At 40.9% G+C, this 69,597-nt stretch overlaps 2 protein-coding genes and 1 long non-coding RNA gene across 7 annotated transcripts; 1 reads left to right on the top strand and 2 right to left on the bottom strand.

Moving 5' to 3' along the window:
- Positions 1-7,651: 7,651 nt before the first annotated feature.
- On the bottom strand, positions 7,652-9,604 carry LOC133010784 (uncharacterized). Its single transcript, XR_009680694.1, has 2 exons — positions 9,320-9,604; positions 7,652-8,744 (listed from the first exon to the last, which is right to left on the bottom strand). It is a non-coding gene; the product is annotated as an uncharacterized LOC133010784 (long non-coding RNA).
- A 4,555-nt stretch (positions 9,605-14,159) lies between these two features.
- nedd4l (NEDD4 like E3 ubiquitin protein ligase) lies at positions 14,160-55,976 on the bottom strand. Of its 4 annotated transcripts, none has more exons than XM_061082456.1 (32): positions 55,654-55,976; positions 53,809-53,882; positions 48,684-48,765; positions 46,838-46,876; positions 46,187-46,240; positions 37,244-37,279; positions 36,457-36,507; positions 34,698-34,759; positions 34,236-34,338; positions 33,163-33,317; positions 32,624-32,759; positions 32,321-32,509; positions 32,112-32,189; positions 29,798-29,854; positions 28,428-28,565; positions 27,240-27,479; positions 24,295-24,492; positions 23,655-23,732; positions 21,963-22,017; positions 21,222-21,280; positions 20,795-20,860; positions 19,889-20,118; positions 18,771-18,892; positions 18,532-18,602; positions 18,293-18,388; positions 18,127-18,200; positions 17,967-18,027; positions 17,695-17,754; positions 17,135-17,242; positions 16,471-16,567; positions 15,771-15,843; positions 14,160-15,330 (listed from the first exon to the last, which is right to left on the bottom strand). In XM_061082456.1, the coding sequence occupies exons 1-32, from the start codon at positions 55,696-55,698 to the stop codon at positions 15,228-15,230; spliced, it is 3,090 nt and encodes a 1,029-aa protein (XP_060938439.1). In that variant the 5' UTR covers positions 55,699-55,976; the 3' UTR covers positions 14,160-15,227. The 4 variants fall into 4 exon arrangements, with proteins under 4 accessions (XP_060938439.1, XP_060938363.1, XP_060938520.1 ...); XM_061082380.1 differs by having other exon boundaries at positions 29,798-29,857; XM_061082537.1 differs by lacking the exon at positions 37,244-37,279 and having other exon boundaries at positions 29,798-29,857.
- Positions 55,977-58,420: 2,444 nt separating this feature from the next.
- LOC132999966 (heat shock cognate 70 kDa protein-like) lies at positions 58,421-61,334 on the top strand. 2 transcript variants are annotated; one of them, XM_061069775.1, is made up of 8 exons: positions 58,421-58,631; positions 58,966-59,171; positions 59,254-59,406; positions 59,498-60,053; positions 60,216-60,418; positions 60,563-60,761; positions 60,849-61,081; positions 61,155-61,334. In XM_061069775.1, exons 1-8 carry the CDS (start codon positions 58,421-58,423, stop codon positions 61,332-61,334), a joined length of 1,941 nt encoding a protein of 646 aa, XP_060925758.1. The 2 variants fall into 2 exon arrangements, with proteins under 2 accessions (XP_060925758.1, XP_060925766.1); XM_061069783.1 differs by having other exon boundaries at positions 60,849-61,036; positions 61,167-61,334.
- The last annotated feature ends 8,263 nt before the right edge of the window (positions 61,335-69,597 follow it).

The raw sequence follows: 69,597 nt of genomic DNA on the forward strand, positions 1-69,597 counted from the left end.
CCTGCTGTAAACACGCTGTCTGCAGGCGAGACAGGGACGGAGGCTGCGCCTGAGCTCTCAGACCCGGCAGACAAATCCTCCGAGGCTTTAACAAATGTCTATGCATGCCTTCCTCATGAGAAAAGCACTGACTGTTTGAAACTTTCATCATGCAGCTACAATGTCTCAGATTGTTTGTCACTTCGCTCAGAGCCTGTCCCCACAGATGCTGTCCTCAGGGTTCAGGGTTATTTTGGCTCATCGGAAACTTCTTTGCCTCTCTTACCTCACCTGCCTCACAACCTTAGATTAACCCCAACTGAAACTTTCTCAGAGTTTTACATTAAACAGGATTCATCCCTCGCCTATCCTCTCATTCAAGACAACACTACACCTGATCCTTTTGGGGCCAGGTCACATGTTTCAGAGGGTTTGATGGAGCCGTCTGCCTCTGAGCCCCACACCAGGCTCAGCTTCAGCTGTGAACACATTCAAGACGCTTTTCTTTTGAGTTCATCATCGCCTCACTCCGACAGTTCAGAAGGTGACGCAGCTGTAGCGCCTGTGTCAAACCTTTATATCTTTGAGAGTGAGGCACAAGACTTTGTCCTGGACCCAAATGTATATCCCCATGAGATTATATGTCCAGATTTCGAGGCATCATCACAAATAGAAGAAAAAAGGACAAGTAATGTGTGTGATTCAGCAGACGTCCTGAGCTCTACTGATGAACAAGCTATAGTGGATTATGAGTCAGACGTGGGACATCACGCAGGGCTTAGACCACCTGCTGCTGATGATTGCAAGGCAAGCTTCATTTCAGTAAATGATGTGAGGCGATGGACTGCAGGGGTCACTGGTTTAACCCCTGAGGCACGACGGAGCGGTAGCCCTGTTGAGCTGTGGCTGGATGCATGTCAGTATCTGGCAGGTGAGGACACAGAAGATGTTGTGGATAGGAAGAGTCATTCTGTGATTCAAGAGGGACTCACAGTCACCGATGACTTCTCTTTTCTCCCTGGAGAGACACAAGAGTCGGGTTACAACCTCGAAGGCAGCGAGGTAATTGGCTGGTCCAGTGAGGACACCAGAGGCTGGGGGCCACCGGTCAAGAGGTGGTCCTCAGTGGACAGCTGGGCGACTGCCCTCTCAGATTGGACGGGTATCATCACAGCCTCACCAGACGACATCACAACTGCCTTCACGGAGATAGGGGCTGAGATACAGGCTTTGACACAAGCACTAGCAGAGGTAACTACTGATTTGGACACAGAGGCGTCAGCGCAGGCACAATTCCAGTCTAACATGGGCATCCAGGATCAGCTTCTAGAAGCACAAAACTCCCAACAGAGCTCCATCCTTTTTGGACAGGGTTGTCTCTCTGAAGCTGTAGGACCGGAGCTCCGAGACAGAGTGGGCTCCCAGAGCGCTGAGTCTTTGTGTGATTTTACTGCAACCGCACAAGGAGCAGAGGAGACAGAACAAATCCAGGGCAGCCACACTCATTTGGATCTCTCTCAGTGTGGCAGATGTGTCAACTCCTTGGAGACAGAACTTTTCACCAGCAATGAAGATCCAGTCATACTGAATATAACAGAGGAGACAGATTTGGAGGGAGCAGATGCAATTAAAGAGGTAAGAGGACACAATGTATTAATTCATCAGCTGTTTCTGTTTGACAGGGAAACGTTTGAGCTCTGTTTGTGAAAAGCATGAAAGATGAGTGGATGTTTCACATGCATTTTGTGTGTTGGTCCCACACATGCAGAGACACTATGCCTGAGCCTCACCCTTCTCGATAGAGAGAATAACAGCGATCACCTTCACATCAGTCATACTGGCAAGCAGATAAATCAGTCATGTGCTCTGGAAACATACGTAGCCAGAAAGTTCAGACATTCCCACTCCTGCCCTTGCCAGTGTTGTCATACCTAAAGCTTTGATGGCCAGTCAGGAGGTCCGCGCAGTGAAATCTATGTACGTCACTACGCATGAGACACACGTGGGTCCTCGCCTTGCTCTGAATTGGAGCTGCTCTGTTTTTGCCCGAGGCCTCCCGCCACGGTATGATTCTGTTTTATTGGATAAGTCCCTTGGCTCCCATCTCAAAGACAGACAGCTGTGGGAGCTGAAGGAAACAAGTGCCCGAGAGGAAAACTTCAGATGGACAGAAATGGCATCTAATTATAGCCGAGAGAGTTCAATGATAATAGCATGCATCCGTGGCGTGTCAGGGGGTGGTGGGGTGAGAGGACGCCACAGCTGATGGCTGAAACTTGACCCACCCTGGCTCTCTCTCTCCCTCTTTTTGTACACACCATTTGAACACACCCATTCCCACCGCATATCCTTTAAAAACCCACGACCAGTATGCTGACAGGTCCACAGGTCTGGGAGACTGCTTTTGATAGGCTTAGGTGCGCAAGATAGAGCTGGAGCTCCTGTCTAGAATAGTGGCACTGTGGGGTTCATTTGCATGCAAGACATATGGACTCTGGGATTGGATATAGAAACCTTGTTTTTCCTAAACATCCGCTTTGTGGCTCTAAAGAAAGGTATGTGACATAGAAGGTCGGAAAATGTAGAATCTATGATAGTACAACTCTATAACATGTTTATCATAATACAGTCTCAGTGAAGTTTGACACACCTATATTCTAACGAATGAAATTGTTTTTAAGAAAATGTCAATGAAATATACAATCGTCTAACATTTCTATCATTGTTGACTCATTTTGATGTTCAGCCCTCAGGAGATGGATTGTATGAAGTGACACATGAAAGCTGTATCTCCCAACCGCATTCGCTGGTCGAGCAGTACGCTGAAAGGATCTGTGGGCGATCCAAGGTCGAGAGAGGAAGAGCAGACTCCAACTTCCTCACCACACGATCTCTGACCAACTTACACGTGCCAGGTGTGGACACACAACCTGGCCTGCATGTTCACACACACGTGTCGCCTGACACTTCACCGGACCTTGACAGAAAATGTCAGGTGGTGCAACAGGGGGGGAGTCCCAACTTTATCATGCCCTTAGCTCCCCTCAGTAGCGGCTCCTCCCTCCTATGTCGGAAGGGCAGCAGTTTGGAAGGAGATCAAATTTGTGCCCAAAGTTTCCTCATCAACAGAGACCTGAGTTTTGATCACGTTAAACCCTGCGTTCTCTGGCAAACCTTACATGGGATTACTGGCAAACTGTCCTCTGAAGGTTACCAGGAGCTGATTCATAAAGAAGAGCATACATTAAACTTTGCTGAGAAGTCTTCACCACAGGGACAACTGGACTTACAACCCTGCAACACTTCTGAGTTTTTTTTCACTGAGAGAAAGACAATAATTGAGGAGATTGATGACCTCAGTCGAGAACTCTCAAACTTGGCTGTTGTACCTGCAGATCATTTCATCATCTCAGAGAAAAACTGTGTCGCAGTCATCACCTTGGACTTTAATGACCCATTTGTTTCAAGGCCTATAAAAACTTTCGCCACAACAGTACCATCTGAGAAGCCTGAGCTGAACCATAAAACAGCTGAGAAGATGCCTCACAAATCTCACAAGCACACCTCGGAGGGCAAAACACGCTCCAAGAAGGACAAACCAGCAGGTCACCATCATGGTGCACAGGCATCCAACAAGCAGGAGAGTTTATCTCATCACGTCTCAGCCCCGCAGGCCAACAAACAGCAAGAAACTCATCCTCTTACTGTAGAAAAACATACATGTGAGAACGCTCCAGCTGGACTTGAGGACAATCAGGCTAAATTGGGGACTGAAGCTGCAGCAGCAGCCGAGAAGGCTCCAAGCAAACCACACGGCAAAAAGAAAAAGAAAACCGGTCTGAGCGCAGCAGCTCCGAAGAATGTAGGAGAGTCACCGGCTGACGAAGATAATAGAGCAAAACCAAAGACTGCAAAAGGAAGGATTGATATGTTCGAGCCCAAGCTGGGTAATAAAGTGGAGAAAGCTCCTAAGGGCAGTGGTCATTCAGATGGCGCTGAGAAAAAGTCCCAGCAACTGGAGGCTAAAACTTCCCAGGCTGAACGACCTCCGCATCTTGCAGAGAATAAAGACCGCCAGCCCAAGAAGTTCACCAGCGCTCTGAAAGATGACGTTATTAAAAGACGACGCCTGTCAGAGGATAAATTTGGGAAGATTGTTAGTGCTTTGGAGTCTAAACTACCAAAGCCAGATGTTTATATTAAAGCAAAGGCAGAGGAGCCCAAGGCTGATTCTGATGCAACTCGTAAAAAGGCATACAGTGAAGTGGTCAAACAGAAGATCCCTCCTAAGGAAGGTGAGAGATCTATCAATTTTCTTTTGCATGCTATGACACATTTCCAACACAAGAGCATTATGGCATAAAACACACACATTCCTCACCTCATATGTCTGCAGAGCCCAAGGTGGTGCAGCCCATCCAGACAGTGTCAGTGAGCGGAGACCCACAGAGTCTGTGCCTGTGGTGTCAGTTTTCAGCCGTCTTCTCCGACTACACTGTCACCTGGAGCAGAGAGGGCGCCGTCCTCGCTGAGATCAAGAGAAGGTACTGTAGGTTTCATAAAAGATGATTTTCACAATGTTGTTTCACAGAACAGCTGAAGCTACAACCAATCAGTTACTCTCTTAATAACCAGATTATCTTTGATAACTAGTTGGATTCAGTCTCAGTGAAACTATGACAGGCCACAGCCTTTATTGTCTCTATCCCCACTGGCCTTACGTAGAAAGACCTTATCATCATTTCCACCATATAAATTTCCAATGTGTTCATATGAATCAATTGTAGTTTTTTTGGTCACCTGAACTATTAATGTTTAGAACCTCTACCTTCTACAGTCTATAGCTCTACCTTCACTTGTATGATACTCTAGTCTACATCAACAATTTCTCCTGAAGGGACACATTTCAAATTCCCAGCATACAAAGGATCCTGGATTGCCATAATGTGTAGGATTAAATGCCAAAGTATATCAGGCTATTTTTTTGAGATCTCTACGGATTTATTCGTACTGTGACACCACACCACTCTCTGAAGTGCAGGGGATGAGAGCAGAGTGTCCCTCACCATCTCCAACGCTTCCCAAAAAGACTTGGGCAAGTACCAGTGTGGGCTCAGCAGCTTGCACGGATCGGTCACTCTGGACTACCTGCTAACATACGAAGGTAAAAATGTGATTGCCAGGGATAATAATAAGCATTTAATGTGTGTTAAACTTATTTTGAGGTGACATGAAACCCTGCATTTCTTCACAGTGCTCTGTGAGATCGTCATTCCTCCATCTCCAAAGACAGCCTCATGTGAGTTGTGATTCCAGAACAAATAATTTAATGGATTCTCTACAGTTTTGTCCAAGAGTTTGAAGTATTGTCTTTTTCCCCAGCTGCTCCTGTAGAGGTGGGGAGCGAAGAAGAGGATGCCCGCTGTTGCAGGCTGATGTTCAAGGAGGATTTCCTATCTGACCAATCCTTTGGGGACAACCATCCCGTCAGCATCATCACCGAGAAGGTCCACTTTGGGGAGGGAATGCACCGGCGGGCTTTCCGGACCAAGCTGCGGAAGGGTCAGAAGCCTCTTATGTTGCCGGGACACTCTTGTGTGCTCAAGGTTCACAACGCCATCAGCTACGGGACCAAGAACAACGACGAGCTCATTGAGAAGAACTTCACCTTGGCTGTGGAGGTAAGAACACTTCGCAGTAAATATGTCTTACTATTTATATTATATGATTATATTCTGACACTTTTATACATTTCATTGTACCTGAGTATAAGGACAATGCTCTAAATAAGTTATATAGAGTATTTTGAGCACTTTTGATACGATGTGTCACTTTACATGGAACCATGCGTTTTATTTCTGCATCAAAATAATGTATTGAGAGCGAAATAGTTAACATAAAATAAAATTACAATACTGCATTCCCTTATTAGTTTGAAAAGCATGAGAATATGATTTTTTGTTAAAAACAAATTGTACACTAAAAGCACTGATGCACTGTTTTCTTTTATATCCACAATTCATAAATTATGTAATAAATTATTCATCATTTTAAATTTTTTCTAAAGGAAAATAAAAGGAAATATTATGATATTTTATAATGTTTTTTATAAAATGTACACATTTGCAATATATGTGTAATGTAATTTGAATGTGACTGTAATGTGGATTCTCTGCTCTGCAGGAGTGTCGGGTTCAGAACACAGCAAGAGAGTACATCAAGGCGTACACTGCTGCAGCTCAGTCTGTTGAAGCCTTCGGCGAAGTCCCAGAGTGAGTGATGTCTGTAGTACTGTAAACTCGGTGTACGACACAACTCTCTCTTTTAGCTCACACTACTTTGTTTCACGCTCCCACCAGGATAATCCCCATCTACCTGGTTCACCGTCCATCCAACAATATCCCCTACGCGACGCTGGAGGAGGAGCTGATCGGCGACTTCGTCAAGTATTCAGTCAAGGACGGCAAAGAGATCAACCTGATGAGGTGTGACTCGGAGGCCGGACAGAAATGCTGCGCTTTCCAGCACTGGGTCTACCACAACACCGACGGCAACCTGCTGGTTACTGACATGCAAGGTCGGGAGGATGGAGAAAGTTTGGAAATGCAAAATAAACACGTTGAAAATTGTTCTATCAGCAAATTATAATGTAGGATCCTAGATATTAATCAGATTTTTGTATTTTCAGGAGTCGGCATGAGGCTCACGGATGTGGGGATAGCCACCTGTAAGAAAGTGTGAGTATGTCCTTTGAGAACCAGTGCAGCTCTGAGCGATACAAGAATAATTTAATCTTGCAAGCTGATGTTTTTATTTATTTACTTTCAGATACAAGGGCTTTAAAGGAAACTGCTCCACCTCCTTCATCGACCAGTTCAAGGCGTTGCACCAGTGCAACACGTACTGTGAGATCCTGGGCCTCAAATCCCTGCAGCCTAAAGCCAAAAGGCCAGCGTATGCTCCGAAACCCAAACCCCAACCCCCTGCCGCGCCCAAGAAGAAAACGTTTGGGCCCACAGTGAAGGGGAAGTCGTAACCAGAGGGGAACTCTTTGTTCTAAGAGTTTTGGTTATCGGAGATGACAGGTCATATAAGAGATTATTTCATCTCATGTTGAACATTTGAGATGTATATGAAATATATATTTTTATTTTAATGAAGAGTTTGTATGAGAGTTTGTGCGCTGTAGTTATAACAAATTTCTCAAGTTCTGGGAAAACTGTGACAAACACTTGAAAGAGATAGAAGAGACAGTTTATTTACAGTGACACACTGTGACGTCTTAGATCGCTGCATTGATGATGTGTGATGATTTTGTCTTTACAGGTCGATGCATTGTTTATTGTTTTTCTACTTTGATGATGTTTTCAAACCATTAGTTCATTAAATTAATGAACTTATTAATTAATTGCTTTGGGGGAATATCTTTGAAGTAGGTTGTATGATAAATACACAGGATTAAAAACACAGTATGTTATTTGGAGATGACTTATGGTATAAGCCAGTCTTTTTTGTGCTTGGGTTAGGATGAACGTTCTGTATTTTCAGTTTAATGTGACATGATTATAACAGTGCTTCATTGAGTGATGGATTAATTCACAATACTGTCATATTTGTACTGTGGAAAAAACATTTAGTACAGAAGAAAGCTCACGAAAAAGAAACATTTGAATGGTTTTCTTCTTAAACTGATTTATTCATTTGTCATTTTACTATCAGTTCTGTTTGTTGCATTGATTTCTGGCATTATTTTGAAGATCCACGGCTCTGGTTCAGCTCAGGCTTGAAAAACTAAAACCAATAATCAATTATCAAACCACACTGTAACCTGACAGCCGCAGCCAAATCGACGGCGTAATCTCAATAAAGCGTCCCGGCTTTTCAACTAACGTCTCTGACTGCCACTATACAATAAGCCTCTCCTGTCCTATAATGTCAGTGTTGCCTTTTTAAATCCCTGCCCCAAACTGTTGACATGGCTCTCAGGCTGTGGCTATGTGACTAGTGTGTGAAGCACTCTGTGGATCTTTGTTATTAAAGAGAGGTTGCTGGTTGAAAATGCTTTGTGGTTTCTTAATTTTCCTTTTTCTATAATGGGACCAGTAGCGTGCAGGTTCCAAGGGTAGGGGGAGTGTTGGAACATGACTTGGACAGAGTGTCTGCACTGGGCCGAGGTGAAGGAGTTTATAAAACGTTCACACAAAGTGCTGTTTATTGCGGACGAGCAAATATTTGCACTTTAGCAGAAGACAAACAAAACAAAAAACTGTTTATATAACAATTTTAATTATTACAATATAACAATTGTGCAATCGTGAAAATACAAAATTACAACTGTTAAAATTCATCTGCTGTTGTCCCATCTGTGTTTATAAATGAAGGTGTCCAGCGGCAAATTAGCACCAAAAACACTAAAAGATAAAGTAGGTCACACTCAGAGGCTCGAGATCACGCACGGCCCATCAACACACTGTCTATTTCCATCTCGGTGCAACGTGTCCCACGCTACAGCCGCCATACGACACTTGTGGACCCGTTTACATGCTTCGCCAAATCGGAGGCTGTTTTAAATCTGCAAAAGCAACACGGTTGTATAAAGTTTGCACAGGATACGGGGAAACACACTGAGGTCTTTTTCACACTGTAGCTATTTAGTGTGAGAATGGCGTTTGATACACAGTACACAAACACCATTGTCACACTCCACAGCTCTGGAGGAGATCGTTTGCCGTGGAGACGCAGCAGAGGCTAGTTCCCGGGACAACCTGGTGAAATGAGAGGGAAGAGTTTGTGGTTGAGGGGATTCAGTTCAGGGCAATGAAGTCAAAGAAAGTACAAAAAATGTTGACGGCATGAAAAACTCAAACTAGGCTGAAATATCACGTATAGGCTGTGATCCATGAGTTATGTAGCCATGTGGACCTTTAAAATTTAAAAAAATGGAAAAAGCACATGAGAACACAGAATAATTGTGAAAAACAAATATGCCACGTAAATAATCAAGGCTTATCCAAAGGGTCCAAAGTCCAGTCTTTTTTGTTTTTTGGTGTGGATGACTGCAGCTGTGTGCACATGCGTGGGAAAGCAAGATGAAGACATCTGTTCGATTCCCCCTTTTTTCCAACATAACCAGCAATCTGTACTTTTTCAAAATAATTGAATAAAGGTTGTTTAGACCATATGTCATAATAACTTTGACACTATCCATATTACGTCATGCTTTTAACTTCATTATGTTTTAGAGCTGAAAATGGAAAAAATAGTCTGTTTTCTAGCTTTAAATTTGTCTTTATACATGAAATCATAAACTTTACAAATACAAGGGCAACAACTCACTTACCTTTAGTTTCTAAAGTGGATCCTCGGTCACTCTAGCCCATCAGTTGGCTTCCCGCTCCTGCTTCTCCCAGCTCCTCTCTTTTCTGTGCTCCTTCCTTCTCGCACTAATACAAGTCGTGTCTCGGTCTCCTGGGCCTCTGCGTGCCAAGCGGTGTAAAAGTCCAGTAGTCCGCCCGCAGCTGCAGGTTCACGAGGTGATCGGTGGCGCGTTTGTGTTTGGTGGCGTCCCCGTCCCATGTCTTTATGTAGAGAGAGCAGGTTTGGACAAACAGCGAGTTCCACATTAGTGATAAGCTACGGGGGAAGTATTGATCGACCCTGACCAGAGGTAGAGATAGAGAGGGTGAGGAGGTGAAGGGGGAGGAGGAGGGGGGGGCCGAAAAAATTGTGAGGCAACATCAGGGCCCTTTACCAAAGTTTCACTGAAGCCAATATTCTGATATTACACGGATTAAGGCAATAGTCAGAATAAGACACTAACTTGAATACGATCATACTCTTAGTCTTACTCCAATTCCCAGACAGCAAACAGATGTGGGCCACTTCAGGCAATGATGCAGCACCTTTAGCCTCCTTATGGCCTGCACAAGATGTGGTGGATGTGAGCCTAAATAGCAAATGTGGCTCAAATATCCCAAAACAAATGTGGGCCTTTCTCGTGAAATCTGGATGTCAACCTTAATTGGTCCATGTGGTAAATGGTGAATATGACCCTATCAGCACAAAACAAATTCGGTCACCTTCTGTCCCTTTGGTTGACATGTGATATCTCTATGGCTTATTCGTGGCCCAGATGTGGCAAACTCGAGCGGACCGCCCAAATGCCATCATTCCTCATTAGATGTGGGCCGGATGAAAGCGTGACCCAAATCTGGGTCAAAACTATTTTGCTTTGTGGGATTTTAACGTCCTATGGGAGTTGTCACAGCATTTTGCCACATCGGGATGTACGGCATTCAATGTTATTCTCAGACTATGATCTGTAAAATGTGAAAATGAATGGAATATTAATATATATCATTATTTTATAGCAGCATTTATGTAAAATTAAATAAAATTCAGAATTTGTTTTTTTTTTTCAGAATAAGGTCAATAGTCTGAATATTGCTGAACGTAAATGTAGTCACTGTGAACTGAAGGTAATGGATCCTGGCAGAGGAATGGACGGAAAATTTAAAGTCATTAACATTAATTCCATAAATCCTCACTGAATTTATCTGAAAGCAAAATGTATAAAAGAAAACTCACTGTTTTGAAAACACATTGTTCATTTGTCGATGTTCAGAAACTCTATAGATTCTCTACTGTATAAGTGGGTCCATGTTCCCTGTGGTTAAGTTTCATAATAAAAGCTGTCACCTAAAGGGCAGATTGTGAAATAGCGTCACTTTAACTGAAGGTCGTTTGGTGTGCTCAGTTTTCACCTTCTGAAACTCTAGAATCCATCACACGTGGTTCTTCACATTAAACACTGCTGCACATGAACAGGATACGCGTCTATCATTAACTGTATTTAGTCGAGAGCCTGACTATGACTGATGATTGTGAATAACTGTGCTGCAGCGTGATACTATCATTTATCTACAGCCTTTTCTAATTGGACACTATGTTCAATAATATAAAATAAAAATAAGTTACAGTACTTTATATGCTTCTGAGTCTAAAAAAGAAACTACTTCACTATTTTCACCACTGCAATCAAAAGGACATCATACCTGACAGTATATGGACAACACAATATCACGTAGCGTAACAGTGCAAAGTAATCAACTGTTTTTGGAACATTTATAGTTACCTCCGCTAATGAGGAGGTTATGTTTTCACCTCTATCTGTTTGTTTGTTTGATTTTAAGCAAGAAACTAAAACTACCCTACGGATTACCACAAAACTAAGTGGAAGGATGTGGTATGAGTCAGGGAAGACCTCGTTTCGGTGTTGATCCAGGTCATAGGGTAGATCCAGGATTTTCTTTTTCACTTTCTTTAACATAGATGGAGACTGGGTGTTTCATTTATTTGTCAGGGATCTTAATGAGGCATGAAGGGGACTGATATTTATTAGTGTGTGCAATTAGGAGTAGATCCAACTGAGTGGCGTTCTACTTGGTGAAGTTATTTGCTGCTCCCCAGAGTCATGTTGAAACAAGGAGAACTATTTGAGAAAAGGCTTCGTCACACTCACTCGCTGAGTAATAAGCAGTGAAACACATCATTTGCTTTGGAAGAACTTTGTGTCAAAGGCAAGATTTTGTCAGGCGTTTTGCATTCAGGATTTTGCTATGAAAGTTGAGACAATACCATTTTTTTATTCCCTGGAAATATTGTTAAGTTTCCTTTTAAAAGAAAATCGAATATATTAAATTTTTTTTCCAGATGAGATTTAGCACATGAACAACGTCCCAGTTGAAAATATGATTTAATTTTAGAATACATAACTAAATCTTTTTCTTTAGTCCAGCGTCCATTAGGGTCTCTTTAAGGTCAGAGCGCTGACATAGCACAGACGCCTGTGAGAGACCCTGTGAGGCCTCACCTTCACTAAAACGCCATCTTCTTTTTATGGAAACCAAAGCAATGGGTTTGAACTTTGATTCTTTCTAATAATATGGAAGATTTTGGTCCACATCATGCAGATGAAACAACAGTTGCACTTTGTGACATTTCTTTTTCTTTTTTTCGGGCAGTGGAATGTTTTAGAAGGTGGATCTAAAGCAGAGTTGGCTGCTGGCTTGTTTGTGACCAGATGGAGGATAGGAGGTCTTGATAAAATGTCCCCGGGCTGGCAGGGTGGCTTTTATTTGCTCGTCCTTGGAGCTGATAACTCGTAGATTGCCTGTGTGAATGAACTGAGGTCCCTTCACCACAACATGTGCAAATACACACACAGACCCACAAAGACCCACAAAAAAAAGAAAGTGACAAGAGTTGTTAACCTAGTTAAAAAAATGTTTTATACAACTTCTTCTCTAAAAGGTGATCACCAGGTGTGTAGTTGACGTTGAGCTGTGTTTGGTTGATCGACAGGAATCCATCTATAATTTGAATGAAAGAAAACAAACAACCTCAGCAGCAGCAGCAGCTTGTGGGGGAACAGCATGTGGGGGAACAGCCTTTTTTGTAATTATTTGTGACGATCAGTGAAAGAAATATTGTCACAAGTAAAAATATGTTCTGATATATAGCTATACGAACAACCTAAAGGGTTATTCCGCCATTTCTGTAACTTTTAAGCCAGAAATGACCAGAAATCCTGAAAACACCATGTGAGGGCACAGAGGGCAGTTGTGGCAACATGAGGCAGATTAGGTGAAGTCTTTGTGACGACAAGCGAAAACAGGCAAATGTAACATTAGTGCCACGTAGAGTATTCTCTACACTAAACGGACAGTTTATATTCTAGTGTTTCATAATGTGCTGCCAGGCTATTTTGTTTTTTATCTCTATTATCATTAATGTACTACTTCTGTATTTTAACCACGTTTTCTTCTTGTGCAGCACTTTGTACGTTGTGTTGAAAAGTGCTCTACAATTAGATTTAATAATGATAATAAACATCTATACTGAATAATAGTCATTTATATTAGTTAAATAATTCTATTGACTTTCTCTCAGAAATCCTTAACGTTATCATGAAGCTACATTAATTAATTGTGGTATATACTGATGAGTTCAAAACTACAAGGTGTTCATGTTTGGTGTAAAACTGTTGAATATTTTCCAAAAAACTAAGTGGTGATAAAGCATAAACTATCTGATATAGAAAAGTCAAGTGTAAGTCTACCTAAACCCAAAGTTGTACTCAAATATATCAGTTAAGTTAATGTAGTCAAATAGCATTCAATTGTGAAAAATTAGGAATGGGGCAACTGCAAAATTTTATAAATATTTATACATTTTAATGTGAAATGTAATGATTACTAAAATGAGAATGAAAAAAAAATTGAACACAAAAATACAAATATGCTTATAAACTTACTACTAATGTAGTTCTTTTTGTTTCTTATAATTTACTTACTTCTCATATGAGGGAAACAAAAAGTTCAGTCTCCAGTAACTCAGACAACTTTCAGAGAATTTTCATTTTTATTTGACTGAAGTTAAATGAACCACATAGACTTGCAGAAAGTGGTGGAATCTTCAACAAAAGTGATATTTTGTGTCATTTATTAAAAAAAAAAGAAAAAAAAAGAAAAAGGAAAGGAAAACTCACTTAAAAAAAATAGGACGAATCTTTACAGTCAGTTTGAATGGTGGGGTCACAGGCAGGAGGGAGGAAACACATAGGGGGGAAAGGTCGAGGAAAAAGAAGAAGAGATAAATTAGAGAATACGAAAGGACATGAAGTTTCCTCTTCACTCCCGACAATTTTTTTTCCTACCTTAGCAGCAGCCCAGATTTACAGACTATTAATATTGCACCAGGTACGTGCTCTGAATGATAAACAAAAAAGAATCACATTCAAGTTAATGACGAGACACACGGCAGGCGACATGACCTCAGAGTGATCTATAAAGTGCCCTTTAGGTTCAATGGTGTTAGAAAAAGGAGAGAGGAACAAAGACATAAAAAAGAAAAAAAACATTTTTTTTTCTTTGTAAGAAACGTGCTCCATTTATATTCAGTGGCAATCACAGCTTTTCTCTCAGGCACCCGCGCTCACACACAGCTTCCTTTTAGAGTTGTTGATCAGTAATACTTCTGTTAAAGGTAATACATACATATATTTATATATCATGAAAAGAACTTAAAATGTTTTTTTTTCCTCCAAGTACAATTTACAGCATTATGAACAGCAACAGGCATGAGAATATTGATATAATCATGACATCTCAGCGAACCCCCCCCCCCCCCCGACCGATTACACGTTCAAATTACGATGTAGTCCAAGCAAACACAATAAACAGTTTCATGCTGCTTTCATAGTACTACAATTAAAAACCATTGTATTCAAGACATTTGCAATCACCGTAACAAGTGATATGGATTTAATCATTCCCCAGACGAGCCAGATTTACACTTCACACCATGTCATATAGAATTCTCAAAATCGTAAACAACATTGTTCATCAGTTCAAATACGGTGAGAGTATTTTTCCTGTAAGAATTATAACAATTATGACGAAAACGAAAACTGACGAAAACTTTTAAAATGATCTTTGAGGATTATGTCATCCGCCACTCAGGAATCCTTAGCAGTGGTTTAAAAGAAAAAAAAAGAAAAGTAACAAATAACATTATTCTACAAAAAGGCTGCAACGGCGATTTCTGATCCCACAACTTAAACGCGGCTCTGTGGAGAGGGGGTGGGGCAGATTTCCTGAAATGTGATTGGCTAGCTTTCCTAAGGTTAGTCCGGTGTTGGTCTAAGGATTTGACAAAGAGTAGTGATCATAGTGCCATTGCAGTTTCTTAGAGAAATAGTGCATGTGGGAGCCAGATTATGGCCATGCTAGGAGACGCCCGCTGAAGGCTGCTCGGATACTGTGCTATAGTGTACGTAAAGGAGCTATTGAAATGCATTAGTGTTTTCCAGCACTGTAGATTTTCACAGAATGAGGGCAGAAGGGATGACACGGCAGATCAGAGGCTGGGTCTCGTCATTCGTCGCTCACACCTTGCCGATGACAACAGGTTCCAGCATTCGACAGTGCGACGCTCCCGCTCTTCCCCCCCAGCACCGTTACGGAATGACCAACCCACACTGAAAAGATATAAAGATGTAGGCATATTGGCTCAACAAGTTGCTGTATAGTCTCAAACCGCTGTGCTGTGTTGGTGGCTCACAGTCGGGCATTACAGTTCAACATGCTTGCACAGAACTGCTCCAGCAGCTGGTTAGACATCCCTGTGGCTTTTTGTCTTGTTTTAATTTCTTAGACATAGTGATGGTAGGTTGCGTTCAGTCAGGTTTAGTCGACTCCCTCGAAGCCCTGCGCGTTTTCCACAGCCATGAGGAGTTTCTCTCTCAGGTCCTCAAAGGACTCGTAGGTTGGCAGATCCAAGCGGTTGAAACTGAGATGGAAAACAGTTCATTGATGAATTTGACTGAAGTTAACACTTGGTATTCTGTTTCTAAATAAATCTACTCTACACATGGCTCTCCACATGCACATTATTTAAATAATAGCAGATGTCCTTGTCAAAATATATATTTACCACGCATACATAAAGTTTAAATAAGTGTCTATATTTTAGTATATATATTTAGCATATTTAGTCCAGCTTTCCTGTCACAGTTCTTAGGTTTATGTCCAAACTACAATAATAATAATATTATATATTATGTATGTAAAATTCAGACTCTGCTAATCATCACTAGAAATAGAATACAGCTAAGGCTTGCATGCTAACATGTTAAAAAACCAATGATGGAAAGCTACTGGGATGGCTGTTTACTTGTCCAACAGTTGTTTTTATTCTCTCTCGTGTTTGTGTGTGTAGTAATGACATACCATGTGTGAGCTCTTGGCAACTTCTCTGGTGTTCCCCACTGCTCAATGGTGAACAGCTGAGGACCATTAGAACCTGGCATTGAGAAATTATAATTACAACAATATTGCGATGTTGCAGAAACACTTTCATTAGAGCACAAACGTAACCTCTGAATAATTGACTGCAAACCGAAAGAGGACAAAGGAAAACATTTGGTTAAAATTAACTTTAGTCTAATGTATTTTGACATTTAATTATTAAAAGCTTCATAATTCTAAAGTACATCAGACCATAATTTATGAAAATACAACCACAGTCAGAAAGAACATTAGTATCTACAGTGTCCTGCAGGACATGCTGTGGCCTCTGTGACATTTAAGGGGTCAAACCAAATTATATTATAGATGTTTGCTGTTTAAAGTATTTTGTATGAAAATAATTAACACAGGTTTGAGCCAAACGCACAATAATTTTTTATAAAAGTGTGTGTAGCAGTTTAACAGTCAGATAATCTGAAGTTATTAGTCGTTATACAAGCCATTATTCATCTGCTTGACATGACACATATCTCCAGTATCGGTATGTGCACAATGATAGGGACTCAGTACTAGGAACTGAAGCAATGCTGACTCATGATTTTTGCGTCACTGTTACATAAAATTGTAGCAGATACTGTTACACTACTTCGTACCAGTATAAAATACAGGAAACTTGACCTACCATAAAGCTCGGCAAAGCCGTTCATTGGTACTCGAGATGTTCCCGTAACGAACTGGAGGAGCCGGATTCTCTTCTCAGCATCCATCAACAGAACGACCTGATAAACAAGCAATTATAAACATCTCGGACTCAGAGTTTTTCCAAGTTTTTCTTGATCAAAATCAGCCTTCACTTTGAAAAAAGGTAAAATTGATTTATTACAGAAAAAGAATGATGAAATCACTTAAAGCAAGAAAGATTTTGCAATGAAACCTTGTGTGCGCACTTGTCTGGTTGACTTAATCAAATGACATGACACTGTTGTCTATGTGCATGTGTGTGTAAGGGTATTTCCATGCACAAATAATGTTTTTTGTGTGTATGTGTGTGCGTGTGTGTGTTGAGGCGCAGATGATAAACAGGGCAGGTACAACTACGTGAGGCTCTTTCATCAGAGCAAACACGTCTGTTCGTCCAAACAGACTTTGATCTTCCAAAGCGAGGCCAGCCAACCTGCCGCAGGTCGGCTGGAGGGGAAATGACTGGAACCAGCTTTTATTGTGAAGGAACCAGCATCCATGACTGATACCTAGCAACATGTGGCTGATGTTTTAGACAGCGCCGGTTTGTTTTTATACCATGTATTCACGAGCATATGTTTGTGTGGATTTTTTAACGCACATACCTTCCAGAACCACTGTATAACAGGATGGTTGGGACAGTATCCATTCTTGTAAACAGTGTGTTGTCTCCAGTCGTTGACGTCGACATCACCCAGACCACACATGAGCAGCTACACAGACAGAAGAGGATGAAAAAAACATTAACGTCCAGTCATTGCTCTTCTCAGACACTACTATAGTGTGGAATGATTATTCCAGTAAAATGCTTTAAGAACATTGCAACTGCAACTAATTGTTTCGTCAATTGGTTTAAAACTATGGTTAAATGGTTGTGCAAATAATTTTATTTTTATCAAAAGGGTTTTTGAAAATAAAACAGAAAAAATATTTATCTCAGTTTCCCATTGTTATCACCAGGTGGTCTAAGGTACCATCTTTAAATGTGAGGTTTGTTTGACCGACAGTTGAATAGCAAATGATCCTCTGTTTACAGGCACGGAAAATGAAGAAACCCACATATTTATATCTGAGAAGCTGGAGCAAAAAAAACCTGAAACAATCAATCAACAGTTGATCGACTAATTTACTAATCATTTAAACTCTGCTAGCCAGGTAGCCATACCTCAAGTTCGTTTTCATCAAAGATCTTGATCAGATCTATTATGATGAGCTCAGTGAATCCCTGGAAATTAAACAAAAAACAAATTACAACAAATTAATTATACTGTCCTACAATTCAAGCTAAATAAATAACGAGTCAAATAGACAAAATATTCAAGTTAACAGTTAGTTGAGAGGATATTTGTTGCCATACATTTATATGCAGAGAATGAATACAGAAAGTCTGTGCTCACACTGCCCCCTTATGGTAAAAGTGTTAATGCACATAAATACCTCGAGGAAAGCGTTCATCTGCTTCTGGACCCGATTGACAAACCTCCACTGGATGACCAGGCTGGTGGAGACAAGATTTGGAGATGTTAATGAAAAACTTTAAAATTATCTTCCTGTTTGAATATCATCTTGAATCACAAATTGTAATATTCTTTCCTACTCTATATATTCCTTTTTGTTGTCATTGGTGACGACCATGTCTGAGCCGCTGGGCTTCAGGTCGACCTGGTATGTCTGTAAAAGACAAAAGCACGATGAAAATATAGATATCAACTTAATAACTTCACTAAAAGTCAAATGAATTTGGGAATTTTAGGTTGGCTCACTTGTCCAAAGTTGTCTTCATCAATACAAAACCTCAGGTCCAGCTCAGTGGGATCATTCTCCAGAATCCACTTTAGAGAGTTGTAGTATTCACTGTCCTGCAGGGCAGATAATCATCCATTACAGAGAAACACTTTTTAATTTTCTTTTCATTGTAAGATTGTAGGGTTTAATGAATGTGGAATTACTTAATTAAAGGTATATTTACTGAATATATCCTCTAGTAACAATGAGACCTTACCACAGACTCCATGTCTTTAAGAGAGATCTGTTTTCCCAGCATCATCTTGTAAAATGGTCGGATGAAAAAACCTGGGAAACAAGAAGGCAACATAGCGCTGTAATGGTATGTGTGGAGAAACAATTAAAACTTAAAGACATCAATAAAAAAAGGATGTGTTAGAATCCTCAAACATGAGGAACCTGCACATACAATAGCATAATAAGAAAAGAGACAGTATCAAACACCAAGCAGTTTACCATCTAGTAGTTTTCCATGAAACACAGCCATTCCTGCCACACGTCCGATAAACTTGAAGTAGGAGAGATGATCCTCGTTGCACAAGCCAGAGTTGGGATTAATTTGAAGAGTGTAGTTGTCCCTGGAAAGACACAGAGGAGGAAAAACAGTCAGTTATTAATGCTCAGAACAGTCAACTGTAGGCTACTAACACGTGCATGATCTATCTGTCCGTTTGGTTATAGAAACCTTTAAAAGGTGACTAAATATAAGATCTCCAATGAAAGGAAATCTCATTTGCATCTATAAACTGTGAAAAGAAACTAAGTTTAACTACCTCATCTATTTAATCTGGGGTTGATAAAAGTTCCTCTCATGACATTTCATAAGTACTTAATATCCACAGGGATTTGTACCATGTCACTGGACACCCAACCTCCCACTGAGTTTACCTTTTCTCCTGCAAATTCTGGTGATTTATTTTTATCCTTATAAATGTTGATCCATTGCTGCTTTCAGCTGAGGGAAAAGCTTGAACTTTTGAGTCACAAACCCACTGCCACTGTTTAGAGCGTCCTATTATCTTATATGGGAAAAAAACTTTGGAATATCAACACAAATGGAGAAAAAAAAAGTGTAGTTGCCAAGCATCTGCATTTAATTCAACGGCAGGAGCATAATGATGTTAAAACTAATTTGCAGTTAGGAATAAGCGCACTCTTTTTTATTAAATCTAGCAAACTTTAATGAAAAAAGTAAGCATTCTTGTCTTTTCGAATAATGCTCCACTATTATTATTTTGTTACCTTTGCCCAAAATAAGACAATCATAATCTACTGGAGCCAACAAAAGGAGCAGACCACACAACACCTACCACTGCATGTGGGAAACATTGTTCCAGGATGGCTTTATGAATGACAGGAAACGTTAATCAAAGTGGAAGGAACCTTTAAGTCTCAAAGGGGAACAATACAATACTCTCTACACCTTACTCCACCTTAGTGGAAAAAAAGAGAGAAGAATTTTTCCATCACAGCAAAAAGCTTTGCTTAACACTATGTCCTGTGTCATTTCCTGTATATTGGCTCAAACATTTCCTCAATCAAAAGCAGCTCTGTAAAACTAAGCAGAGACTTACGTGGCAGAGTATTCAAACAGGCCGTAGTAAGGGTTGAACATCTCCTTAGATAAGAGGAAGAACCACTCTCTGGCCACGCCGCCGTAGTCCAACCCTTTCTCCGACTCAAACTCGATCCACAGCCGTGCCTTCAGAACATCCGGCCTCTTCAGGGACATGATGCGACGGTACGACTCCTCGAAGATGTTGTTCCTGTGCAGTTTCATCTCGAATCTGTTGGGGATGTCAGCCTAGAACAAGTGACACACATAACTCACTTTAATGCAAATACACCAAGTGTTGAATACAAATGAAATAGAAAGGAAACATTTGATAAAAAGCTAAACATTTCCCCAAATTTAAGGTAAAACAATTCTGTGTTATATCTCCTCACTGTGCTTACACAATTCATTTAAACATTTTATTGATATACACTGAACCTTTTTATACTGCCATCTCTGAAAATTATATTTAAATTGCTTTATTGCGCAGCCCTAATACTCTCTTAATGTGACTCATCACATTTCTGTATCTATCAACTCTAGATTAACTAAAGTGCTGATATTAAACATGCTCTTGCATGAGTCCATGTGCACAAGTGTTGTTGTTTTTGTCAAGTTTCTCTCCACTCAATAATATTCATCTGGATCAGAATCCAGCATTAAAAATACTAGTCATCAGTAGTGTTAATTACAAATAATGTTAGCTGATTGCAATGAATATTCAACATGCAATAAAAACCTTTAAGTCAGTCACACTATTAAAACTGTGTAAAGAAAGTTAAATAATAATACAAATATGGAAGCAAAGCAGAGCACCTTTGAGGTTATGATCAGATTTTCCCTTGTATTATTGTACTAAAGATCCTCAAAAAGAATCGATAAACACAAACACGTGAAGACATTCATTTTAAAAATCAGTTCTTACAGGTTTCTTCAGTTTCTTCCTGAAGTAGTCGTATTTCTGCTTGAACTCTCTGGAGTAGGGAACAGCCTGCACAGACAACAAAAAACACACAACAGTCAAGGAGTGGTAAAGGTCAAATAACATCAATATACTCATTAGGGATCAGCTTCTGATGGAGGATCACTGCACTGGACTACATAGGGAGTTACAGAGGGAGGGAGGTTGGGAGCAAGGGAGAACAGTATCTGTAGTGGTACACAGATTAACAAGAAGGTGCTGGCATGTTAAGTGACAACCGCAGTGACAAAGTGATTTTTCTCAAAGATGCACTGAGGCTGATGATAGCGTGTGACAGATAGAGTTACAGTGTTAAGGGGAGAGGTTGTTGTTTCCATGTAGCAACACTGTTGTGGCAGAGACTCTGAACGGGCAGGAGGAAACTACTCACAGGTCCTGTGATAGCCGGACTCTGCAGTCGAGGGTCCTCCCACTGCGTGTTCTTGGTATCTGGTTGAACAAAACAAAAACAAACATTAGACGCATTGTTACACACTCCCCCCTTGTGTCTTTTTTCTGCTCCTCCTTTCCTCACATTTTCTCCTCTCAGTGATGAGCATGATATGTGGAGGGAAGCTGGAGAGGGGCTCCCTCTCTGTCGTGCCAGCAGCCTGTGTCCTTGTTGCAGTGTTAATTGTTTGTTTTCTTTATAAGTTGGGGGGTCTGGTAGTCCTCAGTTTTTGTTTTATTTAGATATTGTTACTTAGGTAGAAAGGGGGAGGTATCTGGATCCGATGGCCCATTGCGTGGTTGGTCTAGATCTCTTAATTTTCTGTGCTTTTTGGCCAGGCCTCTACATTCCCACAGATTAATTTAACTTTTTGTCATTCTTTTTCTTTTTCAATAAAGTCTTTGTTTTAATCATGACTCTGGCTGGACGTCCACTTTATATGTTGTGGTTACTGGGTTGAGCCTTAAAAGTAGGTGCTGTTGTTTTTACAATGTAAATGATTAGTCAAAGAAAAAATCAACAGCTTAAATTAATAGTGAAAATATGTTACTGGAATGGTGAAATCCATCCGTTAAGATGAGAGTAAGCCTACCTCCTTTATATTATACTGAACAAAAGTGAATCAGGTGGATAAGGGCTGTGCACACAACCAAATACAAGCTCAACACAAAGTTTTCTTACTGTGGTCAATGTAGAAAGTGCGTCCGTCTGAGTGAACTCTCTCTTCCCATCCAGGCTGAAAAAAAGAAACGTGAGGACAATAAGTCACCATGACACAGCATTATTAAAGCAGACCATGCTCAAATAGTAATTTAAATCCATCAATGTTCTTTCCTTTTGATTTTTTAAATTCATGTTTGATTGAACTTGACTGAACACTGACAGCTCAGCATCGCGGGGCGAGACAAGCTCAATCAACCACCCACCAAAGGAACTGAAGGGATTTTCTCTCCTATTTGAGTCAGGTCTGAGGCAGCAGCAAGGCAGGGATACGACCACAACATTTAAGTTAAAGGCCACCACTACCAGTCAAAACCAGTAGACCACCACTGACACAGTGACCACTCAGAACAGTGCCACAGGCCACACGCACGCACACAAACGGCAACAGCAGTCAGGCAGTTAAAAGAATTACAGCGGATCGAGAGTCAAGGGTGGGGAAAACAGGGCGAGTCTGACAAATCTGTCAAACAAGTTGTACCTACAATATGTATATACACAAATATGTGTGGTTCTAAATAAACTGCAACTGCTTGAGCGGACACCAGATGATAACACATGCAGGAAACAGCAAGTTTCTTCTTCTAACGTACAGCTTATTTTGTTTCCATCCAACCCTCCCTCCGCAGCCATGTTTTCCTCCTTCAATCCCTCCTCGTTAATTTGCTTTTTTATTTCATTTTTTTTTTTTTTCAACTCATCTATCTTTGTCTCATACACAGATAAAAGTAGACAAGGATGGAGAACGATGGGGCGCTCCAAACAGAAGGGAGGGTGGTGGTGGTGCAGGGAGGGAGCACAGAGAGGTGGGGTAATATATTGATGAAAAGGAAAGGGAAAGGTACAGTCCATCCATGCCGGTCATGAGAGAGAAAGAGAAAGGAGAGAAAGAGAGAAGAAAAAAATAAAATAAAATAAAAGTGCAAGGCTGTCTGCAGGCATTTGACCAGACCGGACCACACCAGACAGGTAAGAAGGCAGGCAGAGGGAGGGAGGCACCAACCAACCTCCTCTGGTAGGTTCTGCCAAACAGACATGGCCAGGTGTAGAAGAAGTAGTAGCATACATTAGATCCACCAGAATGGAGTGGAAAGAGAAAGAGAAGGAGGGAAAGAGAAGAGAGAGAGAACACACACACATGCACACACCACACAAGCCTGTGAGATGTAGAAACCCATGAAGTGTTCATTATTCAATATCTAGTTGTGGTAACGTTAGAGCCCATCTGTTGGGAGCTCGTCTTTGTCACATAAATAATAGTGCAGGTGACAGACACCACCTAATTATGGATCATCACGGCCCCCAGACTCTGCTTTTCTCGTCCTCCTTCTAACACTGCCCACCCCCATCTTTTCTAACAGGTCTAAAAAGGACATGTCTAACACTGACATCTGATCACGTGTCTCCTTTTACTTTACATCAAACATATGCTGACCAGTGAGTGACACTAACTGAACTGTAAACAAAGACCACAACTGCAACTTGAAAAGTCACCCATGGCACATTTATCTAGGTAATCATGTTACATATTCATGGTAATTTAAACAGGCTGAATTGTGCAAACAAAGCTATACAGTTAAAGGGATCTGCATGGCTGTTATCATTGTATCTATGGGTTGAATATGCTGTTGGTCTTATTGCGATTGTACTTACAGGAAGAGGACCAAGTTCACCAGGCTCCATTGAGTTCTTATTCCTCAAATGTACTGGGTATTTCAATCTGGGATCCTCCTGGTCGTCCAAAGAGAAATGGAAGGAATAAAAAGATAGATTTTTTAATTGAATAGTAAATATAAAAATGTATAGCTGTTATAGTATTTTCAGGGTAAACAGCTCTCAGATATTTGATTTGTCTGAAAAGCTGAATCCTTATTTCAGATCAAGTAAATATGAAATAGATTATTATACCAGCAGGTGTCACTACAACATCCAGAGAGATTGACACTAACCACTGCCCTAAATTTCTTACATGACTACTCAAACTGTCAAATAATGCTCACAATCACATGCAGTAACAAAATAAGAATATATAAAAATGTTATTTCATGGAAATCAGTACAGATAACGAGGGAAATAGAAAACAATCTGAAAGAAGGTTTTATAATTTATCTTGTTATATTAAAACTGCGTATGTTGTTAACTTCCAGAGAATTGTCCTAGGCTGAAAATCAGCTCTGTCTTTTAAACAAATAAATAATTATTAGAACATTACAGACCTGCACAATAAATAAGTGCTCTTCGTTCATATTTATTAAAACATCACCCTACTTGCTATGACAGTGAGTTAGCTCACCCAGGTGGTTACTCTGCTGTTGTGGTCGATGAAGAAGGGCCGTCCGTTGGGGGCTATCCTCATCTCCCAGCCTGGGGGCAGGAAGCTCTGCTGCGTCTTGTGCTGGGACTTGGGTGAACTGTAGGGGGACGGTTGAGGTGACTGGGGATTAGAGACCGAGTCCTTCACAGCCCTCCGTACCTGGATATTGTTGGCTCCCTGAAAACATGAATGGAAAATATTATATTTTCACTCCCTTTGGACTATGAAAAAGAAGAATGAAGAAGTGAATGAATACGAATGACAGACAGCATGAAATAAATCCTGAAGCAAGGACAGAAACCAATCTTCCAAAGTTCCCTTAATATTCAGTTAGAAAACTGAGATCGAATTCAAGTAGACCATCGTCAGCACAATATTAAAACTGAGAAAACTGAGGATAAATCCTTTTGACTTCCATGTAAAGCTGCAGGGAGCTCAGCCTGTCAGGTTTTTAGTCAAAATGTCATAAGAAGGCGGCATCCATACTTGATAAGTTCTACAGATGTCAGCTTTAACCCATTCCCTGCATATTGGTTTTGAGGTTTAATGGTACAATAACTGCTTAATTTGGAGATTTCCAGCCTGCATTTGTTTCATAAATGATGTTAAAGTCCAAGAAAAAGTGGAGCTCCTCTGCTGTAGCACAATCTGGTCTCTTTATTTATACGTTTCTGGTAATAGACACCTTGGTAAAGGCTAAAAGAGAAATAAGTAACAGCATGACACCAAAACTCAACAAACTGTGCCTGCAGGAAGTTCACCATTTCATCTCTGGTATCTTAAAATCTAGCAAAGCAGCATTTAACAGCATAATGAGTCTTTCCACATCACACGTTTCCACGTTCTTTTAGAGGTAATTATCACTGACTGAACTGATTTTTAACCAGAGAGAAGTCTGCATTAATTAATCCTAAGACCTTCCACCTCCTCTGTAATTGGTAATTACAACATTCTGCTCCGAGTGTTTCACTTCCTTTTACTTTCCACAACGTCTTGTTAACACAGACACAGACACACAGACACACAGACACACAGACACACAGACACACACACACACACACACACACACACACACACACACACACACACACACACACACACACACACACACACACACACACACCATAATTAAACAGCTTTCAGGTCTGTTCCCTTGGTGGTAGCTAAGGATCTTCATCACTGACTGAACCCCTTAAAATGCAGTTCAGTGCAGGTCAAACAGAGACCATCCATTTTTAAATACAATGTGTTGATCCTAATTAGTCAAGTCTGTGTGCTGTATTTATACCTCCACTCCATAATCTTAAGTTTGAAATTAATGTCGGTTTGTAAAGAGGGTAAATGACCACAGAGGACAAAGAAGTAAATCAAAAGTTTCACGCCTTCTCTAAAATGTGACTCCATCATCTGTTTTAAACTGCAATCACAAGTGCAGTTTAAACGACACAAAGGTTCCCAACACATACTGCATACAGACACACAAACAGCCATGATGTACGCATGAAAATATGATAGGTGCAAGTGCAACAGAATCCAGTTTAGAAAACATTAGAGATTATTCCCCTAAAAGTCTTACTGTGGCTTGTTTGCTCAAAACAAATTGCTGACATTACAATGTGCTACCTTAAGTTACCTGTTGTTATTACTTAACACATGCATCACCTACCCTGTTTGATCGTTAATCCCACTGAATCAGTGAGTAAGAGACCGGTTTTATGATAAAAAAGATAAGATAAGAAGTCCTTTATTAGTCCCAAATTGGGGAATGTTCTAATGTTAGTAACCTTTACGTGAAGGACAACACACTGTGGACAGAACTTCATTAGGCATTACTGATCATTGGCAATCCGCTTATTTAAGATAGGTGATAAAGTGTTCAGGAGCATGTCCAAGACTTTGAATGTACAAGCAGCAGCTTCGGTCTAAGTGTGCTTTCATTAAGATTTTTGGAGGCTGGAGGTTTTTAGGGTTAAATGGACATATATAGTATATGAGGTGTTTTAGTACAAATTGAAAGCTCACTTATTCTCTCACAAAAGACGCTAAAGAAAGATGATACGAGTGTTAACGGTCTTTGCAAGTGAAAATTCTTATCTCAAATTGGGATTAAAAAATGATTAACCTTGCACAGCCTTAGATCTATTATCAAAACAAGAAAAGATACTTCAAACAGGAAATTCAGTCAAAACATCTAAATTGTTTTTGAAGGTTATTTGTTAATGATGAAATAACCATGTGATCTACAGGAACAATATACTTATTATTTGCTTTTGTGGTATTATTAAAACTGCCTCTGGACTTAATGATATTCCGTTTTCATGGTCAGTATGACTTTGTGTATTTTGCTAAAAGCAAACCCAAGGAAATCTAATTATATTATTAATTTAAATTATTCATTCAGCAGTAACTGAAGCATCTTGGATTTAACCCACCAGCTTCATCCTGTTAGTGTGATTAATTCAACACACACTACACTGCAGAATGAAATGATGACTGTGCCAAGCGTGCACCACAAATCCATCATCAAACAAACTCTGACCATTTTGTGCTCAGTCAACAGCTCATATGTTGAAGATGGAAGAAAGAGCAGTATGAAGAAATAAAAGAGGTTATGGAAATAAGAGATGAGGAGAAAAGACAAGTTAAATGGTGAGATTAATATTTAGGGAAGGCAATGGTGGATTTAACCTAAAGAAAAGACACAAAAGATGAAAAATGTCATATTAAGGGGGAATTGAGGATTTGCTGCTGGGTGTTGGTGAAGAACGTGATCCCACGTAAGTACAGACATGCTGTTACAATAAAGTATTGCATAAAAAAAAGTGTGGAAGGGTAAGGGGTTGGAAATAACAGAAGAATTGCTTCTCAGGAAACAAAGGGAGGAAAAAGATGAGTATGGTGGAGTCGAGGTGGCTAATTCTCACCTCGAAGGGAGTGGAAAGGGTGACGGTAGGGGAGCTGAGGCTACGAGGTCGTCGGACTTGGGGTTCATGGAGGTGGTTATTGGAGGAGGACGAGGAGGAGGAGGGGGTGGATGGGGGTGGCAGGGCAGAGGCTCCTCCTGACGCTGATGCTGTTGAGGATGATGCTGTTGCTGCTGCCGATGATGATGATGCTGCTGCTGCTGCTGCTGCTGCTGAGGTGCTCGGTCCGTCTTCAGTCAGCTGTCAGTGAGAATAGCACTTTTAAGGTTAAATGCGGTCTGGGGAATGAGGCAAGTCATGCCGTTTTGCGAAAACCAAAACTTCTCCCCGTCATACTCTTTGCAATGATGTCAAGGATGCTTGTCTGCACCGGCAAGGACTGGATACAAGAAAAATTAGTTCCTAAAACGTCAAACACATGGGTCATTTAGGCCCAAGAATGCAATCGTTTGTCACTTGAAAGATAAATAATTAAGGGATTAAGATTCATGGTTATTGTTACCCTCAACCCTGAACCTTGCTATTATACTGTCATCTAAATAATTTTTCAGCGTCCTCTCCTTCTGAGTAATAACAACAACATGACAATCAGAGAGTGAGAAGACAGTGTGATGACAGACACATGGACAGGTATAACATAATCTGGAGTGTTCTGATAAATATAGAAATGAAAGGGTGGATTTCATAGAGGAGAGAAGTGAGCATTAACCATAACACCCAACCCCATGTAGCAGACTCTCCCTCGGCTCAGACTATGTGGAACCGCCTCGGTTCAGGCAGAACGACAGGGGTAGATAAGTGGAAAAACAGGGTAGAAATCGGAAAAGGGAGGGAAAAAAGTGGTGGTTTGCAGTTCCATGCCAGGTTTAGGAAGACGTGACCAATGCCGAGCTGTGCTTCATCCAGAGTATAAAACAAAATGCTAGACGAGAGAAGGGGGATGTGCAATAAAGTTTGACAGAATAGGAAACTGGACAAGAGGGAGAGACAGAATAAGAGACTTTGAGGGTGTAAAGTTGCGTTTCTTTCCGTCATTCTTTACGGCTAGACAGAGGAGAAACACAGAAGGGGGGGACAGAGGAGGAGGTGCAGCACACTGGCCAAGGCCTTGATAGGGACCATGATAAGGTCCAGTCCCATGCAAAGAGACGAGTCTAGCCTGACTGGCAGCCTCCGGACCTGCTGTACCTGCACAATTGGCCTAGTCCAGGTTGTGGTGCGGCTGTTATGGTTCACGTAATAAGTTCTTCCCTTGGCGTCCTTCCTCTCCTCCCATCCAGGGGGCAGGCCAGGGGTGGTCAAGGTGTAAGCAGTCGACGAGGGAGACTAGCCAAGTGTGGGGAGAGAGCAAAGCAAAGAAAACTCATCAATACAGCCCAATATGCTCACTGACACGTGGAGGGACGCTTAATGTAACGAGATTTTAAAATGGAAAGTGAGTTAGGGAACAAATTTCAGTCGGTGAAAGACAACACAAACTGAGTCACGTCGACCTTAGCACCAAAGTTATTCCACAAATAACTTTTCAAAATCAAAAAAGAACAAAAAAAACGTTTTTCCCATTTCAGCTGCAGAGACAGCAACGGGTCAGAAACCGGAAATTACAAAAGAAGCTTTACAATGACGGGGGAAGTAGGTGAACTTTCACACAAAAAACTAAATGACGCACAAAACACTAAAACTAAAACAAGCATCAAATTAGTAAAAGTAGTAGATCATTAAGAGTTCATGAGTGAACTATCAACAGTTTGTAGAATAAAGATTTATCAAAATACTTGAAACAATGCTCACCACATAAAATGTGGTAATTTGAAAGATACTGTGTGGCTAAGCAGTAATCACACATTTCATAATCCTGTTTTATGGTTCATTATCAAAAGCTGACCGGTACAATTACATAATATCATATTGACTACAAGGTTTCCAGATAAAAACACAAACCACATGTTCACACACACACACACACACACACACACACACACACACGTACACAAACATACACACACACCTGACTAACACTAACACGACTCTGTGACAACACCTGTTCTATCAAAACTCACACAAAGAAATTTATAACATCACTAATATGAAATATAAAGAAATGACGTTTCATCATCGGTTTGTTTTTATACAACTCAATAACCTGCCAGCAATGATATGCCTTTTATGAATATATTTACAAAGAGTAGTCTATTTCAGCGATTTAAGGTTTCATTTCTTTATACAATGAGATTATTTATGCTGGTTTTTAATCTGAGAACCTGCTCAGACCTGGTATTAAAATGTCTCCGGAGATATCTGATCACAAGTGGACAGTGCTTACTTTATCTGTTCTCACCTGGTATAAAAGTGTGTGCCAAATGCATCTCCTGATACCACCTGTGATCGGATCTCACGTCCACGCTCTATGTGCAAGTAATCGCGTATGGAATATGTGTTTACGAAGACCAAATGATATTGTTATAATCCAATCTGGTCAGGTGACAGATACAGCCCATCCCCCGTGATGTGTGTGCACAAATAGAATGCGTACTGTATATTATGAATTTAGATATTACCATAGACTCCTCACCACCTGAGACTGTTTGAGCTCTTGTTCTCCTGGTCTGGGAACTCTGCTGGTGGTAGACAGGGGAAGACAGTCTTTAGTTCACACTTTGTCATATTTTCATTGGCAGTGGGAAGGTAATCCGGCAACAGAGTGTTCGGGAAGTAGTGGGGGAGGGTTGAGTGAGGTAACACTGAATGGACAAAGTGGGGGAATTTATTGTTAAAGGAGGTGAGGAGAGAGAAAAGGGAGTGTGATTATGGACCTTGGTGGGAAAGTGGCTGTGATTATTAAAAATGTAATAGAGAGGGCATCCACTGAAAGGTACAAGCTGTGAGGTCGACAAGCAGCAGGAAGGAGAAAAAACAATTTGGCAAGAAGTCACTGTGGTTTTTTTGGCTGATTCGATCCCACAAGAGGTAGCTTTAATAAAGGTGTAAGTACTTTGCTGGCAGGAACTTTTAGATAGTAAAGTGGAAAGGAAATCAACTTATTGAGACAGAAAACAAAAAAAAAAATCAAGACAGTGTGATATGCAGAAGTTGCCAGGCTTGAATTTCCCTGTTGGAGGGAAGACGCCGACTCTTTTCCCTGAACAGTGTTTAATCCAGAGCCAATGCAGAATCTTTATGCTTACCCAAGTAAAAAAGCTACAGTCCAAGAAAGTAATTCTGTGTTCTGAAAATGTTAGAGCCGTGAAAGTGAATTACTGAGCTGGAGTTCACAGAGAGTTCATGGGGAGAGTTTTAATTTCATAATTAAAATGTGAGAAAAACGACCAAATGCAAAGAAAAACAAGTCATTTTATCCAAACAATCCAAAAGACACATCACAAGTTAGATGACAATATCAGCTGACAGATGCTGGACATTGTTCTGCTTATTCTAGGCTAAATTACTCTGAAGACAGTTATCTATCTCATTTTAATTCAAAGCCCTAAAACTACAGTAAAGGAAACCGACTATTTATCTATCTTTAAATGTAATAGTGTCAACTAATAATAAAAGGAGGACTCTCTTAATTTGATGTTATTCCATCAACAACAGTCATGTCACACTCAATCACTAAAAAGAGATATACCAGATTCATTCAGCTAACCATCAATATTCGTTTCCACATTTGCTTTTCTTTCCAATTCTTTTGATCGTAGCATTCAAGCTACGATCAATGAAACTTGATGTAAGCAGGGTCAAGAATATTTAATGCATTGCAATCATTGCATCTTAAAACCGATGAGGTGAAATGACAGGGATCGACCGGTGAATGAAGACAACATTACTGTGAGTGGCAATTGAATTAGCATTAGTGTTGTGGACATACCCATAATACTAGTGTTATTAATACAAGAAGTACGGACAAAGGAAAATTTGAGTGAGCATTCATCGGGAAAGGAGGCTAAATCAGAAATAACAGTCTTTCTCTGACATAATCCAGTTTAAAATGAGGCCTGATATCCACAAAGCAAGCACATGTGCATTGGCCAGTACGGAGAGCACACATCCGCCTACACCTCTTGAATAATCTTTCAATCCAAATATAACCTATACTACCTTACCTACTCAATTGCTCACCACATCCAGAGGGAAATCTAAACCCAGGACTTGCACTCTGTATTTTCCCTTCTCTATGAGTCTTACATTGGTCCAGTCCTGAGAGACTTCTCATTCAAGGGAAACGCTGACATTAGCACCTGTATTTTCCCCTGGCTTCACACTGCCGAGCTCACTGCTGTGACTCAGCTGTGTGACAAACATCTGATTCAGATCTTGTGACACGTTTGTGGAGCCGACTCCCCACAGATGAGATTCACACTGACTCAGGACTCTCCGGGTAATAATTGAACTGATGCGGTACTGTTCGGAGTCTTATTTCTCTGCCACTGGTTTGGTCAAGCACACATTATAGAGCCAGTGTTTCGACGACACATTAAACATAGCAGCGAGTGAATCACAGAGAAGAAAAGCAGTGGTGGGAGAGAGGGGGGAGGAAAAGGCGAGGTATTCCTACAGAGGCGAGAAGAAAGGAAAGAGACGAAGATTCAGGAAGGAAAGGTGAGGACATAGCAACACCTACCTCAAACGGAAATTGGAAGTGGAAATTTTAGGAAGAGGAACAGAGGTGGTGATATTAATGTGTAGTGCATCAACAGCACTGAAACATGCCAACAGAGATGAGGTACACGACACACCAATACAAACCTGCTAAGGCAATCAGAGAACAAAGACAAGGATGTTCACCACGCTAGAAGCGTAACATGGAAAGGGAGGAAGAAGTAGAAGAGAAAAGACAGGACGGAGAGATGTGTGGCGTTTCAAATTATGTACCATGAGAGGAGGAGCCTGGGCCTGGTCACTGACGCCATCCGTCATGCTAGAGGAGCGGAGTCTGCTTGACATCTGGCCCTATAAAAGTAAAGTATGCAAAAAAAACATGCCAGAAATGATTGTTGATCAACATCACTGAGAAATTACGACATTTTGATGTGGAGTGGTTTGAGTTTGGACTACTGAAGATGACAGTGTTTAAGTCTCACCAGAGCAGAGCTCGGCCCTGGTACTTCCCCGTTGGTATCGGGAGTGAGCGACAGCCTCAGATTCAAATCTTCCGAAAACTCCTGTGAGGCGGCTGATGGCGGGGGTTGCGGTGTCAAGATGGAGGAGGGGCCTGGTAGAGACGGGGGCGAGCTGTCGCTGGGATCTTCTTCTGTGATGAGCTCCCAGGACTACATGAGCAACAAGGACACAAAGCTGTCATTTTAGTAACCTCATCACATAAGACAGATCTGGCTTAGTATGTGTGCATGTTATATATGTATGTGCATATCCCTTTCTCTCACATTGTCCATGTCCCTGGGTTCCAGGTGCTCATTCTCCAGGTCTTCACTAATGTGGCGTCTCGATCGGAAAACACGGTGAGCTTCCTGATTGATCTGCCGCTGTTGATTGTCACTCTCAGTTTCTGAAATCAACTCTCTGAGAGAGAAGAAAGGATTTCATACAACAATGTAAGTTATAGTCACAAAATTACTACTCCCACACATGATTGAGCCAAAAGACAGTCAATTAAATCAGTATTACGCCTATGTAAATGTAAATATCAGCATCACATGAGATCAGCCCAATAAAAGTGAATGGGCAGCATTGAATGTATTTGTGTGAATAGTGTCAGACTAAGACCTCCCATCACGCTGTACTTAGTTTGTATGAGCTCATTCTGACAGATGAGACAGTCCATTTGTTCAAATCATAAAGTTAACAGTAAGTAAGAAATATCTGCTGCATTATATCTTAAAGCATATTGAATGCCAAGATCGATGATGCCCTCTTTTTCCTGAATATAAAACAAATAACGTAGGGAGAGACATGTGGGGCGTACATGTTTGAAGGCCGTTTCCACTGTGTGCTGCGTTTGTTGTGGTTGACATAGTAGGTGCGTCCCAGGTTGTCCACCTTCTCTTCCCAGCCTGGGGGCATTGGGGGCAGCAGCTGTTGCGGTCGCTGGGAACCTGAGTCTGCAGACTCATCCCATCCCTGCGAGAGAGAGTTTGTATTTTTCTTATCAATATTCCAGCAAGTTGATGTGAAACACACACACACACACATCAGTAAATTGGTCTGGTTTAAGAAGGGATTCAAGCAGGGAAATGCATTAAAGTGGCTGGTTAATGTTCTGCAAGCTGTGTTTCCGTTTGAACATTTTTTTGTCTCTTCTGACTAGAGGATCTAGGACTAAGGATCTTAGCTAGTGTTTGTGCATCATTGTAACTACCAGGGTTGACATGTTAACTCAGGCAGACAGAGAAGGTAACCATGAGAAGAGTGCACTGTACGCTAGCGTAATACGTGTCCTTGTAAAGAGTTAAAAAGAAGATTCTTCCTTGTGAGAACACTAAGCGAAGGCAGCCTGACAGAGTGGCATTTAAATGTTTCATACTTTGCTAAATGTCACCTTCTCACTGAATCATTTCACCATCTGAAAACTTCTAACACCTTTCATCCTCTCTACCACAACTCTTTTGAAATTCACACTTGAATCCACATACACATGCAAATAAACGCACACACATAAAGGAAAAGAGGAGAAGCTCCTATTTCTCAAAATAACAGGCCGTATACTAAATGACTTTTCCAGACCCTGATCTGGAAAAGACTTTCACCAGAATGCTGGTAGAAAGACGCTGCCAGGATTCTTAGAGAAAAGAACAAAAAGAAGAATAGTCCTTTCTCTTCTTACTCTTGACGAAAAGCACTCTCACATATTTCTATCAAAGTAGGACATTTACTTTCAACTTCAAGCTCTTTAAACTGTTTGTCTTTGTTATATATATATATATATATGTAATAATGGAACAATGGAACTAGAGTCTGTTTTGGTTTCAGAAAATGAACAATATGGTCAATAAGACTTCTGAGGTAGAGTTAGCAGGTAGACCGTGGCCAACTTCTTACCTCAGCCTCCTCCCTAACTTCTCCAGCCTCCTCCTCGGGTCCTCCTTGTTTGGGCAGATAGGCCATCTTCAGACGCAGGTAACCCTTCACCCTGGACTTGTGACTGGAAGATTAACACCAGTAAGAATCAACCAGCTTGAAAACAGCACATTAAAACCAGGTGGCCCACTGTTGTTGTTGGTAGGCTAATGCTAAGAAATATATAGGACAGTTTCCAACTACTAGCAGCAGATGGTTTTTCACCTTTGGGGTTCAGCTAACCTCCCAATGAACTCAGAACTGCCTGGAAATATGACACCAGTCTATTTAGTGTTGCAAACTATGATTTATGTCGCTGTGAGATTAATAATCTGTCTACTCCACTTGCTTATAATGGGCACAATGAAAAACAAGATTCATACTAAGACATTTTAACACAGACATTTATTTTCCCTGATCACGTTACAACGGGTAGACCCTGACCTTCTGGGCCGCAGGAGGAAGTCTTTAAACGTGTAAGGACGCTCCATCGCCGGGTCCTCTGTCTGCAATTTAGAAAGCAAGCATTTGTTGACGGCAATCAATTGAACACACAAGCAAATACACATGTTAGGCCATATCAAACTATCAGTGTCATGAGTTTAGAGCACAGCTGCAACCCTCTGCACAGCCATTGCATGGTCATTATGCAATGCTGGGCTTCTCCTATTACATATTGAACAACGGAAAGGTCCTCTGCCATTCACAGCAATCTCCCAGTGCTGTCTGACTGAACCAAACCAGTTCACAATGGCTACTCATCATGTACTGTGCTGTAACGTAAATAAATCAGACTCATACATTGTTACCCCCCTGGGAGTTATGGATTATTGAACATTGTTGGAAACATTTTAGACAATGTTCGCAAGTCAGCAAAATATGCAATATAAAAGGTCTAGTTGTTTTTAGACGCTTTAATGAAGAATTTCATATTCCATATTTAATATAAAGTTTTACACATAATGCATCCAAATAATGAATACACAGCTCTTGAAAGTTTGAAACAACATGTGCCCCATCTCACGTGGTACTAATGCAAACCAGGGTTGAGTGAGAATGTGAGTTGGGAAGGTTTCATGTTGTATGGTGCATGACATTTGTGGAAGGAGCTCAAGCTTCCAAAAGCCAAATGCAGCTACCAGACTGCTTCTGGATGAGTCAGTACGGGCCGACCTGATTCATGAAAAGTAAAAGAAGAGAATCTAGGAAAAGCTGGTAAAGAAAAATAGGTGATGACTAAAGTTGTTTCCAGTAACTATGAATAACACTGCAATTCTTAGAACATGAAGTCATGCTAACCTGATGCGCCAGATGGTTTGTTACACAGAATCTCACTTGCTAGAAATCAGGCTGCCTCACAAGGTCATAGCAAAAACTGATGAATCAAAATACGACTAAAATGCACGTCACAGCATCTACACAAGCATAAGGGTAACTAACCCCTGCTCAGCTAATTTGTTTAATGGCTTACATAAGATTTTCACCATTAGGCAGCATTAGCTGCATCAGGACCAAACAGTCTCCATCCTGTCCAATAACTTCACTTCAACATGACTCAGCTGTTGCTTTTATCTGCCACTAATTCCCCAGTCCTGTGGGAGCCAAATAGGACATTAACAATTAACCCTGACACCTTTTACTAATATGCTTTTTAAAAAGGTTTTATACTTGGGACAGAAATTCAGAGAGACACAACAAGACAGCACTGTTCTGATGTGCAGAGTCAGAATGAGCTGTATGTTTAAGTTTCAGGTCCTGTCCACGCACATGAAATGTAAACTGTAAAACCCCCCTAGCAGCACACACTGGTTCTGCGTGCGATTGTTATTAAAAGCTATTGTCCCAGTAGTCCTCAGTTTTTTGAGCAAGCGAATGTGAACGCTTGAATTTGACAAGAGTTGCATTTTCCATTGGTCGTGACGGCAGCCCCCCCACAGGATAGTCATCTCTGTTTATATTCTAGACAGCCTGCCGGTCCGTTTCTGACGAGGAGCTTGTTGTTTGATCACAACAAACCGTTGCTTGTGTGGCTATAGCACTTTCTCACACTCACACTTACGACAGGTATGCGCACGCACACACATGCTCTTTGCCTGACCTTCACGGAGGTTAAACAGGCACTGCAACGATCAAGATAAGAAACAGCTGAGTATTCAAAACAGTGATATAACCATCACACACTTACAGATGCAAATGAACTTACTGGCAGATGACTGAGTGGAACATCAACCTGACCAAGGAAATCATCTCTGGTCTAGGAGAGAAAAGAAGAGGGTCACCTTGAGCTGCTTAATTTAAAAAAAAGAACAGCCTTTAAAGTGTGTCTGGGAAAAACCAACATTTCCAGCAGGGGAAAAAGAGGGAAAAAACACAATGTTGAGCTGAATTATTATGCACCTGAGGATTGAGCAGCATTTTGTGTTTATATGTAACAAACAGTGAAGAGGTAAAGGTTTTCATTTCAAATAGAGATCCACACCCAGAAATAACCTCCGGTTTTGTTAATGAACACTTATGGAACTCGGAAAATCTCAGATGGTTGCAAAACAGTATGTTTGAAATATGTTTCATCCATTTCCATTAATTTAAACTAAGTGTTACTGTTATTATCACACAATATATACTAGTTCATTATATTTTATCAGCCGAAAAAAGTTTTATCTTCCCCACCAGTGATTACAGATTTTCATAAGTGCTCAGTCCAGGGTTTTTTCTATGGACACGCTTTTAAAATCAATTCATAGGAGAAGAACCCGTGAACCCATAAAGGAATAAATAACATCCACTGCCACCAGAGAGAAGCCAAATCAGCCAGGGAGGGGGATAAGGGTGAATGTGACAACAGGGAAGAATCAGGGAAGGTTTCACTTTAAGACACCTGTAGATTTGTCCATCTTTTTTGCCATAAGTAACGCAAACTGAGAGGAAAAGGGAAGATTGACAGATGACTGAGCTGCATAGAAGCAGCCCCCGGGAGAAGCAGTGATTACCTGTACCAGATGGAAAAGCCCATTCTTGGTTGATGCCTGTGTGTGGGACACAACTTATTTAGAAAACAGGCATTAACTAGTAACAATAATGTCCATTTGTAGACGCTGGTTGGACAGGAAAGGCTGGTTCATACAACGGGTGATAGGGTTACTCCAGTGTTTCTCACTGTGAGCTGTGTTGCCAAGGGGTCAACAATAAAAACAATATCACGTCCTACTGTGTCAATTGAAGACTCTCTCTCATAATAAAAGAGCAACCCTGCAGTGTGTTATGCTGCACACAGTGTTCATACATTTTCAGACATTAGTGTGCAACAGAAGAAAGGTTCAATATTGTGGAATCTGTAAGAGATGCTTTACTGCAGTCATGAAAGTGCAGTTATAAAAATTCATTCTGAATATATAGAATGCATATTTAATTGAACATCAAGACAAGACAATTTCACAACTTTGAATTTGCCTCATAAGTAGTTTAAGATAATCGAATGATGCAATAGTAGCTTTTTCACGTTTATTTATAATAAATTTAAGATAAGACTACTAGTAGAGTGTCCTTCATGCACTTTGACTGATTTAGTTTATATTGAGGGTTTATGTTGAAAACAGAGTTATTAATGCACAGGCCTGTAAATAAACACTTTCAAATGCACGGGTGCTCCCACTGACTAAAACATCCAATCAACTAGAGTCACACACAAAGTTTAAACTATTCCTTCTCGGAAAAACCCAAAGCTACTACTGTGCAAACTACCACAGTGTTTGATTTCATGCCCCAAAGCAATCAGGCAATACATTCACTGCAGGTTGAAGCATACGTTGATTAGGAAAGAGCAACAAAAGAAACCTGGATCAAAGCTTGTGTATAAAAGTATATTTTCACACATTTCTTATGTCAAATGTGTTAATCTGAGACCTAAAACGTCACTGTGAAAAGTGCATCAATAATTACATTTCTGAACAGCTTTTTGCACGGATCAGTCACTATTGGCATTTAATCTTGGCCACATAAAAGTAGAGACCCTGCAGCATGCAACATTTGAAATAGGCAGTAGTATTAGCAGTTTGCTATGGGACACATGTAATCCTACGACACATGGCTGTTGTTTTCTGCTCTTAACCATAACAAGAATTTAAAGCTGAGTATGTTTATGCAGAGGGATATAATTGCAGAGTCATCAGAGGGTCACAGTTGAGCCTGCAGCTGCCTCCCAAGGCCAGGTTACACTCTACGTATTACCACCACCAACAACCACAAAAAAGGGGGATGAACGAATGGTTAAAGAGGCAAATGAAGGAGTGCATATAGCTAGCTAGTTTGTAATATATTTATAGAATAAAACACGAAAAGGTTAGGTTTTTGCCAAATCATATAAAACTTACTTACACATATTTGTAGCTGTACACCAATTTGGTTTTATTGATAACAATATATTGACTTTCAGTGAAATTTCTGCAGCAATCCTATTGCACTACAAATAATCTTTTAGTGCTCACAGCTATGAAATGTGAAAACTAAAAGATGAAGAGCAAAATTTCTTTTGAGAAAATGTAGTCCCTCACTTATAATACGCATATAACATTAGTAATGTTTTAATCCATGTGACACTAAACAGCTTTAAGTTTTTCTTGTTTCTTTAAATAAAGGAAAATAAAATCTTTGAATAAAATTAGAATTATTTAGAAAAATTGTTCAAGGACAGTGTAATGAAAAGAGATGATGTTGCTCATATTTTTTGCATGCAACCACCACAAACGCATTTCTTGTGTCTGTGTTGGACAAATAAACCACACATATAGCGTCCATACTAACTGCTGCTGTGAAGCTTCACAAAGTGATGGCAGCAGACTTAGTTTATGATATAGAGGAACCTGGAACAAGTCCAGTCAGTCAATGAGGTGTGAAAAGCTTGTCTCACCTACTCAACACTCTCCATGTTGACACAACTGAGTTAATACGCTTTGCAACTCTCAGAGATCAGAGATGACAGAGAAAAGCCCTTCACAACAAAAGCAATATGTATCCCTCTCAAATGCTACTGAGAGAGCAGCCCCATCCACAATGCCATCTCAGGTAAATATAGCCACCCCGGGGCCTTTCGAGAGCTCTTTCTGAATGGCAACTGAGGGTGTCAAAGCAGGGCTGTAACAAGGGCACCGTGCGGTGGCATAGCTGTCTGCAGCTAGTCTCCCTGGCATACACACACAAACACAGAGTATCCAATGCAGGGCTTTAAAAAGGGGCAGTCCAACTCAAGGCCACCAGTTGGGGAAGACCTATTATTATGGTCTAAATGAGGGTTTCCTCGTTGCATGGGAAACCGAATGCCCTGGGAAAACACAACACCACGTGATTTAAAGTGAGGGAATGAGGTGTGTAAAACACATTCAAGTAAGTGCTTTCATGATTCTGACTAAAAATCCATTAATATTGTGGATGAATTAGTGGAGAACCGCCAATATTAGCAAATCAATGACATCATAGGTCCCCTACCATGTGCCTGACAAAAACAAAGAGGTATTTTTCCAGATCTTACATTAACAACATCTGGCCTCAAGATGAGCAATGCTTAGCATAGTGTGAATATCCATGTGTCAATACTTACAGTAATGATTAGAAAAACAACTGGATCGTTGGAAATGTTATACGTAGGACAAAAACTAGCACATCACCTTCCTCATGACAGAAACCTTAGTCAGATGAATCCTTGGACTCTGGGACATATTCCAACAAAACTACACTCATCACTTTGTTGTTGTAGATAATTAAACCATTATATTACAGCGTTTGGTCAGTAGTAAAGATGCCCAGTGGAGATTTCTTGTGAAGAAACACAAGTTAGATTAATAGTCAGCGTATCTAATAAAAATGCATTGTGTGCAACCTGATGAGGCATTTATGTGATTATGGTGATCATGAAGGTTCAACTTTCAAAGGTTAAGGAAAGGACAGCAGAGAGCATCAGAAAAAGACATCAGGCCTGGAGCACTCCGCTGGCCGAATGGTTACAGCGCATGACGTGTAACTGAAACGTCCACGGTTCAGTTTCGGAGGTTGTGTTGCTACTCAAAACCCTTTCCCTCTCAATCCCATGTTTCCCATTTCTTAAGAAGAATAATCCTTGAAGAAATACTTTCAAGGAAATATTGAAGCAGCTTGTGCTTGTAGTTTGGGCTGTAATGACATCCTAGTCCTTAATCAGTCACAGAGCAGCTGCGAGGACGACACAGGTCCATACCAGCCTAGAGCCAAAGACGACGTGCCGCCGGCCCACTCTCAAAATCAACAACCACAGTCGAAACAGACTAAAGATAGAAACAGCCGACTCTCAAAGACCACTGGCCGCAGTTAAGGGTATCACCAAACTTATGTCACATTTCTGTGAAGCAGACAGCAACAAGTGCATGGTTTGAGAAATTATCCATTCACCCATAAGCCTGTTCCCGTTTTCTTTTCGCAACTGAACTGGCTGACTCCAAATGTCTGTGGCTGTCAAGTGAAAGCAAGCCAGTATGTGTGTGCTTAATCTCAGAAACCACATTGTCTATGCTTTTCACTTCCCAGAGTGTCACCACCATATCATCTGGGCTGGATTCAGTGACTCACATAAGCGAAACTCAAGCAACTCCGAGCACTTATTTCATTCGGCTTCTGTTTCATTTGTAACGTCAGCCCTTCTACCTTCTGTCCCTTTGGCCACAATATATATGAACTTTCATAATTTTTGTCTAAATGTCATCAGTGGGAAGATCTTTCCACTGTTAGTTGGATTTATTTACAATTCATTTGAAAAATGTATTTCCATAACAGAGACAAAATATTCTATTCTGTGCAGTGTTCATAATTCCAACACAGTTGGTTTAGGGTTAACCCTAAACCAGAAACAATACAATCTAATATCTAATCTTTTTCCTTTTAAAAACTTTCTCATCCAAATTTTTAGACACAGACTAACAGTCCAAATGAACCTTTTAAGAGATCTTTACCTTCGGATTATTCCTCGTGGAATCATTGCAAAGGTTCACATCCTGATCTCCCCCTCCACCCGAGGTAAAATATATCTTGAAATGAGGCTGCCTTCGAGGAGTATCTCCACTGATTTTGAAAGTACAACCATTGGATCTGTTTCTTGCTTCCATTCTCTGTGTCTCCATGTCTGTTTGGGTCTCCTCTATAGCTTGGCTATCTGCGCCACTTTTCTGATGTTGATTCTCCAGCAGGAGCCTCTGATATGAGGAGCTTCGCTCGAGTCGAATGTTGGGGTAACGCACTGCACGGCTAGCTCTTATGCTGGCATGGCCATCATCTGTGCATTCTTCCGGTGATGCAGCAGCAGCCTGTTGCCGGCCCTGGCTGTGGTCCTGGTCCTGATTTTGCTGGAGCTGAAACACTAATCTTTTTGTTCCACCATTAACATCAGAGCAATGGTCTAAGCTCTGCTGCTGGACAGACCAGCCAGTACCACCATAAGGAAGGATTCTGAAATGCTGGATATCAGAACCATCAGGGGAGTTCCTCTGGATGCAAATCCCACCAACACTGATACCGGGTTGTCCTTTGCTGTACACAGTATGTTCATTTGAACCAATACTGAAGACTCTGCGTTTGGACAAGTTCGGCTCCGTCAGGGAAGTTTGCGAGTTGAAAGAAGTCGGGCTGCAGTATGGAGGAGGCGGCTGTAGTGGAACATCTGTTTGAATCTGTGGTTCAGTATAGGCAGGCGCAGGTCCTGGAGGAGTATAACTAGGTGGCGGGATATTGTCCCCAGGGCCAACGGAATCTCCATTACTTGATCCATTGGAACGCTGCAGTGAGATTTGCATGGAGGAGCTCTTAGTGGGCCGTGGGTCAGTGTAGGCAGCAAGCTGGGGTATGAACATGGAGGAGCTGCGTTTAAGCAAAGGCTCAGAGAGCGAACCAAAAGCCCTTGGTGGGACGCGCTGTGCAGTTTGCACTTGTGAATGCCTTGATTCTTGAGGTGGCTGCATGCCGAGCGGTGTAACCACGTCGTTGTCGTGGTCCTCACAGTCTCCTTCCAGTATCTCCGGGGCTGTGTTACTGCGGCCTGATCCAAAGTACAAACGCAGACGTTGTGCCATTTTCACCTAATGTCCCACAGCTCCCGGTCCCGCTCACTTTCTCTCTGACTGGCTCCTTGGTTCCTCCTCTCTCCTCTGGCTCCCGTCTCTGTCTCTTAGTGTCGCCTACTTCTCTCCTTTGGCTGGCTAGATGACTGATCCCCTTTTTTCCTCCACTCTCCCTTACCCCCTCCCTCCCTCACCCCCTCCCTCCCACCCGGTTCGAGCCTCTTCCGCAACTTTCCTTCCTACACTAAACTGTGAGGAGGCAAGAAGTCACAAGAAACCAAAGACCCACTGTAAAATAGCTGAAGGCTCTACGCTACGCACTACAAGGAGTGGCAGAGAGAAGGCTAAAGAGGGGAAGGGTAAGGGGGAAAAACAAAAAAAGAAGGATCCCTATATGCCAGACTCTTAGCACTACCAAGCACTAGCGACAGACAGCAGAAATAGCCTGAGCTGAGTGACGGCCAGCATTCCTGACATGATTGGATAAGAGAGGCTGGCACTCCTGGTTTCCGAGGTGACAGTGGGTTGCCTGTCACCCACGTGACTACAAATGGCCCCTAAACCTCCTCTTACAACCTCGTGCTGCCCTCAAGTGCCAACTGGCCCCGCAAACACATCCTACTTACCCCTGTCCAGCCCTTCCTCTGTTCACATGATCTCTTTAAAACCCCTGCCCACTTATCTACTTCCAACCCTCCCATCAATGTCCTCACTCCAAGTTGTACACAGTCTACTCATTTACAACCCCAATAGTTTACTATTAACATTACCTATCATTTAATTCTCCAGCCTAAAAATGCAGCCTAAGTTAGTGCAGCTCAGTTTTTCAAGCTCTCGAAAAAGTCTTAATCATTTAGACTACTGAAAAATACTTTATATATTTAATCATAATAGGTAAATATGATCTTTACCTCCTACACTCACAGCGAGGACTTACAGTACACAAACAAACCTCTCTTAATCAATATAAATATTTAAGGGCAAAACATTACATTTCCTGCTGTTACTGATCTGAGTAATCATCTTGTCATGGCCCATGGAGAAAAGGAAAAGTAGAAAGGAAAGAATGAACATTTCCATAAATGCTGCTGCAAACAAAACACATTCAATGACTTCTTTGACATGGACATTCCAACTATTAACTTTAATTTGAATAAGACAATTTCTATAATAATGTTAACATGAGTTGCTAATAGAATATTCCACTCATAATCCCGGCTACATGTTTCAGAGCATAGTCGGATTATGATTCACAACAAGATTACATCCTACCACTTGTTAACACTTGATCCCGGCGCCGAACTGCCATACGTCGATCTTGAAAAATGCTGTGAAAACTCATGGTAGTGTCTTATTTAGATAATTGTCTTAGTTCTCGCAGCTAGGAAACAAGAAAAAATAGAAGCATAAGGAAAGTGTTGCTAAAAATGGACCAGTATAAATGGAAGGGTTGGGAGAGCATATCTGACAGATTGCAGCTTTGATAAGGCAAAGAGCACAGCCCTCCCTAAGGAATGATATCCAAGTCTGCTTCAAACAGAATAGACATCCGCCGTCTACCATACACAGCCAAAAACTTAACTGTCTGGTGGATTTATAGGTCACTCTGCTTGCATCCAAGAAACCACCCAAGATACAACTCAGCTGTCATCCTCGTCTGCAATGCTGCAAAGCTTATTCTTAAGCACTTGTAATGTTATTCGGCTTCAGTCAGAGATGAAACTGAGAGAGGCATTTCAATTGTAAACTGTACATTCATGAGAGCGCTTTATCCTCTGAGACAAGCCTAGTGATTCCCCAGTGTAAAGTCATGTGAAAATGGGGGCTTTAGGAGACTTTGCCCTGAGGAAAAGGTTAGTGGCAGAGTTGTTGGCCCCCATGCATAGAAATAACAAAGCCCTCATGATAATTTGGCCTTACAGAGATATGTCTTTGAAAAAAGTGTCCGTTCCAAATTCTATGACTGATTTGACTTGTGGTTTACCCTATTCGAAAGCAACAAGCTGACAGCCAAGCCAATGACTGTGTACCACAATGGGGATAAAGGAAAAAACTGATGATATCGACTGGAGACAGAGAAATAGCCAAAGGGAAAAAAAGAAGTGCAGAAAGAAATCGTGGCTCGGGAGCCAGTTACACTAACTGTTGATACACTGCCTACAGTGTTAGGCACAAGTCAATAAAAGGGTGCATGAAATGTTACGGAGAACGTTCTGTATAAAAGAAACAAAATACCAATGTGTGGTCTAATGGCAGCCATCCTAGTTTGCCAAATGACATAACATGCCTGCTACAAACAAAGCATTTCACTGTATTGTAAACTTATTCAACCTTTATATTTACAACTTTCAGCCTCGTTTTTGGCCGTGTGATATTTTTCAGAGACTTACATTAGATTAAATTAGAGCATCTAGTACTGGTAAACCACAATCTATCATACATGCTGCATGAAGCACAAGTTCAGTCAATCATTCATCTCATCTGACAAATACACCATAAATTAATGAATGCAGGAGAACAAACAACCCCTTCAAAGAAATCCTGGCCAGTGTTGGAGGAGCTGCCTTGGTATGCACCTAGAGTTGGTATGCACAGAATAGCACCTCCTCAGACATATAAGGAGAGAACAAGCTTAAGGCTTCCTTTGCTGTGCTTTCTTGTGTCCTCCTCTTCTACACTGCACAAAGAGCTCCCACTGTACTTAGAGGGAAATAAGAGCCGCCCTTTTCTTCACAGGCTGAGATCTAGTGATTCATGCATGCAGAACACGCATGATAATCCGTGTTCAGTCAGGTCTTCTGATTTTAGAATCTTACAGAAGACCTGACTGAGAAAAGTTATAAAATGTAAATTTATATAAAATATATTAATTATTAAAAAAAAAAATTCTCCTGATTAAATGATCAGGAAAAGTACAGAAAGTAATGTTACAAAAAGACACTCCCCACGCTGAAACCTTTCAAACTCCGACAGAGGGTATGATAGCAGGAGCTACTGAGCTGTGAGGAACAGACAGAATGTGCCTTATCCAGCCAAGAGGACCGATTCTACTTTGGGCTACATCGTGTTTTACTGTTTGCTTTTTTATTGAACACCAAGCTCCAGATCCCAAGAGTTACAAAGAAGCTTTTAATAAGCAGCAGTGAACCACTACACCCATGTCTTCAGAAAGGGAATTGATTATCAGGACCTCCTCGTGCTGTGTTTTAATTACTCTAACTCTTAACAAATGTGCAGACATTTAATGTAGTTGTTATGGCAACTGGGAGCATGCAACAGGCTTAATTTTTTACAAGAAAACTGGGATTATCTTCTGCGTGAGGGAAATCTGAGGAACTAGACATTAGAGGTATGTACGATTTGGTAGTGGACTACTGTCTTTAAGCAAAGGAATGAAACTTGCAGACCAACAAGTCGTACACTGCCTCGGTCCATAGCAGTTTAGTTCTCTTGCTTGTTATGTTGCCTGAGCCAAGATCGGAAGTCATGTGATATTGACTCTGGCAATGTGTCGGACTGAGAATGAAATGCATTACAATTATCATATTTTATCTGGTGATACCAGATGTTTCACTGGGAAAAATGAAATAAAACCATGAAGTACTAATAGAAATCCTACTATCACCAAATGAAAAGGGATGAGATGATATAAAAAAAACTGTTTGCAATACAAATACATAACACCAATACAAACACTGCATGAAGTAAATTAAAACAGACGTTAGGTGTGCAGTGGGTGTGACTAAATAAATCAACTTCGGGTGAGAGCTGTCAAAACAGACTGAAAATAAATACATACAGTGCCACATATGCATCGGAGGGAGTGAAGGGTAAGAGGTTGTGAAGTGCAAGGCTTACCAATCTGTTTTCATCAAACACCTCAAAGAGCAGCCTGTGATTCTGCGGACACACCTGTGTTGGTAACAAAATAACAGGGGAGATGAGGAACAGCAGTCATCCAGTGGATATGTGGCCAAACCAATGCAGATGTACTTTCAAACAACTTAAGAAGGTAGCTGCCTGCTCTATATTAAGTATATATTTGTATACCTAATATATACAGTGCACATAATTTGTTATAATTTGCCAAAGTGCCGGTTGGCCGTTTAATCACTATTTTTATTAAACATGTCACGTGTCTAAATTGCAACAAATTCAACATTTCCTTTGGCCTTCCACCCAGGTGAGGCAGAGGAGGAGTCACAACAGACTTTTTAGAAAAACTGCCAGCCCTAGTGGAATACAACTTTTTAACACAGTGCTGAATTGTAATTATTAACATGTAATAAGTGAGGCGAAATCATGTGCATGGGGCTGAGCTGGTACAGTCTAATATGGTCTGTCTGATTACCCTGGCACAGGAGGGGGACTCAGCACTCAGTTAAACTACAACCAAAGATTAACAACTGTAACACCACCACTCTAGGGTAAGCAAATAACACACTGTTGCAGTGAAGGACACTCGGAAGACTGGGACATTTCCAAAGACTTTTTCAAACATGAACTCACTCTGAAGTAGAACTCCTCGTTCCATTTGGGATTGAGGGTCTAAAAAACACAAGGTAAAAAAAGATATTGGTTAGGACACAAATATGAAGTATGTGTTAAAGCACAGTGAACATCATGATTGGTTTGCACAGATGTATGAAACTTATCCAACTCAGAGTGAAAGTGGAGAGCCCGGGTAGAGAAATAAGGCTCAGATGTGTGCGTCAATGATCCTCTTATGTTGTTGGAGGAAGTTTGGAGCGAACATGTCCCAGTGATTGGCATTAGGCCCTAGATTAGCAGCCCAACAGCCGTGAGGATTTTCACCCACTTCCTGGACGGATCGGCTCAGTACGCGGATGCGCACACTTGCTTCTTCGTGCCTCACACATTTGGTATTTTATTAAACTGAGAGCTCTTTGACACTTCTCATTAAAATTCCTTCTGTGATTGAGACCACTTAAACACTGGAATGTCAACGAAGCCTTAATTCTCACAAGTGACTCTGATTAATAAACACTTATTGCAACGTTTTATGGCAGCGATACAAATCACGTCTCTGTTAAAACAACTGCTTAGACATCAGAATTACAACTGAACCCACTGCCCCTTGACAATAAGCCAATTCAACACTAGAACATGTCAGATTCTCCTTGAGGAAATTATGACGTCATGAAGAAAAGTATGCTAAATATCAGCATTTGGTAAATGCAAAGGGTGACGTCTAGTTACTGATGCTCTCCTCAGAGCACCTCTTCTTCTTTATTATTTTTAAGTCAAACTCTTAGCTTCAACAACAAAGATTCCATCAAAGGTGTCCCACTTAAAGACACACACAGAGCCCACGGAAGAGGCAAAGCAGTGATGCTTCTTTTTCTGCTCCACATAGCAGTGCATTGTCAGCTATTTATATCCTGTAAGGCAAGCATGGCCACTGGCAGCATATGTCTGCCTGCGTGGGGGCCTGAGTCGCCTGACTGCAGCAGGAGGTTAGCCTGCCTGCTACATGTAGCTATCAGTCACTACCAGGAGAGGAGGATTTTACTAAAATATAAGGAGCTAATTGCAGAGTCATGAAGCAGAAACAGTGTCATCAAAGTTTCAGCCCTACAATTTATGCATTTGTCTTAATCACAATCTTGGAAAGTGAATTAGATGTAGTGCAGAACACATTAGACTTAAGTTTTGAATATATATCCTCAAATTTTCCCACCATTTTGGCGACTAAAATCTAGATTTTGATCAAAACCACTTCCCGCTGACATTAAGATACAATCTGAAAGGAGTTTACACTAAGAGTAAGTAATAGCTCCCCCTGCTGTGAACAGATTCCCACCCTAAAGTAGGCCAGTGGGATAAAATAGCTTTCCTGATGTCTCCCTGTAGACGCTCCTGCACAGGAAAAGGAAGTGCTGCTGTCTAATGTCATCCTGTGGCTTCACTCTGTCTCAATATGATATTATGACTTTGATTTAAAGTTGTTGTTTTCTATTGTTTTAGTGCACGTCTGTATCTGGTTTTTTTCCCTTAACCAAATTGCCTCGGGATTAATAAAGTTGCATTGTATTGTATTGTACTGTAAGGAAAGGTGGTGGCAGTGGGGGGGAGGTATTAGAAGCATCTGGTTATCCCGAACCTGTGTCTTAAAAGGGAGAGTGAGCAAAGTCACATTTAAGTGGCTGTACAGTAAGTGTGTGGTCCTAGGAGGAGATTACTGTTGCTGGAGTGGCCGATCTGATAATGGCGCAAGCAAAACACATTAGAGATCCTCTAGTCTTAAACCACAAGCCAAAGGTCTGTGCACGACACATGTAGGAGTAGAAATACGCAGCTTAGTTCAAAGTTTGTTTTGTAACATAGTACTCACCTTTTTAATGGTTTTAGTTTGGACTAAGCCAAGCTCCTTGTTTTCATCCGCAACATAGAGGGATAGTTTGACATATGGATCACTGTAGAAACAAAACAGAGGAATTTAAAACAAAAGACAGTGACAAATTCAAATTTCACATGAATATTAACCTAAAACCAAAACACTTACACTTATGACATATACAGGTTATATTTCCCCTGGTGTAGATGCTAATTGGATACATAAATTCCAGTATCAATACCAAAACTGCATTTTTCAATTGGTGAGACTAAACATATAATTATCAGGTAATATCCGCCCTCAAAATATTTAAACTGAATGAGCATTAATTATGGGGATTCCCATTTTCCAAATTATCAAATTAATGCTTGGTTACATTCGAATACGATGCATGTTCCTAGAGCTGATTTCTGCATCTGACAAAGTAAGAGCCTAGCAGATAAAAACAGCTTCCATTTGGGTATTGTGGGATAAGGCTATAATGTCTTACTGGCAAAGCAGAGTGCTAAAAATAGAAATTGAAAAACATTTTGAGGTCAGCCGAGCAAATAGTAAGCAGTGTTTTGTGTTTTGTGACTGTGGTATCTTATCATAGCCAATTGGTAAATTCCCAGGTGCTTACAGGGCAGAAATCTCCTGCGGGTTCGGTATAGAGAGGCAGAGCTGCACTGTTCAACTGGCTGACCATTTACTCGAGTGATCTCATTCTCTACAGGCCCCGCCAGGTACAGTGTCAAGTTATGGTCTTTCCAAAATCTCCCTTTGAAGAAAATCTCCGCAGAAGTCTGTCTCCTGTGATGACAGAGTAGCTCAACACATGCCCACATTAGGCATTTTACAGTTAAATAAACTGTGGAAAACAAAACTCATAACAAAATGAGATTTGTTACAGAATTTGTATAGATTTTTTGTAGAATGTATATAGCAGGTGTGATGTGAAGAAATAGAGAAGAAGCACTGTCAACAATAAAAACAGCAGCTGAATTTACACACGATTATTTGATATATTTGTATTTATTAACCTTCATGCAGAACAATCACCATTATTAAAGTGCAGGCTGTGAATGGATAATGGAGGGGATGAAGCGAGGTGACTTTTGAGAGCAGCTGGAGCTCAAGTACTTGAGAAGCGTTAAGTGGATCGCAAACTCAACCTGCCTGACTCCTGCTGAGATAGAACACAAGATGGCAAGTCTGATCCAACCACAATCTATCACAATATTTATCACACTTTTCACAGTGAATGTAGTGTATTTTCATATCAAAATATTGACATATTTATATATATACAGACTCAGGGTAATATAATACCAGACTAATATTTTGTAGGTATATGGATCATTTATTGGGATTCATTTTTTGCTGTCAAAGTCTCATCTGACCAGAACCCAATAAAGTCGTTTTTTGCTATCCCAAGTCAACATTTGCATTAACAACTGTTTACTTAGCGAGAGCTGTACGTTTACAACACAACAGGTTAGACTACGCCCTCTGGGAAGGGCTAGTTCCTCATCCTCATGTTAGGCTGACGGCATACTGGACACTACAGTGACTTATTACAGCAAACTGATGGGTTGGGCCAGGGCTAGCTGTTTAGAATGCTTACTCCAGTTGAAGAAAGGAAGCAATAGAAATAGAATCATAACAAGAGGTGACATTGGTTTTGCTTTCCACCTCTAAAGACAAATCCTAGTGTGTAAAAAAATTAAGTTTGATGTTGAGCTCCCAGTATACAGCTGTAATCACTAAGCAGGCAGCTTGCATATAGCACCCCTTTAAATATAAATTTTGATGGAAAATATTTAGATTTAATTGATTAATGAATTAATCAATCACTTGACTGAATAATCATCTGTCTTTTTCAGTGATGTCAGTTTACCCATAATACTACACTTCTCTGTCTACCCTTAGACAACATCTATCAATGTTCTTTATGAATACATAACATAATGTAGAGAATACCGTGCTTCTCCGGTGTGGATGTAAAACATTAAACAACATCTAATTCTTAACACCAACACATATGTCAGTCTTCCCAGATTATACCAGGTTAGTGAGTTTTTTCCCCTTCTCTCTGTGAAACGTTGGCGTTATGCGTCTCATAGATGACAGTTTGATTGCAGGGGTTAGATCAACACTCAAAGTTTAAAATTCTATTTGAATCACATTTCAAACTAAGGACCATGAATGTTTTAAATTTGATTTGCCATAATCAATTTCCATGGGATTTTTCTTTGCCATCCAGCCCTGATATAACCAGTAATCTAATTTCAGTATGGATACGGTAAAAATTTGATTTCGCCTGCCAGTTAGAGCCTGGGCGTACCATCAGACAAAGGAGCCAGCTGAGAGGGAGCAGAGGAAAACAGCACATAAATTGGGAATGGTTATAAAATTATCTGCAAGAATCCCCCCGGGAAAAATAAGCGTTATTGCTAATTAACGTCTTAAGGATCCCCACAGCCTCTAATTGTGTGTTTGTGTGGTTGTGTGATGTGCTGTGACTAAACAAAATACAAAGGGCCTACTGTATCTGTGCTTCAGTGAGATTTTATTCACGTCTCCTTCCCTCTATCAAAAAACAAAACTACTAAGCGAGACAGACAGGCCACTTCAGGTCAACACTGGGAGATGAAAAGCGAGCGTGGCAGGACGCTGGATTCAAATGGTGGCTCGGCTCATTTGTTGTTTGCATGGCAGTTCGTTGAGTTTCTATCTACACGTCACTAAAAACAACAAAAACAAAACCTTGGGGTGTTTCATTCAGTCCTAAACAGCAAAGCAGAATACAATGGAACAAAGCAGCTGCAGGACAGAACGCAGCAGCAACAGGGACGGCTTTGGAAGCGAAAAGAAGAAAAGAGCAGGCTGGCACTGTCTGAGCATCTTCTGAGGGGACATACTGCCAAGTCAGCACTGTCTCCTGTGCCCACACATCCAGACATCATTCAGTGTTTCTTCATTACCATTCAGTTTTACTCCTGACCCAGTCGGCCTGTCCTGCTGGAGAGGTATCGGGATGCTGTGCTGTGAGCAGCTCTACTACACAGGGTTCTTCTTTGACAATCTAATGCTTTCTCACGCCTCACACACAATGCAGTACCTAGAGTGCATATAAGGGCATGACAGCCACTTTATGAAAGCACATTTAAATTCACTAGATCCGGATTTTTATTTAGATCTGCACCAAATTGCACAAAGTCATTTCCCTAAACCTGCCAGATTTGTTTACATGAGAATCCAGGAATAATATTCTGACAAATCATCATAAATGTTTGTTTTTTTAAGTCCCATCTCACAATGTTTAAGTAAGTAAGAAAACATTCCTGGATCTACCGCTGATCCAGATCCGCACCAAAATGTAATGGTTTCTTCCCTGACCCAAACCACATCTTTTAACTACGTTTTGTGATAATCCATCCAATAGTTTTTGTGTAATCCTGCCAACTAACAAACCTTGTCTATAAACATCTTTCTTTGACTTCATTACGTTTTCCATCAAGCTCAAAGAAAAGTGGTTAGGAAAGGACATAGGGCATAATTGTATTGCCAATTCAACCACAGCCTGTGACTGTCTAACCTGTTGTCATTTCAGTTGTAAGTCTCTCCCAATGTCTGTGTTTGTCTTTGTGGAAGCAGGTGAGCTGGAATCATCACCATAATCAAGCCCTCTACAAATACCAAGCTATCACCCAATCAGATCTTACCTCTGCTTCAGCAGATCTACACTCCGAGCCTCTTCGTTTCATACAAGTTGCTGTTATTTTACGGCCCAAAACCTGTTGCCTGTATCCTGATCCTTATCTCCTTTGCGTCCTGACTCTGGTTCCTCCACTTATTTATTTTCCTCACTGTCCTTCTCTCTGCTTAGCAGTTAATGCCTTCACCATCTCACCTGTCATCTCCCGAGACTGGCCTCCATATTCATCCACAGCAGCATAATCTCCATCAACATCGTCAATAAGTTATCTTTTAACCTACAACTAGTCAACCGCTTGGAGTCTCAAGTGCGGCTCGGGGCATGTTTTTTCTTTCCATACCTGTGCCAGCGTGTGTTATGTTGTGTTTGTGTTACCCTTTCTCTAACGCACTTGATTTCTCTGATTACAGATATTTGCAGTGTAAAAAGGTCAAGAAGGCTAGCCCAGACAACTTGATTGCACCAAACCCAAATATCATTACAAGATTAATGTACAACCAGGCCGGATATCCACACAGCCTGTTCTACGCATATGGCATGCAATTTCTGCAGTAAAGCTATAACTGTTCGCATTACAGTTTAATGTGAAAACCTCTATGGTGAAAACCTGTTCAGGTATTAAGTGCACCTCTTCATTCAGCCTTTAAAAAAAATATTGCAAAGAACGTAAAAACGCAAATAATGAAAAAGGCAGTGTAACTGCAGAAAGTGCATCAATACACAGAATAACTTTGGACAAACATAATATTTTATTTATTTATAGTTCCTGATTTGATTAATTATGCAAAGTCACATGAAAGTTACAGAAATAGTTGGTTAAACTTCATCAAAGAGTCAAAAAGGGCGAGAGGAGGACAGACAGCACGAGACAAAGGCCCCATGGTGAACGTCATGCTTCAAAGATCCTTGAACCTTCAAGTATAGAGTTTGTTTCTCCACACGTGAGAAATTATGAGGTGTGTATAATTATTAGTCAGACATTTTATCTGGAAAAACTTTAATAGAAGTGAGTCATGAGTAGAGCAGGAGAAGCAGATAGGTAATCATTGATTAACACTAGAGTTCAAGGTCTTCATAAGTAGAAGGAATTTAGTGAAGGGGATTTAATTGAGTGCGCTCTAAGGACAGAATACAGGAGCTTCTCGTAATATAAAAGCAGGATGCTGAACGGAATGTCCCCGTCAAATTATTATTGTTGGATGAAATATTTTTGTTGTAAAAAATGTCATCTTTAGAGTAAAATATCAAGTTTTGCAAGATGTGCAAGGTCATTGGTTGGGCGAGACTACCTGACATCAAGCAGTGCCCACAGCGGGTAACCAGGATACCACACGTTTCTCATAATGACATGAAAGGGGCGGAATTGTGTAACAAGTAAGCTCTGATGAAAGCAGCATTTATGTAGTTTCCTGTGACGCTCACCTGGCTCCGATGATGTCTTTCTTCGCCAGATCAATTCCTGCAATGACCTTAACCCGCAGCACTCTGGTTTCATTCTGTAGAAAGAAAGAGAGAGAGGCACAGTTGATCCAAACGTTTCAAAAAACTCATGGGAATACAATCTCATAATCTCACACTCAAACCATATGGCCGCACTAATCCGCTTTTATTTATTACCTCTAACTTTAAGCCAGACCTGGAAATTAAACGAGTTCTGAAAATAAAGACAAAGGCCAACAAAATAAAACTATGGAAAAAAAAACCTCAACGTTGATCTCTAACAAAACACTCCTGAAGATTGAAAATCAAAACCATTGCATAATTAAAAAAGCGTGTTATTTTTAAACACAATGTCTATATCTTTTGTTTTTTGCATATGCTCATCAGAAATAATTTGACTATTCATGTGTTTTAAAGGCAGTATGTTAGTTAAAATGTGCAAGTATGCAGCTGTATTATGTATACATATGTATGTTTTAGATTTATTCCCTTCTTATCGCTGGCTCTTTCGTCTACCTCTAACTATCTGCTGCTGTAACATGAACGTGAATTTCCCCGTCATGGGATCCATGGTTAATCTTATCTTTAACCATTTGCGACAGCATCACCTGCATTAAAAAAAACATCCCTGACTCACTGACATGAGACCTAAAGTAAAGATAACAGACACACTGCTTCTCTGTGGTCTGTTTACATTTGTCAAGTCTGACCACAACTTATGTCATAATTTTAGTGATGACAAGCACTAGAGGATGGAGCAAAGAAGGGAGTGGGGGGGGGGTCAAAGCCCAGTCCAACCCAGCTGTTACCCAAGGCCTTGTAAAGAGAGTGTAATGTTACTGAGTAATAACATCATAGTGACTGTAAAAGATGTATTTCATGTTTTGCTGACTGACCTTTACTTGTGAGGATTATTTGGTCTGATTTTTAAAAAAAATACAGAAGCCTTTTCTTGTGTTGCATTGAATGACTGGCATAAATAACGTCCACATGAAACTTCCAAGTCTTCCCTACATACGGGTAAACCTGATCAGGCAACTGATGGAAGCTGAGACAAGATCATCAACCGTGGGAACGTCCATATTTACCTCCTAGAATGGACTCGTGGAAATAATTGTTTTGTCCTACATCCACAAAATCTGAAGTCTTACTCTTCCTGACCAGATTAGGAGTGTCTGGTGGGCAGGTGTGACAGCTGCTCGGTGGGAACATGATTGTGTTCACATCAGTGATGCTCTCATTTGTGACTCGTGTCTGTCGTGCTGCCATTTAAAACAACATTTACACTATCACATTAGTTCACACCACAAAAATGCATGCCAGAGTGGATGTTACAGGTAACGAGAGAGAGTCCACCACAACACACCAAGCCCGGACATCGACCTCATATGACAGGAGGAAGATGTACATGTCTTGAAACTCGGTTAGCGGTCAGCCCACCATCGAGCAAGTTTGATTACTGACAGGAGGCGGTGATTGCTTGGCTGGGTGGTTAGCTTGTGATGACATCCAGGCTCCCAGCCCATGGAAATAACCCATTTCTCCAGGGCTTCAAGTTAGCACCCACTGGACGAGCACCACTGTAATTCACACACCGCATGTTGCACGGCTTGTCGAGCTTAAATGACCAAGTGTGTCAGTCGTTTCTGGAGCTATGCGAGTAAGCGTCAGGAGCGAGGTGTGGGCAGCAGCCCGGACATTACTACGGAATGTTACTGTTGGTTACGAGCTCGTTAGCTTCGGCTACAGCTGGCGTTAGCTGCCTGCGGCTGTGAGAGAGACAGCAACACACACACGGTTGATGCTGCAGTTAGCGACGGAGCTTACCTCGTCTTCTGAAAGTCCATATATTGGCTCGTACGTCGCAGCCATATAGCCCGCTGTCCAAGCTGTGCAGACAAAAACAAGCCGCTTAGCAAAGCTAGCTAGCTAGCCTTGAACAATAAAGTCCCACTTTCCCCTCTGTGCCGTGTGGGTGATCAAGTCCACGACTAGACCAGATAATCGAGGGAGGGCTGTCAGCCAGACGCCGTGGAGACTCGCCAGCTTGGTCCGTCCAGGACACAAATGGGAAATCTATAAAAAAAAAACAGGAAAGTGTGCCCAAAATGTTCCGAGTGAGACAGATCGTTTTTGTCAACTCCGAGCTGATCCCCCCGAAACGATGTGACACTTGACTTCCTCCTGACGAGCTCAGCCAATCGCGGGCCGGGAACTCGTGAGTGACGTTAACATCGACCAAACGAGTGCGTCGGGTATTCCCCGATGCTTTATCACCGGACAATAAAATATATAGAGGGCGTGGAGCCGTGTGTGTGTGTGTGCGTGCGTGTGTGTGCGTGTGTGTGTGTGTGTGTGTGCGTGTGTATGCGTGTGTGTGCGTGTTCTATTAACGTGTATTCAGTGGACCTGACTACTAGAGCTTAGTGGACCTGACTACATACCGACTATCCGTGGAGCTTAGGTCAAGTCAACTTATGATAGTAAATAAAACTGTAAATGGTTTATATGCAATTGGAAAGTAAAATTGGGTGAGCCTTTTTTTGCTGTATTCTAACACAAGACAGCAAATAAATACATACATTCAGCCTAGAGAGCATAAATATAAATAGAGAGTGTGCATGGTCATAATGTTTAGATGCTCTCAGACAGTGCAATTGCCCACATTGTGGCAACAAAGACAATTGCCTTTAAACAGTGTGACAACAAAGCCAGCGGCCTTTAAACAGTGTGGCACCAAAGGAAGCTGCTTTTGCATATCTGTTGCAATTTCTGTTGACACCTGAAGTGCCTCTACGAGCTATCACTGCCACGATTTGACCTTACCCTTACTGACTGACAGAGGAAACAGTGAAAAAGGTGATTCAACTGATTACTTTACTTCATAAGAACCATTAACACAGCCATTTAGTGCTGTCTTAATAGACACAATAAACAAAAGAACCACAGTAGGCAGTTTCTGATTTTAGAAGAGGTATGGTTTATGGTTCTTTTGGTGAAACAGGATGCTGAGCTAACTCATGGGTAGCTACAGCTTATCTTCAAGTGTTAGGCTAAGCAAAAGGTAACAACGTAACTAAGTTCCGCTTCGCTGGGGTTACACAGGGAGTTATGGTTTTTGTAGTTCATTTTAATTTCTTGCTTCCTGTCAGTGAGGTTCCTAGCACAAGTACCCTGATTTTACTTGAACTCAGTTCATATTCAGTTTGAATATTATATTAAATTCCTAATCAGTTTTGCTCACTGTATTCTACCTACAAACAACACATAACAGATACTTTATTATTGCATGAAATGTATTACATGTCTATCACTTACTTTCATTCTCAAACCTATATTAACTTGTTTAATATAAGAAGTTTTGATTGGTCAAATCCAGGTATAATTCATCATTGATGCTTGTGTATGTTCCAGGGCCCTAGCCATTAAACTCTTATTGACCCTGATCTTGATATTTTTTTATTGCTGTTACTACATCCTTTCCGGAGTCACATTTCCGGTGTCATGCCCCATAATACCGGTAGAAACCAAGAGATTTAGAAGAACGAATATTGACCAAATAGAAGAGTGTTTGGCAGAAGAGATCCAAAAGTATGACCACTTGTATAACCCGTCATTGACGGAATACAAGGCAGGCAGATTCCTGGAAGGAGATTTCGGCTAACGTCGATTTGCAGCTCGACGAGTGTACGAAGCTGTGGAGGAAGATCAGGGACAAATATGTTCGCCAGAAAAAGGCTATGAGGAGCAGCAGTGGCAATGTAAATAAACAGTTGATGACAACTGCCTCACACAAAGAAGGCGTCTCTAAGGTCGTCTTCGACAAATAACGTTACTCCACCTAACTGGTTTCAAACATAAGCGATATAGGTTGATTAACTATACAGAGGATTATGTTTAGTTTGCGTCTATATTGGCTGTCACCACAAGCTTAATGTGTGGGCTATGTAACTGTAGCTATATAGCAGTGCGGGGACAAGGGGTGGGGGACGTTCGAGAATGCTCTTGAGCAGACGTTATCAAGACAGCGGGAATGACCATACTTCCGGTTGCCCATTCAGAACAATTGCCTCTGTTGTATCGCTGTGTGTTTTAATGTTACTAATAAAGAGTGAGTTGCAGTTTGGACCACCTGATTTAACATTAAATATATCCTGCTTTGTTTTGTGGTTAGTTCGTACATCTTAAAGTTGTAAGCCAGTTTCCAGCGAGAATGATGTCAGTGTTAACTTGAGGCCTCATTCACTTAAATACAGGTCTAGCGCAGTGTCATTGTTTCAGTGTTGTCAGTCTTTGGGTACGTTGAAACATTATCATTTTTGTTTGGAATCTATTATAGAAGTGAATTTAACACACTTTTTATATAGCGTAAATGATTAACCAATCTTATAGCTATTACACTGCTGGTGAATGGTTTTCTATTAATTAATTTATTCACATTGCTGAATTATTGCGACTACTCTCATCTACTAAAGTGAACTTGAGTTCCTTTTTTAAACATGTTTCGTTTGCCTCATATGTGTTCTTTTTTTTGTCTGAATAAGCTTTCAATTGTAATCCATTGTATATCAAATCAATTTCCCTGTCAGGAATCATGTCTAAGACTCAGGGACCAATCGTTGGCATCGATCTCGGGACCACCTACTCCTGTGTTGGTGTGTTCCAGCATGGAAAGGTAGAAATCATTGCCAATGACCAGGGCAACAGGACCACACCCAGCTATGTGGCCTTCACAGATACCGAGAGGCTGATTGGAGATGCTGCCAAGAATCAGGTTGCCATGAACCCCAGCAACACTGTGTTTGGTAAGAGTTACATTTTATTATTGATCTCAAAACCTGCTGAAAGTGAAGTAACTCTTCCCAATAATTTGCAATACAAATCTAGTAAAAATAAAATGACTGACACCTATATTTTAAATTGAAGGCTAGAATGAGTCTGTCACAAACAGTTCCTACATTACTTGTTAATGAGCACCTCACTGTGATTTTCCTGCCATTTGTAGTTTCCACCAGAGGTCGAAAGACCAGAGATGGCCAAAATCCTTCCTTGGATGTCCAAGTGGGCTTTTGTAATGGAAGTCCACATTGTCCCAAATTTGTTTTTGGATTAGTAAAACAAAACTTTTCATTTTTACAGATGCCAAAAGGCTGATTGGCCGCAGGTTTGATGACTCAGTTGTACAATCAGATATGAAGTACTGGCCATTCAAAGTCATCAATGACAGCACTCGCCCCAAAGTTCAAGTTGAGTACAAGGGTGAGTCAAAGTCCTTCTTCCCAGAGGAGATCTCTTCCATGGTGCTGACCAAGATGAAGGAGATAGCTGAAGCCTACCTTGGAAATGTATGTAATGGTATATTTTTGAAAACAAAGCTACAATACTTGAATGCTGTTGAATGAATTCTTATGTTTTTATTCCTTTCAGACTGTCAACAATGCCGTAGTCACCGTGCCCGCCTACTTCAATGACTCCCAGCGCCAGGCCACTAAGGATGCATGCATAATCTCTGGCCTAAATGTTTTGCGTATAGTCAATGAACCAACTGCTGCTGCTATTGCCTATGGTTTGGACAAGAAGGTAAAAATAACTTAAACAATATTGATGGTTTTAATAAACAAGTCTAGTTATTGGTAGTTGAATAAAGTTTGAAATGTCCATTCCTTTCCAGGTTGAGTCAGAAAGGAACGTCCTCATCTTCGATCTTGGCGGTGGCACCTTTGACGTATCGATCTTGACTATTGACGATGGCATCTTCGAGGTCAAGTCCACCGCTGGAGATACTCATCTTGGTGGGGAAGATTTCGACAATCGAATGGTCACACATTTCATCACTGAGTTCAAGCGCAAGTTCAATAAGGACATCAGTGACAACAAGAAAGCTGTTCGTCGTCTGCACACCGCTTGTGAGAGGGCAAAGCGCACATTGTCTTCCAGCACCCAGGCCAGCATCGAAATCGACTCCCTGTATGAGGGAGCTGACTTTTACACCTCCATCACCAGGGCTCGCTTTGAGGAGCTCAATGCTGACTTCTTCCGCCGCATACTGGAGCCTGTGGAGAATTCCCTTCTTGACGCCAAGATGGATAAAGGACAGATCCATGACATTGTGCTGGTTGGTGGCTCCACCCGCATCCCTAAGATCCAGAAGCTGCTCCAGGACTTCTTCAATGGAAAGGAGCTGAACAAGAGTATAAATCCCGATGAAGCTGTTGCCTACGGAGCTGGTAAGCAATTCAGCCAATTAATGTGCACCACTTAGTTTTTTAGACTTGGACTGTGATATCAATACATTTTTAGCGGCTTACGGTCATGGTCACTCATGACCTAGTTAGGTGTCAAACTTAATATAATTTTCTGGATGTCCAACTGCTGTTTTGTCTTTACAGCTGTCCAGGCTGCCATCCTGTCTGGTGACAAGTCTGAGAATGTGCAGGACCTGCTGCTTCTAGATGTCACCCCTCTGTCACTGGGTATTGAGACTGCTGGAGGCGTCATGACTACCTTAATCAAACGCAACACCACTATTCCTACTAAGCAGACCCAGACCTTTACAACCTACTCTGACAACCAGCCTGGTGTGCGCATCCAGGTAAGCATATTGGTTTTAATGACTATTTTTCTTGCCACTCTGTTTCCCGCCTCGCAGGCTTTCCTTGCATGTTTGAGCTTAATAAAGTTGACAGAACTGTAGACAAACATGGTTTAAACATTGTATGCGTACACACTTCAACAGGTTTATGAGGGTGAGCGTGCCATGACCAGAGACAACAACCTGATGGGCAAGTTTGAGCTGACAGACTTCCCTCCTGCTCCCCGTGGTGAACCCAAGATCGAGGTGACATTTGATATTGATGCCAACGGCATCATGAATGTCTCTGCTGCTGAAAAGAGCTCTGGAAAGGAGAAGAAGATCACAATCTCCAATGACAAGGGTATTAAATGTTACTCCACCCTAATTTAACTGCAGTGTTATCCCAACGTCAGAAGATTGAATGCTAATCTTACCTATTTGATGACAGGTCGTCTCAGCAAGGAGGACATTGACCGCATGGTCCAGGAGGCTGAGAAGTATAAGGCAGAGGATGATATACAGTTTGACAAGGTGTCTGCTAAGAATGACGTGGAGTTGTATGCTTTCAACATGAAGTCAACTGTTGAGGAAGAGAAGCTTGCTGGCAAGATCAGTGATGAAGACAAGAAGAAGATCGTTGACAAGTGCAACGAGGTCATCAGCTGGCTTGACAAGAACCTGGTAAATACTCTGCTTTCCTTTTTCTTTTCTAATGATGACATTTGTCAGAAAACTTAAAGTCCTTGTTTTGCAGAATTCTGAAAAGGCTGAATATGAGCATCAACGCAAAGAGCTGGAGAAGGTGTGCAACCCCATCATCACTAAGCTGTATCAGAGTGCCGGTGGCATGCCAGGAAGTATGCGAGATGGCATGCCTGGTGATGCTGCTCCTGGTGCTGGATTCTATGGACCCAGCACTGAGGAGGTCGACTAAACATTCCCTCATTTCCTGAGAAAGTGCTCTAAGAAAGTAACCATCTTATAGCCCAAGTTATAAGTTTCCTACACTGTCTAGTGCCCCTGAGCAAGGAACCTTACTCCCCTAACATCTGCTCCCCGGGCGCCGTACACGGCGCCGTACACGGCTGCCCACTGCTCTGTGTGTCTGACACCAGATGGGTTAAAAGCAGAGGTTAAATTTCCCCTTGCATGAGTGTGCCTGTGCATGTCTGTGCATGTGTGTGGGATAATAAAATGTATCTTAAAAAATCTTAAATCTTAAATCAAGTTGAATTTAATGTAAAAATTGGGTCCCACTATTGCATCATTTGACACAACTGGGAACAGCTTGAAGTTGGCTCAAAGTTTTGTATGATGTCACTGCCTTGTCAATAAACTTGAAACCCTCTGTTTGACTCAAAAGCGTTATTTAGTTCCTATACTGGCTGCACTAATTAAGAGATACTGACACCTCCTTCAAAAGAGAGGGTTTTAAATCTTGAATTATGCTGAAATTCTGGTTTTAAATTATTCTTCGAGAGACGTTCTAGTTTCTGAAAAGTGTTGTTTTTACTAGACTTACGCCTTCTAAGAAACATTATTCTAAACCCATTTTGGCTCAGAAATGCACATAGTTATCTTGAATGTCACACCTGTAACTCGTCACAAAACTATATGGGCGCCATATTAAAAGGTGAAAAATAAATTAATCTTAAAGTTGATGTTGAAAATGGTTTTGAATTTTTTTTTCTTCAACAAACATATAGGCAAACAACCATTCAATTTAATTTCAAATAAATTGAACCTAGGGGAGAAGGAACACAGAAAATAACAGTAGAACAAACAAATACCTCACAGAACATAAGACATACAGTAGATTAAGGCCTCTTCCTGTCGTCTATCTTGATCCCGTCATAAGGAAAACACTTGGGCCACAGTCAACTTATGATAGTGTAAAAACTGCGAATGGTTTATATGTAATTGGAAAGTAAAAATTTGTGAGTCTCTCTTTGCTCTCAAAAACACTGAATACATTTATTCAGCCCAGAGAGAATAATATAAATGGAGAGTGTGCCTGGTCCTACCATTACTAAATCTTTGTTTCTTTGTGGTATTCCCATCTACTTTGGTACAGTTGTAGTCAATAAATTGCTATATGAGCGGTGGCATCTCTGTAAATCAATGCTTTCATTAAGTTCACCATCTTATGTAGAATTTAAAGCAAGGATAAAAAATAAAGTTTTTACTTTTGTTTAACACAGTTTACTCAGGCACAGTATCAGTCTTTGAGATCTTATTTATCCATGTTCAACAACTTCAGGCCCAAATGTTCATTCTATAAAACTTGGAGTGAGCGAATTACCTGTCACGGGGGAGGAGACTAGAGAAGGGGAGGCTATATAATGGCTGGGTGTTTCCTCTTCAGATCTCTTTGTTTGAGACAATGCTGCCACACCAGGAAGTTTGTCTGTTTGTTTCATGTGATTTGAGTGAATTTAAACACAGTGCATCCTAATTTAATTTTTATCTGACTTAACAGACCAAGCTATATTGTTAATAAGCAGACAGAACCATAAAATAGAACCTGTACGTAATTTGTTTAAATGAATAGAAGTGGTTTATTGTTCTGTACTTAATTATATTTTTCATGAACAGGACCAAAGTGTTACTTCTAACCTAGAGGATGCATTAATATGTAAGCAACCATTTGCACTTATGTTGTTGTATTTATTGTTTTGGCATGGAAAGATATTGAGATGTCATCCATTACACCATTGTTCCTACCCCTCCTCCATCCCTTCATTCACCTCACCACTGATAAATGGTTAAAACAAACAGGGTAAAAAGAACGTAGAAACCTCAGAGCCAAATGTGAGGGATCCCTCTCTTATTATTTACAGCATTGACTAGAATAAACAGTTTGTAGCATAATGGAAGGTAAATGAATTGATGAATTATTGTCAGTATCCAAGTAGAGATAATGTATATCAAGAAGTCTTGCCGGCTGATTATACATACTCAACTTTGATACTTCAAGATTGTGAATATTTCCAGCTGTACCGACGAAGCAGTCACAGTGCACTTGATGCTTCATGGAGAAAGTCTGTTCTGCTGTTCTGGTGCTCTGTACCTATATTAACTTATCCTGTGTGCAATAATTAACCAAAACATTGGGACAAATTAATAAAAACATAAGGTATTAATCAAAACTTGTATCTCATGCATATGCAATAGCATATTGAGTGCTCAATTTAGTAAAACATGGTGTCAATGCTCATCTCTAAGAAATCTAAACTAACCACTTACCCTAAAGAACTGGGTCCAAAATCTATTCATAAACATCTTATTTAATATATAATATGTATCATTATATATTACCATATTTGTTAATAAATAATAATAAATTATTAACCTATACACAGTGTATCTAGCTTTTGATCCCCAGAAAAACAGGTAATGTGAAATATTTATGATCAGAGGTGTACGGTATATAAAAGAATAGAATGCTCTTATACCTTTTTCTTTTGTACCACTAGATGTCGCAACAGAGTCATGATTATCTCACCCTCTGTCCTGGTTTGTCCCTGCACCATATCCACGTGTCCAGTGATTAAAGAGGAAGAGGGGGGGGGGGGGGATGTCCAACTTACTTCTTCTGCAGGCACAGTCACGCTGCTGACATACCAACATCTCTGACCCATTCACTTCACACGCACCCCCCAAACACCAACACATACATCATGAACAGAGAACTTTGATTTAAAAAACAAAAAGGCACCAAATCTGTGGAGCACCATCAATCAGGGCAACCATCAATGTGTCCTGGTTCAAGCACTCGCTGGCATTCACCATGACTGTGTCGCATAATGGGACTTTTAAATCAATGCGAAGAGCAGATGGCCATATTACATAATATTATTGCCTCTAAGTAGAGCTGAAACAGGGAGGGCCAGAGATTTCCAGAGCCTGCCTTGATACAAGGCCATCATTCACCCAAGCTTGTTTTACACACAATGATTAAATGCTTTCTTAACATCTCCCAAAGACATACACTACAGGCATTGTGGGTAATAATATGACTATTCACAAAAATCCAGATAATTTTTTTTATTTTAAATATCTTTTTTGTTACATTCACTCAAACAGAAATATTCCATAGATCCTCTTTTGAAATGGTGCAGATAGGAAGGCCATCCCACAAAAAAGGGGTTTGCTCAACCTTGCCCATATAGGAACAATATATTATATTGAATAACTCAAGAATTTCTTTTCAAAATCACAATCTGTAGGTAGTTTACATTTTGACCTCAATATAATTCTATCCACTCTCAAGGAATTTCCAGTGTATTCTGACAGTTCTGTCACCATAAGATCTCTGTAGATGGAACTTCACAGAAAGTGAATGCAATGAGCAAAAAGGTAATTAAGCTTAGGATACAGCAATACAGAAACGGAACACTGGAAGAATCTGTTCCTCTGTAACCTGTGTGTCCTTGGAAATGAAGCTTGAAAATGTATTAACTTTTGTGAATTTCTAACAGCTGAGATCCTGATCTTTCGCTCCCGACGTGCTGAGTCCATGTCTTTTATAGAGTTGCTCTTCTTGCGACCCAAACATAAAAATGAATTCCAGTGGAAACATCACTTTTAAAGTAACGCTATCAGGAGTGTTCAAATAGACTTGGGAGGCCCAAGGCAAAAATGATCTTGGAGGCCAGAACCAAACCACATAACATGCAAACGTCTAAGTGCAAAAAAAACAGTACATAGCTAGTGGCATGGGCCTTCGTTAGACTCTGTTGTCGTTGCAGTCTCCTGTACAACGCCAATCATCGGATTTAAGGGGGCTCTCACAAAAATATTCTTTGCTTTGGACTGAAGAATCAGCCCTTCTCAGGGGCCCCCTCTTAGCTTGGTGCCACAGCTAAATATACCTTATTGATAAACCCCTGCACATTGTGTTAAAAAGTTGTCAATTTTTGCTGTACCATCCTTTCAGAGGATGATATGGAATATCCTTGGCCATGGGCTACATTAAGTGTCAGGGGCAGACAGTGTGTTAGGGACAGACAGTGCAGGGGGGGCTGGGGTGGGAGAAAGAGGGAATGTCGCATACTGGGATACATGACTATGTTTACAACAGGTCACCGTGACCTGTTTCAGCAGGTCACGGTGTTCTTACAGTCACAGCGTGTTTTACAATATTTGTTCATACGCAGAGTTAAGACAAATCACTAAGGTATTAGCAAACAAGTGCCATGTGCTGTCCTGAGGATAGGTGGCTTTTACTGTTTTGCGGAGAAAACTAGCATCGCACGGTTTATGCACCTTAAATTAATAAAATTACAGCCAGGACATAGGCCCTGGTTAAATGTATGTTAGTGGTGGTGATGTGTAGCACAACCTTCCCTCTATTATAAGACCAATATATTCTGTTTAATAGCTCAATAATTTCTTTTTTGCAAGGAGGAAACGGCCCCAGACAGAGAGAATGAGAGGAAGCAGCCTGTCAAACTGTATAATCTACATTGACATCATGTTACATCTGGCAACTTTAAAGCTCACAATGCTCCAGTTTGTTTTCAGTATTTGAGGATGAAGTTTGTGTGGGATGATCGGGGAGTGGGGGCGGGGTTTGTAAGCGGAGGCCGGGCTGCTCTGCCCCGCCCCTCTCAGGGGTGGCTCGGGGATATAGAGGAGAGAAGGGATGCTCGGTTTGTTCGCTGGCTGCTGCTGCGGGGCTAAGTTGACCGGCTCCTGTCGCCCGGTGATGTCCGCGCACTCGTCTCCTGTCATCCCAGTAAACCAGTTACACCAGTCGGTAGCTCCGCTGGCTGAGGCTCGGAGGGAGACACGCACTCCTGTCGGTAAGTTTTACAGACACACACACACACACACACACACACACACACACACACACACACACACACACAAACACACACAGACAGACAGAAAGATGGGCTCAATGATTGAAGTCACTGATCGAGGCTGTGAGGTTGATCTGAGCTTCATGGTTGTATAAACTTCACAACAAGCTTTAGACGAAGTAAAATGTTGATCTGTGGAATCAAATCTGTTTATTGTGTGTAGGAGCTGCCCTGAGGGTGAGGATGTATCTAATTCAGTATAGTTTTTGCAATTGACCCTTGTGTGTGTGTGCGTGTGCGTGTGTGTGCGAGCGAGTGTGTGTATATATGGCTGGAGTGAGGACACTTTTGAGACATAGAGGACCCTTTTGGCTGGACTCCACTTTCTGATACATTTCCAAGTTGTTGTATGAGGGTTAGAATTTGGTTTTAGGGTAAATATTAGGTTTATGTTAATGTTAGGGTAACAGGTTGTGTTTTTTGTGGCGGCCTACTGTAAATCTGTTTGAACAGTCACATTGTGGGGACTTGTCTTCCTCAAGAGGACAAAAAGCAAGCCCTCCATGACGTAAACAAAATATTCAGGTGACGACATGTTTTAAGGTTAGGTTTAGGTTAGATTAGTTTTCCGTTAGGTTAAAGTTAGCGAAAGGGTAAGTGTCAGGTAAGTAGTAACTATGGTTAAGGTTAGAGTAAGTTTATAGGAAATCAATGTCAATGCAACGTCCTCTGAAGTCATGAAGACACAATCTGTGGGTGTGTGTCTGTGTGTGAGAGAGAGGCGGAGACACTTGCTGCTTGTTTCCATTATACGATGACAAAATAATTTGAAAATTTGCCACAAAATGGACAAAAAATAAAGACAAAGGACTAAAACATTGTTGCTACAGTTAGGCCCACAGTCATGGTCATTTTACATTTCACCGTATAGAGACCCAATAATATGCAACACCTTTGTGCATATAGTGAAGACTTCATTTGTCCTATCCTGATAACTCACACCAACAACAGTTAACCCTGATTCAGTTTCCATGGTCAGTTATCATTAAATATAGCATAATGTAGAACCAGAACAAGTGAGTGTGATCAGTTTCTTTTTGTTTTTTTATTGCATCAAGATGCACACATTCCCAGCTTGACAGCTGACAGATTGGCAGGATATTTGCTTCAACGTGGGAGGATGATGATGATGCCGCTGCACGGGGGTGTCAGCTCAGCTGTATAATGGGATTTCCCCGGTTGTGACCCGCTCCTCCGTTGCACATCTATTAACCTTTAGGCTGGCTAGGAAGAGGTGAAAGAGGCCATTGGCCGTTATAGCACCAAGCTGATCAACTCAATACTGGATTAAACGGTTTGCTGCCTGCAGCTTACTGAATTTTTCCACTGTTATAGTCTTGCACCAGGACCTTATTACATATTGATTGGGCATTGAATGCTAACTTCAGCTAACTAGGAGTGGTTTCAAATGTTTTTTAAAGTAAAACATGGTTTATGAAGACGGAACCGTGGTGGTAATTCATGATAAGGAATTTTGGTCTCAACCTTATGACGGCTATTACTCACTTCATGTACCTGACACCAAGCTTTGGAGTTGAGTCGTAATTCCATCACGCCCACCATCAGGGAACCACATGGACGCTACAACTGATTTAAGTCCTTATATAGAGTCTATAGGCAAAATCAGATGTTCAACATTTTTACCTTTAAGAATAAATAAGTATTGCTTCACCAGGCTCATGTGTCGTTTAAAGTATTGGGACACACTATTTCTCCCTACTAAACACAAGAACCATAATAGGCAGCAGCGTCAAACTATAAACGCAAGTATCCTATTTTTCTTATCTGACTTAGCTATTTCTTAACTGATGGACAAATATCCGTGGGAAATTATCGCTGAAGGTAGCGAAGGGTGTGTTGTCTGTCATCCTTTTTTCTTTCTACTGTGTGTGTGTGAGTAGATTTATTATAGGTTTCCCAAGACGTGTAATAACACAACACATAAGCATGTGGCAATAACTGTCGTTGAACAGTGCAAAAACAAGACATGAGCTGTGGTTAATGTTGATTTTTACTACTTTGCTTGGTTGACTGCAAGTAGCTGATGGCAGCAGCTATAAATTGGTTGATGCTCGCATGTGAAAGGTGCGATGACAACTTTATTCTTGTCGTAAATTTACTTTTAGTACTTAGTACTCTGCTGAAAATAATCGTTTTAGAACAGCTGTTAGAAAACCTTCAGGTTTTCAAAAAATTCTTAGGTTTTGCTGCTATTTAAATGTGTTTAACAGAATACAAAAATGCAACAGGTCATGAAAATCGTGTGTTTATGGTTGCAGTTTCGTTCCCCTATTCAAACATTTTCCTAGAAAGGCTCTGATGCTGGTGAGCAAACCGGTTTTTATTTTCCATTACTTGGTTTAGTCTGTTCTAGTGTGAGAAGGAGTTCAAGTCAAGGTGTTTCTCTGCAAGCAGGGATTAAGGGATTCCTGCTATCTGTCACACGCTGTCTTTCAACCCCGAACTGTACAATAGTTCATGGTCAAGTTTAGGAATTGTAATGCATAGTATTTGTTATTGCTTATAAGAGGCAGATTTGACGCTTCAAGAACTGTGAGAAAACCATGACACACATTTCTGTCGTGCTTTGTAAATAGGGGTGGGACTAAATGTCGAAACCACAATATATCATTGTCCTGACTGATTTGTACACTTGTTTGTTTTTATAGTTTTATATTTCTGCAAAATTGTATTTCAAGACTTAAGATCTGTTCTGCTTTCTGGGAGTTAACACTTTAGGCCTCTGGGTATTGACAGGTTACAGTGTACAGTGTTTAGTGCAGCTTGACTGAATTTAATGCGACTGTTGGACCTTTGTGGATGTATTAATACCATTCAATCTTTAAAAAAAGTATCATCCAGTCTGTAAACAGCATCATTAGCTTATTTTATTTGCATTAAAAAGTACATTATTATAAACCTGAAACACATGGCTGTGTAGACTTTATAGATTTATAAAATGTATAAAGTTGACTTCTATCATATTCTTAAATGTGAGAAAATAAATTGAATAATTAACAATCAAGACAGAGGGTGAATGCCTCCAAGGCGTTTGTAACTAGAATATGTTCTCCTGTCTGATGGGAAACCCCACCGCACAGTTTAAAGGCAACATTCAGACCATTATTATCTTTGAGAGAAGATCTTCGTACTCCAGCTTAGCAGCTTAATTCAGTTTGGGCTACGCATTACGTAAGATGGCTATATGCAGCAGGAAGCTAATCCAGTGCCTTGACCTTAATGCCAATTATCAGATCATGGTGACGTGACTGAAATTAAGACACCAAAATGAAGAGTTGATGGCAGTCAATCGTGAAAGGCTTTATGATG

The sequence above is a fragment of the Limanda limanda genome, chromosome 1 (assembly GCF_963576545.1).
Source record: "Limanda limanda chromosome 1, fLimLim1.1, whole genome shotgun sequence".
Classification (NCBI taxonomy): domain Eukaryota; kingdom Metazoa; phylum Chordata; class Actinopteri; order Pleuronectiformes; family Pleuronectidae; genus Limanda; species Limanda limanda.

What these genes read in the sequence shown, in the direction of transcription:
- nedd4l (XM_061082380.1), bottom strand. Translation starts at nt 55,698, where the DNA reads ATGGCTGCGACGTACGAGCCAATATATGGACTTTCAGAAGACGAG. An exon ending in CTGTTTGAATACTCTGCCAC is followed by an intron (nt 18,893 to 19,888) that starts GTAAGTCTCTGC and finishes GTGTCTTTCCAG; the next exon opens with GGACAACTACACTCTTCAAA. An exon ending in TCATGGAAAACTACTAGATG is followed by an intron (nt 18,603 to 18,770) that starts GTAAACTGCTTG and finishes CTTGTTTCCCAG; the next exon opens with GTTTTTTCATCCGACCATTT.
- LOC132999966 (XM_061069775.1), top strand. Translation starts at nt 58,421, where the DNA reads ATGTCTAAGACTCAGGGACCAATCGTTGGCATCGATCTCGGGACCACC. An exon ending in CTGAAGCCTACCTTGGAAAT is followed by an intron (nt 59,172 to 59,253) that starts GTATGTAATGGT and finishes TATTCCTTTCAG; the next exon opens with ACTGTCAACAATGCCGTAGT. An exon ending in GCTGGCTTGACAAGAACCTG is followed by an intron (nt 61,082 to 61,154) that starts GTAAATACTCTG and finishes CTTGTTTTGCAG; the next exon opens with AATTCTGAAAAGGCTGAATA.